Here is a 72,089-nt window from a genome sequence, read left to right on the forward strand (position 1 = left end):
GTAAAGTGGAATACCATACAGAAGAGGGGCAAGTTATGTACTGTGTAACAGCATATAATGAGTGTTGTACAGTGGAATAGCGGACAGAGTGGAGAACAGTGGAATGGCATATTGTAGAATAGCGTAGAGTGGAATAGCGTAGAGCAGAATAGCATAGAGTGGAGTTGCATACAGTGGAGTGGTGTAGACGGCAGTAGAGTACAGTGGGGTGGTGTCTTATCCAAGTGACTGGTTGACACCTGTTCGGTATAAGTAAATAAGGACGCTCAATGAAGGACCACACGCCAATTATGAATACAATTTAGCTTTACTAGAATTTCAGGTAAATGTAGGCATTTAGCACATTAACAATAGTGAAATAGGAATAACAATGAAAAGCATCTATTCATATATAAGTACACTACAAAGAGCATCTATGTATACGTATGAGCAAAGAGTTCATTGACAGAATAAGAATAGCAATGAAAAAGCATCTATATATATATAAGTACACTACAAAGAGCATCTATGTATACATCTGAGCAAAGAGTTAATTGACAGACATAAATTTGGAATAACTGTATCCCAAAATGCATCACACTATGATGTTCAGGAAGCAAAATATAAATGAGTTGAATACTTCAGATAAGCTTTGATTTACTGCACACCAAAATGCATGTTTCAATTACTGCGGCAGGCTCACACTACGATGTTCAGGAAGCAAAATATAAATGAGCTGAGTACTTCAGATAAGCTTTGATTTACTGCACACCAAAATGCATGTTTCAGTTACTGCGGCAGGCTCACACTACGAGGTTTAGAAAGCAAAATATAAACGAGCTGAATACTTCAGGTTATAAACACAGTGCAAACATAAATTATCAGTCATAATAATAGAGCAGAGAAACAAAGGCCTTTCATCCCTGTGTGGAACTTAACTTAGTCCACGAAATGCTGGGAAGCCCTCTACCGCCTGCTTGGACCTCTCTCCCACTCAAGCATCACGGTCAGCAAAACAGGGAGGCAGCGCTGGGCCATGGCAGCTTTCACAACTCCACCTGCGAGCTTCAGATCCCTCACCCACACTTCAGTGCTTAAATAACTTGAAGCTTGGATTCTATCTCTTTCTGGCATTTTCTAGCTATGTTATCAGTACTTGGCTGCTCTGCCCTTCTCCAGCCTTTGTTTTCATTCCATTTTCTCCCTGTACTCTCGTTCTCAAGGTTGAGACGGAGTCTTCTACACAAACAAGCTTGAAAATAATATCATTAACTTTTCCACATTGTTTGGGGGGGGTTTCAGCAGGCATCACACTCATCTACACTGCTCAAGCTAATTAACCTTTCACGTAAAAATGTCTTCTGCACCTTTCATATACTGATCAGGTGGGGTAACTTGAAATAGCATATAGTGAAGTGGTGTGAAGTGGCGTCCAATGGACTATTTTAAAATGGAGTGGAGTACAGTGGAGTGGCTTACACTGGAATGGCATACAGTGGTATAGCGTTGAGTGGAGTGGTGTACAGTAGAGTGGCGTAGACTGCAATAGCTTACAGTGGAGCAGTATACATCAGTGTGGTGTTCACTTGAGTGACGTATACTGGAATGGGGTAGAGTGTAATAGCACACAGTGGAGTGGCATAAAATGAAGTGGTATCCAATGGAATTGTATAGAGTAGAGTGGGGTTGAGTGGAGTGGCATTCACTGGAGGCACGTAGAGTGGAGTAGCATACAGTGGAGTAGCGTGCAGTGAAATAGCATATAGTAGAGTGGTGTATAGTAGAGTGGTATAGACTGGAATAGTGTACAATGGAGTAGCGTACAGTGAAGTGGCGTAGACTAGAATGGAGCACGCCGGAATGGGGTAGAGTGTAATAGCATATAGTGGAGTGGCACCCAATGGAATAGTGTACAATTGAGTGGGGTAGAGTGGAGTGGCATACACTGGAGTAGCATAGAGTGGAGTAGCATATAGTGGTGTGGCTTACAGTGGAATAGCATAGACTGGTAGATAGTGAAATGGTGTAAAGAGGAATAGCATATAGAGGTGTAGCATATAGTGGAGTGACATACAGTGAAGAGCCGTACACCAAAGAGGCATAGAGTGAAGTTGCATACAGTACAATAGTATAGAGTGGCCTGGCATAGACTGGAGTTCTGTACAGTGTAATAGCGTAGGGTCGAGCAGTGTACAGCAGAGTGTTGTACAGTGGAGTGGCGTGGAGTGTAATAGTGTATAGTGGAGTAGCGTACAGTGGCATAATGGAGTGGTATAGACTGGAGTGGTATACAGTGGCATGGGGTAGAGTATAATATCAATCACTGGAGTGCCGTACATTGGAATAGGGTCCGATTAAATAGTGTAGAATGACGTGGCCTAGAGTAAAGTGCCATACACTGGAGTGGCGTAGAGTGGAGTAGCCTACAGTGGAGAGGCATACAATGGAATAGCGTACAGTGGAGTGCTGTAAAGTGGAGTGGCATACAGTGGAATAGAGTTGAGTGAGGCGGCATACATTAGAATGGTGAAGAGTGGAGTAGCATCCAATGGAGGGCATACAATGGAGTGACGTTGTGTACAGTGTAACTGTGTAGAATGGAATAACGTATAGCGGAATGGCTACAGGGGCTTGGCATACAGATGTATGTGAAATGTAGCAGCAAAGTAGATTTTAGTATGCAAAGTAGCACAAAACAGCGAACTGTGCTACCTTGTGTTTCCCTTGTGTTTCCCTAGATGTACCAATCAATGTAGGGCCGCAAATGGTGGCATTGTGTTCCTTTGTAAATCTGCAAATTGTGTTGGCCATGTGACAACATAAGTGACACAAGGGTACTGCATCCCAATAATACAGCTAGGTCTTAGATATATTTTGGGCCATGGTATACTGTGATACTATGCAGAATATGTGGTACATGGTGATGACAAGCCAGTACATAATTGGGTAATGGCTGTGTTTTTAAGAATGAAAATGTAGCCATATTGTTTTTACTGCACTTTGGCTGCGTTCAGTGTTAGGGCCTTAGCTATAGGTAAGTAGTACGTCCCTACTTATTATTGCTTTATTAAAGTGGTAATAGGTAGGGAAATGTAGTTAGTGTTGATATATGTTTATATATGTTTAAATAAGTTTACAGCCATGTACCGCTGTAGTTACACAACATTTATTGAAATTCTGTGAAAGTACTGTAGTGACAGATGTCACTAAGATGAAATGCCTTATAACTTAAAAAAATACTTATCCTACTCTACTGCAGTACCCAAAAGCAACATCGCTGCGCCACAATGTATGAACCTGCCAAATTTCATGTAAATCCTTTTAGCTGTTTTCGCACTACCTCAAATACAATAGTGTTAGACTTTTCATCCTTGGAGTGGTCTCCCTTAACTTTTTGCCTCTGTTTCCCAGGTTGTTGATGTGTGCTGGACTCTGTTTTAGCTGTTTTTGTTACTGTGGGCACTTTCCCACGGCTAACCAGTGCTAAAGTGCAAGTGCTCCTATACAAAATGTGTATGTAATTGGTTTATCCATGATTGGCATATTTGATTTACTAATAAGTCCCTAGTAAAATGCACAAAAGGTGCCCAGCGCCTGAAATCAAATGCTACTAGTGGGCCTGCAGCACTGGTTGTGCCACCCACCTAAGTAGCTCTGTAATCATGTCTCAGACTTGCCACTGCAGTGTCTGTGTGTGCAGTTTTAACTGTAAATTCGACTTGGCAAGTGTACCCACTTGCCAGGCCTAAACCTTCCCTTTTCTTACATTTAAGACACCCCTAAGGTAGGCCCTAGGTAGCTCCAAGGACAGGGTGCAGAGTATGGTTAAGGTAGGACATATAGGCCCTCATTCTGACCTTGGCGGGCGGCGGAGGCCGCCCGCCAAAGTCCCGCCGTCAGGTTACCGTTCCGCGGTCGAAAGACCGCGGCGGTAATTCTGACATTCCCGCTGGGCTGGCGGGCGGCCGCCTTCAGGCCGCCCGCCAGCCCAGCGGGAAAGAGGCTTCCACGATGAAGCCGGCTCGGAATCGAGCCGGCGGAGTGAAAGCTGTGCGACGGGTGCAGTTGCACCCGTCGCGTATTTCACTGTCTGCGCAGCAGACAGTGAAATACATTTAGGGGCCCTCTTACGGGGGCCCCTGCAGTGCCCATGCCAGTGGCATGGGCACTGCAGGGGCCCCCAGGGGCCCCGCGACCCCCCCTACCGCCATCCGGTTCCCGGCGGGCGGACCGCCGGGAACTGGATGGCGGTAGGGGGGGTTGGAATCCCCTCGGCGGCGCAGCTAGCTGCGCCGCCTTGGAGGATTCCTATGGGCGGCGGTACACTGGCGGGAGACCGCCAGTGTTGCCGGTCCGACCGCGGCTTTACCGCCGCGGTCGGAATGCCCATTGGAGCACCGCCGGCCTGTCGGCGGTGCTCCCGCGGTCCTCCACCCTGGCGGTTTGAAACCGCCAGGGTCGGAATGAGGGCCATAGTAATGTGTTTTATATGTCCTGACAGTGAAATATTGCCAAATTAATTTTTCACTGTTGTAAGGCCTGTCCCCCTCATAGGTTATCATGGGGGCTACCTTTATTTATGATTAAAGTGTATATTCCCTTTGGGAGCAGCTAGATATGTGGAGTTTGGGGTCTCTGAGTTCACAATTTAAATCACATCTTTTAGTAAAGTTGAATTTAAGATTGTGTGTTTGAAAATGCCACTTTTAGAAAGTGAGCATTTTCTTGCTTAAACCATTTCTTTGACTCTGCCTGTTTGTGGATTCCCTGTGTAGGTCAGCTTGACAGTTGGGCTGGTTGCACTGCTCACTAGACAGTGACACAAAGGGAGCTGGGGTGTAGTCTGCATTTCCTGATGAGCCATCTGTGCTAGGAGGGAGGGGAGGGGTGGTCACTTACACCTGAAAGGGCTGTGCCTGCCCTCACACAATGCAGTCTCCAACACCTGATGTGTGTCTGAGGCTCTGCCTGAGCAAGGCAGGATTTCACAAAAAAGTGAGACTTTCCTTTGAAGTAAGCCTACTTCAAAGGCCAAAAGGGGTATAAGAAGAGCACCCTAGACCAGAGACTCTAGAACACTTCTGGAAAGCAAGAGGAACCACTGCCTGGAGAAGAGCTGAAGAGCTGAGGAAGAAGAGCTGCCCTGCCTGTGACTGTGCTTTGTGAGCTCTCCTGCAGTTGCTGCTTCTGCCTGTGCTAGAGGACAAAGACTAGACTTTGTGTTTCCTTCCTTCTTGTGAAGAACTCTCCAAGGGCTTGATTTAGAGCTTGCTTCTTGTTGTTTGAAGGCTCAGGGACAGCAAAGACTTCGCTCTCCCAGCACCTGGAGCGTCTGCTGAGACTCCTACTCTGCCAAGTGGTGCCCATCCAGTTCCTGGGACCCTGAAAGAAGAAGCTGGCAGAACAAGAGGGAGAAATCCACGCACCGACCGGCATGTAGGGAAAAGATTGACGCATCTCCGATCTGCGGCTGAAAAATCGATGCGCCGCTGGCTTCGCGGCTGAAAATCGACGCTCGCCTGCAACACGACTGGAAGATCAACACCCGCAGCTGGAAAAACGACGTGCAGCGTCACTGACTGAGGTTGGTGAGATTGCAACCCGCGCTGTGTGGTTTTCAGATCATCCTGCAGCAGGATTTCTAACGCAAACATCGCTGGGCGTGTAAAAACGACGCAAAGCCTGTCCGAACCTGAGAGTTCGGTTCGAATCGACGCACCGCTCTCCTGCAGAGGGAAGAAACGACACGCGCCAACTCGACTGAAGAAGAAACGAATGCAAGGTCTCGCTCGTGAGTGAAACTGACGCTTCGCAAGCCCTTTTTGATGCACATGTGCTCGTGCAGGTTATTTTCAACGCACCCGCTAACAGCATTAGCGTTGTGTTTAAAATTACATGAAGACTCTTTTTGGTTTTTAATTGATAACTTGACTTGTGTATTGTGGATTTTTGTCATTTTGGTCTTCTTTTGTTTAGATAAATATTTTCTATTTTTCTAAACCTGTGTTGTGTCATTTTGTAGTGTTATTATGGAATTACTGTGTGTTTTGGTACAAATACTTTACACCTAGCACTCTGAAGTTAAGCCTACTGCTCGTGCCAAGCTACCAAGGGGGTGAGCGAGGGTTAGCTGAAGGTGATTTTCTTTTATCCTAACGAGAGTGAGGGTCCTTGCTTGGACAGGGGGTAACCTGACTGCGAACCAAAGACCCCATTTCTAACAAATAGTTCATAGAAAAAAAATGGGGAAACAAGCATTTTGGTATCCCATTTTATCTTTGCACCCCCTTAACGATTTACCACCAAACATTACATCATCTCAAAATGCAGAAAATGCTATAGGTCTGGAAATGTTTGTGCTGATTTGTCAAATGGATAAAAAGTTATTAGGGAGATAATATCCGAGGAATTCCTATATTTGGGAATACTAACTATAACTACAGAGCGTTAATCAGAATTAATGAGATTTATTTCTTTTTATCTATTGTATTTGTTATGTTTTTGTTTACTGGTTTATATAACCGTGTGACCATAAATGTGTCTTATAGGTATTCATGTAGTAATTCTGAAACTTTTTATATGCATCTAGTTTATATTTGGGCTCCCTTGCTACTTTTAGTTGGATAGTGCTACATATGACTATATTTTTCCTAATGGTCTATTATCACATCCTCTGTGTAGTAGTTTGTGTAGCTCACTGCTGGATCACTTTCTATTTTGATGTACAGGAGTACATAAGGAAGATAGTTTTTGCTTATCTTGTTGGGTACAGTTTTATTTTGTGAGCCAGAGAGCACGCAAAGAAAACTTGTTGATTAAAATGTATTCTATTTGTTATGTATTTGTTTATTAGCATGCAACCATAAATGAGGCTTTCAGTTGTTCATGTTGTAAATCTGAAACTTAACACATCTAGTCCAGTTTATTCTTTGGGCTTCCTTGCCACTTTTAGTAGGATTGTGCCACATATAAAGGCCAAAGTGAAAGAAAGGCAATCATTGTTATTGTTATAAACATTGAGATTATTTTTTTCCTAGTGGCCAATTATCATGTCTTCCAAATATTAGTTTGTCTGGCTTACTACTAGGGCAGTTGCTAATTTTCCTGCACAGGGGTGCATAAGGATAATGGGTTTTGTTTTGCTTGTTGGGCCACTTTTAATTTATGAGCCAGATTGCATACAAAGAAAATTTATGCAGATTAAGATGTATTCTATTAGGTGTGTGTTATTCTATAGGTTTCTGTTAGCATGTGACCATAAATGGGTCTTTCAGTAGTTCATGTACTGAATCTGAAACTTTTCACATGCAGCCTAGTGTATTATTTGGCTTCCTAACTACTTTTAGTAGGATTGTGCTACATAAGAAGGCCAAAGTGAATGAGAGGCAATCACTGGTATTGCTATTACCATTGAGGCTATTATTTTTTCTTACTAACCATTTATCATGTCCTCCAAATAGTAGTGTGTGTGTGTGGTTCACTGCTAGGTTAATTTTTGGGTGCATAAGAAAGATTGTTTTCTTTGGCTTGATGGGCCAGTTTTATTTTGTGAGCCAGAGAGCTTGCAAAAATACCTATGTAGATTAACCCATTCGTCGCCACGGACGTAATGGTTACGTCCATGGCAGCGCCCGTGTGGCGCCACGGACGTAACCATTACGTCCTGGGACCAGTCCTCGGGGAAGCGCTAGCGCTCCCCCCGAGGGCCCGCCCCCCACCCCCCCCAGGCCAGGGCTGAAAGGGGAATCCCTTCCCCTTCCACCCCAGCCCCCCCACCTCCCCCATAACGCCAGCGCACGATCGCGTGCTGACATCATGAAAGGGTGAAAGACGCGCTGGAAGCCATTTGCTTCCAGCGCGTCTAAGGAGAAGGTGAGTTTTTCACCTCCGTGCGGGGGAGGGCTGCCTCTGAAAGAGGCATCGAGGGAAAGGAAAGGGTTTTAATTTCCCTCGATGCCTCTTTGAGCATTCCTGCTGCCCGATCGCGATGCGATCGGGCAGCAGGAATGCACACTAGACACCAGGGATTTGTGTATGTGTGTTTTTAGTGTGGGGGAGCGACCCCTTGGGCAAGGGTCGCTCCCCTTAGGGGGCCAATGTATTTTTTGTCGTTTCTGATTGGCCTTATTTTTAGGCCACTAGACACCAGGGATTTTATTGTTGTTTTTTTTTTTTTGTGTTGGGGGGCGGACCCTTGGGCAAGGGTCGCTCCCAGGGGCCCAAATGTATTATTGGGCAGTTCTGCCCCCCTTGGGGGCAGATAGGCCTATTTTTCTTAGGCCTTTCTGCCCCCAAGGGGGGCAGAATCCCAATAGCGCCAGGGATACTATATGTGTGTGTGTGTGCTTTGTGTGCTTTGTGTGGGGGTGTGGCCCCTTGGGCAAGGGTCGCTCCCCTTGGGAGGCCAATGTATTTATCGCCGTTAATGCCCCCCTTGGGGGCAGATTGGCCTTATTTTTAGGCCAATCTGCTCCCAAGGGGGGCAGAAAGCCACTAGACACCAGGGATTTTATTGTTGTTTTATTTTTTTGTGTTGGGGGGTGGCCCCTTGGGCAAGGGTTGGCCCCATGGGCACAAATGCATTATTGGGCTGTTCTGCACCCCTGAGGGGCAGATAGGCCAATTTTTTTTTAGGCCTTTCTGCCCCCAAGGGGGGGCAGAATCCCCATAGCACCAGGGATAATGTATGTGTGTGTGTGTGTGTGTGCTTTGTGTGGGGGGTGGTCCCTTCGACAAGGGTCGCCCCCCAAAGGGGGCAATGTAATCTGGGTGATTTCTGCCACCCCTTGGGGGCAGATTGGCCTATTTTTTGTAGGCCCTTCTGTCCTCCGGGGGGGGGGCAGAAACCATGAAGATGCCAGGGATTTCTTTTTCTTTCTTTTGTTTTTTTTGTGTTGGGGGGGGCCCCCTTGGGCAAGGGTCGCCCCCAAGGGCCAAAAAGCACTATTGGGCAGTTCTACCCCCCTTGGAGGCTGATCAGCCTATTTTTATTATTTTTTTAAGCCCATCTGCCCCCAAGGGGGGACAGAATCCACTTAGCGCCAGGGATCATGTGTGTGCTTTGTGTGGGGGGTTGGCCCCCTGGGCAAGGGTCACCCCCAAAGGGGGCAAATTATTCTATGGCATTTCTGCCCCCCTTGAGGGTAGATTGGCCTATTTTATTTAGGCCCATCTTCCCCCAAGCAGAGAACACTAGACACGAGGGAAAATTTAAAAATGGTTGGTGGAGGGGTGTTGGTCAACTGGCGAAGTATTTGCTTTTATGATAATAACAGTTTTTCTCCTTCTTGTTCTAGTTCAAAGCTTTTGCTGACTTTGCTGTGGCCTATTGCAGTTTTGGCAGTAGTTGTCCTGCGGTTTGCGTAGTTGCATGTTTTAGGTAAGTAAATAAATTTACTCCAAGTGAGTATTGTTGCCATGCATGAATGACATGTTTGTAGGTGGTGTACTGAATGCAGGATTGTGTGTGAAATTGTCCTTAGATTTATGCACAATGATTATTGTGTTGTCTTATGTCTAATTTGCTTTTTTTTTCTCTTTTTAGTGGGATATCATTGGTGATTGCTGTGGCTGTGCAGAGTAGTTGCTGGTGAGTCAAGCTTTTTCAGGCAAGTGAGCAGTATAGTTTTTGAGTTTATAACTCTTAGTGATAAAGCTACACTTTGTTACTTATCTTACACAGTGCTGGTTGTTGGTGGTATATTTGTCCAGTTAATTTTTGTAGGAAGGATCATAGCTAGCCATAGGATGACCGCTCAGCAGGTTGTTAGTGTGCTTTTTGAGTCATCTTCTGACCATGAATATGAGACTGACTCTGCATCTGTCTGAGGCAGAGGAGGAAGTGCAAGATTCTGGAAGTGAATTTTCTGTCAGAGAGGAATCATCTGATGATGAAGCCAATCTCAGTGCTGATGAAGGGCCTGTTTTAGAGGAGGACACTGATGTGCCGATGGTGCAGGAGCCAGGGGCTGAAAGGCTTCCCATTGGAAGACCTGACACGTGGGTTGCACCAAACATGGAGCAGCCACAGTTGCCTGCGTTTACTGGTTTTCCAGGGTGTCGAGTTAATACGGAAAACTTTTTGCCCGTCAACTTTTTTGAGTTGTTTATGGACAATATATTTTTGGAAGAGATTGTTGAGCAGACTAGTTTGTATGCAGAGCAGTTTTTGAGGGACAACGCTGCCAGACTTTGGCCACACTCTAGAGATAGCCGGTGGATTCTCACGAATCTGGAAGAGTTGAAAAAGTTCTTGGGTTTAACTTTTTTGATGGGGCTGATACGGAAGCCATCATTGTCTTCATATTGGTCTACTAGTCCCTTGATGGCAACTGCTATATTTCCTGCCATCATAAGTCGTAACCGGTATGAGCTTCTTCTTCGGATGTTGCATTTTGTAGATAATGCTTTAGCCTTGCCACAAGATCATCCTGATTCTGACCGTCATTTAAGATTAGACATGTCCTTGATCATTTGGTAGATCGGTTTTCAGAAATCTATGTTCCAGGCAAAGAAATATCTGTAGATGAGTCTTTGGTCCTGTTCAAGGGTCGTTTGGTTTTTAGGCAGTACATTCCTAGCAAGAGGGCACAGTATGGAATTAAATTGTATATGCTGTCTGAAAGTAGTACAGGATATGTTTATAATTTCCGGGTTTACACTGGTAGGGATTCCAATATTGACCCCCCTGGTTGTCCACCCACTTTTGGAGTTAGTGAGAAAATTGTGTGGGAACTTGGTAGACGACTGTTTAACAAAGGTCACCATTTATATGTAGATAACTTCTACACTGGAGTTCAGTTGTTCAAGGAGTTGTTCAGAGTGGACACTGTTGCTTGTGGCACAATCCGCTCTAATCGGAAAGGCTATCCAAGAGAGCTTGTCTGTAAAAAACCTGAGAAGGGACAGTGCAGTGCCTTGCGGAATGATGAGCTGCTAGCTCTGAAATTTGTAGACAAGAGGGATGTATACATGCTAATGACCATCCATGATGAAAGTACTACACCTGTGGCTGTTTGGGGTCAGGTTGCCGAAGTGTGCAAACCTGTGTGCATCTTAGACTATAATAAGCACATGGATGGTGTTGATAGAGTAGATCAGAGGTTGGAACCTTACACTGCTGCTCGTAAGTCATATGTTTGGTATAAGAAATTAGCGGTTCACTTGTTCCACTTGGCAACTTTTAATGCTTTTGTTGTGTTCAAGGATAGTTCTCCAGAGTCAAGGATGACATTTGTGAAATTTAAGGAGTCTATCATAGCTAGTCTTGTTGTGCTGGAACAGGCAAGAGTTCCTAGAGAAGCAGTGGTGGAGGATGTGGCTAGATTGAAAAATCGTCACTTTGCTGAGCACATTCCTCCCACGGCCCAAAAAAACTTTACTGCTAAGAGATGTAGAGTCCGTGCTCGAAGAGGTATCAGGAAGGAGACTAGGATGTACTGCCCTGATTGTCCTTCAAAGCCTGGGCTGTGTGTGGGTGGCTGTTTCAGGAGCTACCACACACAGAAGAATTATTGGGAAATTCCGTGAGCGTAAACTGCTGTTTTATATTTTTATATGTTCAGTTTCACGGTTGGCATTAGTCATGTATTCAGTTAGAGCTTTTGTGTTTGTAGTTTTGTACTTATTTATGATTAGTGGTTTCTTTGTTGTTTAAAAAAAAAAAAAGGGATGGTATGTGTGGGGTGGCGCTTGGCTGGTGATGTGCGTGGGGTGACACTTGGCTTGCGGTGTGCATGGGGTGGCACTTGGCTGGCGGTGTGCGTGGGGTGGCGCTTGGTTGGCGGTGTGCGTGGGGTGGCGCTTGGCTGGCGGTGTGTGTGGGGTGGCGCTTGGCTGGCGGTGTGGGTAGGGAGGCGCTTGGCTGGCGGTGTGTGTGGGGTGGCGCTTGGCTGGCGGTGTGCGTGGGGTGGCGCTTGGCTGGCGGTGCCAGCCAAACGCCAGTCCACACACATCAGTTGGTGTGATTGCTGTATCAGGCATGTGGGCGTATGAAGGTGATGGGCCCTTGAGTGGCGCTGTCTGTCGATGCGAGTGTTGTAATGTGCTGGGCCCGTGGCTGGCAGCCTGAATGGTCTTGTGCATGTCATGTATGAAAGGTGTGTGAATGGACTGTAAAGCGGTTGGTGCCTTGCCGTGGCTTTACAGCTCACGAGCTGTGAGTCATTGGTTCAGTTTTTTGGCCTTTCAGTTATTAACAGTGCATTTCACTTTTGTGAAATCTCTTGTTAATAAAATTTGATCTGCTGAACCATCACTCACCCTCGTGCCAAATCCAACCAGTATGTGTGGTTAAAAATGACAAAACCTGCTCCGCTGTAATCAGGCGTCGCAGCACACTTATGACACGCTAGGTGTCTCAGGTGGGACCCCAATGATGAAGCATGTCACCAACTTGATTGGTGGGTGAGGGGTCTTTTTCACATAACCTAAGTGCGTTTCTTTTCACAATTTTAGTGTTTGGCACATCACAGACTTATGTGGACACATCAAAATGATATATTACAAAACTACCTGTGTTTAGGGGGTAGGGGGTACCTATGTTTTTGGTTGTGGGTTCGGCCTTCATCTAGGGAAACCTACCAAACCCAGATATTTTTTTAAACTAGACACCCCAAGGAGTCCAGGGAGGTGTGGCTTGTGTGGATCCCCCAACATTTCTTACCCAGACTCCTCTGCAAACCTCAAAATGTGCTTTAAAAAGCATATTTTCCTGACTTTTCTTTGTACGATTACCGCTCCAGCACAAAATTCCTACTCCCCAGCGTTCCCCTCAGTCTCCCAAGTAAAAAGACACCTCACTTGTGTGGGTCCCCAAAGCAGAGTCAGCCTAAAGATGTATAAAAGAAGAATATTTGCCTATCAACTCTCTGTGCTATCCACTCAATCTCTACAAGTTTTTGGCCTTTTTATGTTGCAGGCACCTGGCCCACCCACACAAGTGAGGTATCATTTTTATCGGGAGACTTGGGGGAACGCTGAGTGGAAGGAAATTTGTGGCTCCTCTCAGTTTCCAGAACTTTCTGTCACCGAAATGTGAGGAAAAAGTGTTTTTTTCAGTCAAATTTTGAGGTTTACAAAGGATTCTGGGTAACAGAACCTGGTCAGAGCCCCACAAGTCACCCCATCTTGGATTCCCCTAGGTCTCTAGTTTTCAAAAATGCGCAGGTTTCGTAGGTTTCCCCAGGTGCCGGCTGAGCTAGAGGCCAAAATCCACAGCTAAGTACTTTGAAAAAACAGGTCTGTTTTCTTTGGGGAAAATGTGATGTGTCCATGTTGTGTTTTGGGGCATTTCCTGTCGCGGGCACAAGGCCTACCCACACAAGTGAGGTATCATTTTTATCGGGAGACTTGGGGGAACGCTGGGTGGAAGGAAATTTGTGGCTCCTCTCAGTTTCCAGAACTTTCTGTCACCGAAATGTGAGGAAAAAGTGTTTTTTTAGCCCAATTTTGAGGTTTGCAAAGGATTCTGGGTAACAGAACCTGGTCAGAGCCCCACAAGTCACCCCATCTTCGATTCCCCTAGGTCTCTAGTTTTCAAAAATGCACAGGTTTGGTAGGTTTCCCTAGGTGGCGGCTGAGCTAGAGGCCAAAATCCACAGCTAGGCACTTTGCAAAAAACAGGTCTGTTTTCTTTGGGAAAATGTAATGTGTCCACGTTGTGTTTTGGGGCATATCCTGTCGCGGGCGCTAGGCCTACCCACACAAGTGAGGTACAATTTTTATCTGGAGACTTGGGGGAACGCTGGGTGGAAGGAAATTTGTGGCTCCTCTAAGATTCAAGAACTTTCTGTCACCGAGATGACAGGAAAAGTGTTTTTTTGGCCAAATTATGAGGTTTGCAAAGGATTCTGGGTAACAGAAGCTGGTCAGAGCCCCACAAGTCACCCCATCTTGGATTCCCCTAGGTGTCTAGTTTTCACAAATGCGCAGGTTTGCTAGGTTTCCCCAGGTGGCGGCTGAGCTAGAGGCCAAAATCCACAGCTAGGCACTTTGTAAAAAACAGCTCTGTTTTCTTTCTGAAAATGTGATGTTTCCACGTCGTGTTTTGGGGCATATCCTGTCACGGGCGCTAGGCCTACCCACACAAGTGAGGTACCATTTATATCGGGAGACTTGGGGGAACGCTGGGTGGAAGGAAATTTGTGGCTCCTCTCAGATTCCACAACTTTCTGTCACCGAAATGACAGGAAATAGTGTTTTTTTGGCAAAATGTTGAGGTTTGCAAGGGATTCTGGGTAACAGAACGTGGTCTGAGCCCCACAAGTCACCCCATCTTGGATTCCCCTAGGTGTCTAGTTTTCAAAAATGTGCAGGTTTGCTAGGTTTCCCCAGGTGCCGGCTGAGCTAGAGGCCAAAATCCACAGCTAGGCACTTTGTAAAAAACAGCTCTCTTTTCTTTCTGAAAATGTGATATGTCCACGTCGTGTTTTGGGGCATATCCTGTCACGGGCGCTAGGCCTACCCACACAAGTTAGGTACCATTTTTATGGGGAGACTTGGGGGAAACGCTGTGTGGAAGGAAATTTGTGGCTCCTCTCAGATCCCAAAACTTTCTATCACCGAAATGACAGGAAAAAGTGTTTTTTTGGCCAAATTTTGAGGTTTGCAAAGGATTCTGGGTAACAGAACCTGGTCAGAGCCCCACAAGTCACCCCATCTTGGATTCCCCTAGGTGTCTAGTTTTCGAAAATGCGCAGGTTTGCTAGGTTTCCCCAGCTGCCGGCTACGCTAGAGGCCAAAATCCACAGCTAGGCACTTTGTAAAAAACAGCTCTGTTTTCTTTCTGAAAATGTGATGTGTCCACATCGTGTTTTGGGGCATATCCTGTCGCGGGCGCTAGGCCTACCCACACAATTGATGTACCATTTTTATTGGGAGACTTGGGGGAACGCTGGGTGGAAGGAAATTTGTGGCTCCTCTCAGATTCCAGAACTTTCTGTCACCGAAATGACAGGAAAAAGTGTTTTTTTGGGCAAATTTTGAGGTTTGCAAAGGATTCTGGGTAACAGAACCTGGTCAGAGCCCCACAAGTCACCCCATCTTGGATTCCCCGCGGTGTCTAGTTTAAAAAAATGCGCAGGTTTGCTAGGTTTCCCCAGGTGCCGGCTGAGCTAGAGGACAAAATCCACAGCTAGGCACTTTGTAAAAAACAGCTCTCTTTTCTTTCTGAAAATGTGATGTGTCCACGTCGTGTTTTGGGGCATATCCTGTCACGGGCGCTAGGCCTTCCCACACAAGTTAGGTACCATTTTTATGGGGAGACTTGGGGGAAACGCTGGGTGGAAGGAAATTTGTGGCTCCTCTCAGATCCCAAAACTTTCTATCACCGAAATGACAGGAAAAAGTGTTTTTTTGGCCAAATTTTGAGGTTTGCAAAGGATTCTGGGTAACAGAACCTGGTCAGAGCCCCACAAGTCACCCCATCTTGGATTCCCCTAGGTGTTTAGTTTTCGAAAATGCGCAGGTTTGCTAGGTTTCCCCAGCTGCCGGCTACGCTAGAGGCCAAAATCCACAGCTAGGCACTTTGTAAAAAACAGCTCTGTTTTCTTTGGGGAAAATGTGATGTGTCCATGTTGTGTTTTGGGGCATTTCCTGTCGCGGGCACAAGGCCTACCCACACAAGTGAGGTATCATTTTTATCGGGAGACTTGGGGGAACGCTGGGTGGAAGGAAATTTGTGGCTCCTCTCAGATTCCAGAACTTTCTGTCACCGAAATGACAGGAAAAAGTGTTTTTTTGGGCAAATTTTGAGGTTTGCAAAGGATTCTGGGTAACAGAACCTGGTCAGAGCCCCACAAGTCACCCCATCTTGGATTCCCCGCGGTGTCTAGTTTAAAAAAATGCGCAGGTTTGCTAGGTTTCCCCAGGCGCCGGCTGAGCTAGAGGCCAAAATCCACAGCTAGGCACTTTGTAAAAAACAGACCTGTTTTCTTTCTGAAAATGTGATGTGTCCACGTCGTGTTTTGGGGCATATCCTGTCACGGGCGCTAGGCCTACCCACACAAGTTAGGTACCATTTTTATGGGGAGACTTGGGGGAAACGCTGGGTGGAAGGAAATTTGTGGCTCCTCTCAGATCCCAAAACTTTCTATCACCGAAATGACAGGAAAAAGTGTTTTTTTGGCCAAATTTTGAGGTTTGCAAAGGATTCTGGGTAACAGAACCTGGTCAGAGCCCCACAAGTCACCCCATCTTGGATTCCCCTAGGTGTCTAGTTTTCGAAAATGCGCAGGTTTGCTAGGTTTCCCCAGCTGCCGGCTACGCTAGAGGCCAAAATCCACAGCTAGGCACTTTGTAAAAAACAGCTCTGTTTTCTTTCTGAAAATGTGATGTGTCCACATCGTGTTTTGGGGCATATCCTGTCGCGGGCGCTAGGCCTACCCACACAATTGATGTACCATTTTTATTGGGAGACTTGGGGGAACGCTGGGTGGAAGGAAATTTGTGGCTCCTCTCAGATTCCAGAACTTTCTGTCACCTAAATGACAGGAAAAAGTGTTTTTTTGGGCAAATTTTGAGGTTTGCAAAGGATTCTGGGTAACAGAACCTGGTCAGAGCCCCACAAGTCACCCCATCTTGGATTCCCCGCGGTGTCTAGTTAAAAAAAATGCGCAGGTTTGCTAGGTTTCCCCAGGCGCCGGCTGAGCTAGAGGCCAAAATCCACAGCTAGGCACTTTGTAAAAAACAGACCTGTTTTCTTTCTGAAAATGTGATGTGTCCACGTTGTGTTTTGGGGCATATCCTGTTGCGGGCGCTAGGCCTACCCACGCAAGTAAGGTACCATTTTTATTGGGAGACTTGGGGGAACACAGAATAGCAAAACAAGTGTTATTGTCCCTTGTCTTTCTCTACATTTTTTCCTTCCAAATGTAAGACAGTGTGTAAAAAAGACGTCTATTTGAGAAATGCCCTGTAATTCACATGCTAGTATGGGGACCCCAGAATTCAGAGATGTGCAAATAACCACTGCTTCTCAACACCTTATCTTGTGGCCTTTTTGGAAATACAAAGGTTTTCTTGATACCTATTTTTCACTTTTTATATTTCAGCAAATGAATTGCTGTATACCCGGTATAGATTGAAAACCCATTGCAAGGTGCAGCTCATTTATTGGCTCTGGGTACCTAGGGTTCTTGATTAACCTACAAGCCCTATATATCCCCGCAACCAGAAGAGTCCAGCTGACGTAACGGTATATTGCTTTCAAAAATCTGACATCGCAGGAAAAAGTTACAGAGTAAAACGTGGAGAAAAATGGCTGTTTTTTTCACCTCAATTTCAATATATTTTTATTTCAGCTGTTGTTTTCTGTAGAAAACCCTTGTAGGATCTACACAAATGAACCCTTGCTGAATTCAGAATTTTGTCTACTTTTCAGAAATGTTTAGCTTTCTGGGATTCCGCATTGGTTTCACAACCATTTCTGTCACTAACAGGAAGGACGCTGAAAGCGCAAAAATAGTAAAAATGGGGTATGTCCCAGTTAAATGCCAAAATTGTGTTGAAAAATTGTGTTTTCTGATTCAGGTCTGCTTGTTCCTGAAAGCTGGGAAGATTGTGATTTTAGCACCGCAAACCCTTTGTTGATGGCATTTTCAGGGGAAAAGCCACAAGCCTTCTTCTGCAGCCCTTTTTTCCAATGTTTTTGAAAAAACGAATTTTTCACTGTATTTTGGCTAACTTCTTGGTCTCCTTCAGGGGAACCCACAAAATCTGGGTACCTCTAGAATCCCTAGGATGTTGGAAAAAAAGGACGCAAATGTGGCATGGGTAGCTTATGTGGACAAAACGTTATGAGGGCCTAAGTGCAAACTGCCCCAAATAGCCAAAAAAAGGCTTGGCATCTGAGGGGGGAAAAGGCCTGGCAGCGAAGGGGTTAAGATGTATTCTATTTGTTATTTATTTGCTTATAGATTTCCATTCACATGTGACCATAAATAGGTCTATCGGTTGTTCATGTAGTAAATCTGAAACTTTACATATGCAGTCTAGTTTATTATTTGGGCTTCCTTGCAACTTTTAGTAGTACTATGCTACAAGATATCACTAACTTGAAAAACCTTATAATGTAACATTTACTTACTCTACTTACCTGCAGTACTGTAGGAAAGTACAATCTTTCTTGGCATGTTACCTTCAATTTCTGCCTGTTTTTCAGTGTGTTTTGCCTGTCTCATTGGGATCCTGCTAGCCAGGACCCCAGTGCTCATAGTTTGTGGCTTATATGTGTTGTCAGTATGTTTGACTGTGTCACTGAAGTTCTGCTAACCAGAACTCCAGTGCTTATGCTCTCTCTACTTACCAAATTTGTTACTACACTTTAGTGACTCCATATTCCATTTCTAATTGTCACACTGGAGCCCCTATATAAGTCCCTAGTATATGGTACCTAGGTACCAAGGGCATTGGGGTTCCAGGAGATCCTTATGGGCTGCAGCATTTCTTTTGCCACCCATAAGGAGCCCATACAAACCTTTCATCAGGACTGCCACTGAGCCTGAGTGAAATAGTGCACACACTATTTTACAGCCATTTTACACTGCACTAAATAACTTATAAGTCATCTATATGTCTAACCTTCATTTACTGAAGGCTAGGTGCAAAGTTACTATGTGTACGGGCACCGTGGCACTACCAAAGGTGCCCCCACGTTGTCCAGGGCCAATTCCCCAGACTTCGTGAGTGCAGGGACACCATTATAAGCGTGCACTACATATATGTCAATACATATATGTAGCTTCACAATGGTAACTCCGGATATGGCCATGTGTGGTGTCAAAGATCATGGAATTGACCCCTCAATCCAAATCTTGACCCCTCAATCCAAATCTGGTATTGTGGGACCAGCCCCATGCACCATGGGGGCTCCACCATGGACCCCCAGTACTGCCAAACCAGCTCTCTGAGGTTTTCACTGCAGCCCCAGCTGCTGCCACCTCACAGACAGGCTTCTGCTCTCCTGGGGATTGAGCAGCTCAATCCCTAGGAAGGCAGAACAATGCATTTCCTTTAGGAGGGGGTTGTTACACCCTCTCCCATTAGAAATAGGTGATACAGGCATGGGAGGGGTAGCCTCCCAGAGCCTCTGGAAATGCTTTGAAGGGCACAAACGGTGCCCTCCTTGCATAATCCAGTCTACACTGGTTAAAGGACCCTGAGTCCCTGCTCTGGTGCAAAACTAGACAAAGGAAAGGGGAGTGGCCACTCCCCTGTCCATCACTACCCCAGGGATGGTGCCCAGAGCTCCTCCAGAGTGTCCCTGGCATTAGCCATCCTGGATTCTATGGTGTGGGGACCCTCTGGAGACCTCTGAGTGGCCAGTCCCAGCAGGTGACGTCAGAGACCCCTCCTGATAGGTGCGTACCTGGGTAGGTAGCCAATCCCCCTCTCAGGGCTATTTAGGGTCTCTCCTCTGGGTGTTTCCTCAGATTCGGTTTTCAGGATTCCTCCAGGACTCAGATTCTGACTGCCGGATGAACAGCAGACTGCTCCAGGAACCGCTGTAACTTCAACAAAGTTTTAAGGTCGACTCCTGTGACCTGCAACTTCAGCTCCAGCCAGCATTTGCAAGTTTCCAAGGTGTGCACGCTCTGAGGGCTGCCTGTCATCACCCTGCACCAGAAGAAAAGAAGGAATCTCCCGTACCCTTCTGCAATGACAACTGGTACTCTGGGACTCCTCTCCTGATGACGAGCATGCTCCCTGGAATACAGGTGGTGGACCGAAGTGGCCCAGACTGTCCAAAGGTCCAGCTGTCCAAATTTGGTGGAGGTAAGAGCTTGCCTCCCTGTGTTGCGACAATACCCCTGTGCACCGCGTCTTCTGCAGCTCCTTGGGCTTCTGTCCACTTCTTCCAAAGTTCTTTGTGCACAGTGTAGCCAAGGTCCCCAGCACTCCATACTGCGACGCACTGCTCCCTGAGTTGTTATCTGGCGGCGTGGAACCTTCCAGTGTAGTGCTGCGATGACCGCACTTTGCATCTTCTTTGTCCCCGTGTTCTGAGACTCCCGTGGGTGCTGCCTGGTCTTCTGAGGGCTCTCTGAAGTGCTGAGAGCCTCCTCTGTCTCCTCCGTCTGAGTTGAGACCCCCAGGTCCCTCCTGGGTCCAAGCAGCTCTTCTTTGACGCAAACCGCATACTTACTTGAACTAAGGCTTGTTGGCGGAATCCAGCGACACAATCAGCCTGCATCCAACAATTCAATGTGGGACATCTCCTGCACCAAGCAGGAACCCGCAGCCATCTTCTTTGGTACACTTCTGTATTTTTCTTCTGACCGGAGAATCCACTTGTGCACCTTCTTCTAGGTTGGAAGGGGCTCCTGTCTTTCCTGGACTCTTCTGCGACTTCTGTACTTGGTCTCCTCTCTCCACAGGTCTTCAGGTCCAGGAATCCATCATTTGTTGCTTGCAGTTTTGCTTGGTTCTTGCAAAATCCTTTATCACAACTTGTAGTGTGTCCTGAGGAAACTTGCTGTACTTTACTCCTGCTTTCCTGGGCTCTGGGGTGGTGTACTTTACGTACCTTTGGTTTTTCCTACACTCCCAGTACCCCACTACAAACTACACTTGCCTAGGGGGAATTCAACATTCGCATTCTACTATTTTAGTATATGGTTTGTGTTGCGCCTAGGACCATTGCAATCTATTGTATTTTCTACTGTTCCTGTTTACTTACCTGATTTTGTTTACTAGTGTATATATTGTGTATAATACTTACCTCCAGAAAGAGTATTGCCTTTAAGATATTTTTGCCCTGTGTCACTCAAATAAAGTACCTTTATTTTTGGTAACACCGAGTATTATCTTTTATTGTGTATAAGTACTGTGTAGCTATTATGGTATTACAGGAGCTTTGCATGTCTCCTAGTTCAGCCTAAGCTGCTCTGCTACAGCTACCTCTAGACAGCCTAAACTGCTAGAACACTGCCTACATTTCACTAATAAGGGATAACTGGACCTGATATAAGGTGTAAGTACCTTAGGTACCCACTACAAACCAGGCCAGCCTCCTACAAGTACCCCCACCGAATCATCTGCACTCCCTTAATATGTAATACTGCCAAATTTCATAAAAATCCAGTTGATGGTTTTTGCACTATGGAAAATGCATTGGTTTTGAAGCTCGCTTGGGACCTCCCTTTTTTCTTTGCACCCCCTTGATCAAATACCACAAAATTTTAATCTCTCTCATAATGAAATGAGGACAGCAGGTCTGGAAAGTTTCACGCACAGTGGTCAAGGGGGTACAAAGTTTTAAAGGGGCAAACATCAGAAAAATTCCTATCTCTGGTCACCCTAACTATTGCCACTCTGTAATATGTGTGTGTATTACCCAGTGATAGTCACCACTGGGTAGTTATAGTTAGGACTGTGTTTCCATAGAAAATGACTTTTTTGTGTTGCTAATAAATTTGGCGCAGTTTGACAAATCTCCACAAAACTTTCCAAAAAGGTGCTATGTTTAGACTAGTTTACAGGGGAGCTGCAGGACTTTGTTTGCTGGACTGTGAGTCCCAGGAGGCCATCGGGCCAGGAAGTGTCCCCAACAAACTTGTCACACCTGTGGGCTAATCTGCACTGTATAGTGCATTGTGCTGTTCTGCTGTGTGGGATTGAAGGACTTTGCTAGCAGGCCTGCGAGTCCCAGGAGACTATCAGGCTAGGAGGCAGCACCAACAAACTGGTTACACCAGTCAGCTAATCTGCGCTATGTAGTGGATTGTGCTGTCCTGAGACGGACCAAGGGCGGGCCTGTCTTGCACCCGTCATCGACCATAGAATATTGGGCTGGACCACCCCCTAACGTTTGCATTTTGACCCTCATAGACGAGTGAACTGATCATGCTGACCCTTTCTGTAGGAGACTTGTTAGTGGCTGTCTTATTCTCCTTCGTCTTCCACTGGTTTATAATACTCCCCAGTTTTGCCACATTAGTCCTGTATTGCCAGAAAGACTTACAGGGGTTGAGACAGTTCTCCCGCTTGATTTGGGGTCCGGACATTTATTGCACTGTATAGCCGCAAGAACTTGTTTTGTCTGTTCCTTGTCCCAGGGGACTAGGTCAAGGGTTAAAGTTTTGATTTGTCACTCTTTGAATTGTTTAGTTTCTGCTTACACTGCCTACTCAATAATGGGAAAGAGAAAGCACCCCTCCTCTTCGGCCAAACCGAGGGGCATATTTATACTCTGTTTGCGCCGGATTTGCGTCGTTTTTTTTAACGCAAAGCTAACTCCATATTTATACTTTGGCGTTAGACCCGTCTAGCGCCAAAGATCTTGGAGTTTGCGTCATTTTTTAGCGTGGACACCTACCTTGCGTTAATGATATGCAAGGTAGGCGTTCCCTTCTAAAAAATGACTCTAAGGCATGTACGCCTTATTTAAACTCCCATGCAAAAATGAAGCACGGGAGTGGGCGGGCCTGAAAAAATGACGTCCAGCCGCTTTTGCGTCATTTTTTAACGCCTGGTCAGAGCAGGCGTTAAGGGACCTGTGGGCTCGGAAGGAGCCCAGAGGTGCCCTCCCATGCCCCCAGGGACACCCCCTGCCACCCTTGCCCACCCCAGGAGGACGCCCAAGGATGGAGGGACCCATCCCAGGGAACTTAAGGTAAGTTCAGGTAAGTATATATATATTTTTTTTTGTGGCATGGGGGGGCCTGATTTGTGCCCCCCTACATGCCACTATGCCCAATGACCATGCCCAGGGGACATAAGTCGCCTGGGCATGGCCATTGGGTAAGGGGGCATGACTCCTGTCTGTGCTAAGACAGGAGTCATTTCAATGGGGGTTGGGAGTCCAAAAAAATTGCGCAAATCGGGTTGAGGCCAATATTTTGCCTCAGACCTGACTTGCCCCATTTTTTGACGCCCAAGCTCCATTTTCCCCTACGCCGGCGCTGCCTGGTGTGGGTCATTTTTTTTGACGCACACCAGTCAGCTGCGCCGGCTAACGTCATTCAATAAATAAGGCGCCCGCATGGCGCTTAGGGAATGGCGTTAGCCGGCGTTAAAATTTTTGACGCACAACTGCATTGGCGCAGTTGTGCGTCAAAAAGTATAAAAATGGCCCCGAAATCCCCTTGAGTAGCATCCAAATTGCCTGGCAAATTTTGTACTGCTATGACAGACTATCCAACAGGGGCTACAGGAGATATTGAAAGGGAAATTTCCAGTATTGAGAAAAGACTGTCTATTTGTAATTAAGGGCCAGCAGTCACCTCAACACTTGAAGGCACAGACTATGACCCTGTAACATGTCCCGGGTCGCAGATGCAGCAAATGCTTGTGCGCAAACCACACATATCATGTCAGCTCACACCTCCCCACTTGACCCTAGACTACAACCACCCTCAAAAGGGATGAGAACGTTGGGGTCCTCCTCATGTGTAACTGAGAGTAATCAACCAAGTGGGGTCACGTTCCAAGTAAATCTAGGACACCTGTAAGATCTTGCAGACCGACTCACAATAAGCCTAGAGTAGCACACCCAAGGTCATCATCGGGAGAGCTGAAAGGATTTTGTGCTATGTTTCAGGCATTAGAATCCATGGTCAAGGCCTCATTGGACTCTATTAGCACCAGATTAAAGCATGTAGAAAGTATTACTTCGAGCTGCCTAGACTTGCTGAAATCTTACACTCTTTCTGTTACCGCACAGACAACGTCCACCACTGGAGATGGTTCTTTTGTGGCTCCATCTGTTCCTCTACATTATGTGGATGCTCGCCCCATACTGCAATCTAACGCTTATGTCAGGGATGGGCAGCACACAAACAGTAACATGGGTGGTGACACCATACCACCTGCGCTGGGCAAAGATAATCAATGCCTTCCTACAGCCTGTCATTCGTCACAACCCTTAGCTTACTCTAACTTATAGCCACAAAGTGAGTTATCGCAGGGAACTATGGTCAGAAACCAAATAATGTTGGACTTACCCCCTGAAGCATCACCATATGTTGTAATCTTGGCTAATGGACCTATTTTAACCGGCTCCGTACCCGAATCTTGGAAATCACTGCACATCAAATCATTAAATTGGTTGGGCAAAAAGACTAGCCTTGTAGGGGCACTGTTTGACGGTTTTAAAATGGCAAGAAGGGTGCAATGGGTATGAAAGGCGCCAAAAAGGTTACAGAGCAATTGTGTAGTTCTTTCTTTTAAATCCCCCAATTTAGTGCACTTCGGGGGTCATTCCTAAATTGGCGGGCGGCGGTTGCCGCCCGCCAAGCGGGAACTGCCAGAAGACGGTCATTCTGAGTTTCCCGCTGGGCTTGCGGGCGACCGCCAGAAGGCCGCCCGCCCGCCCAGCGGGAAACCCCCTTCCACGAGGATGCCGACTACGAATGGAGGCGGTGGAGTGGAAGGGGTGCGATGGGTGCAGTTGCACCCGTTGCGATTTTCAGTGTCTGCCACGCAGACACTGAAAATCTATGTGGGGCCCTGTTAGGTGGCCCCTGCAGTGCCCATGCCAGTGGCATGGGCACTGCAGGGGCCCCCAGGGGCCCCACGACACCCATTCCCGCCAGCCAGGTTCTGGCGGTGAAAACCGGCAGAACCAGGCTGGCCGGAAGGGGGTCGGAATCCCCATGGCGGCGCTGCTTGCAGCGCCGCCGTGGAGGATTCCCTGGGGCAGCGGGAAGCCGGCGGGAAACCGCCGGCTTCCCTTTTCTGACCGCGGCTTTACCGCCGCGGTCAGAATGCCCCCGGAAGCACCGCCAGCCTGTTGGCGGTGCTTCCTCCTTCACCTATGACCGCCAGGGTAGGAATGACCCCCTTCATCTTGAATAGAACTAGATCCCTCACTGTACTGCCACACCAATTATCAGTTCTTCCACTTGGCTTTTTCTCTCAATCACACTATGTTGCCGGTGACCAAAACCCTCATGCTAGACCTCTCATTTCTCCCAGTTGCCTCACTCCTCCGCTTTTTGCCATTCCAACCCATAATCGTTTTGAAAGATTAGCATTATGAGACAGGGATGATTGACTTGGCACAGAACTTTATCAAGTTGCTACTGCTAGCTGTGATGGTGCCATAATGAATCGAGGGTGTTTATTATCTCACTCACTAACATCAGGAGAGTCCTGTGACAGGATTAGCTTCACTCTTCTTTCTACTGATTATATTCTTGCCTACACTCTAGGTAATGTTGATGATGCTATGAGTGGAGGTTCTTCTCAACCACTTGCATCAACATCAGAAATGTCATCAGGTTGAGCTTCCCGCCTGCACCGCCAGCAACGTATCTGACTGTTTTCCCTTTACTGCATGCTTTGAGGGGAGTACTCCGAATTTCCCCTATAGAATACTTTTCTGGATTATGTGTGAAGGTTAACATTATAGACTGGTGAGATTTTGTTACTAAAGTTCACATCCTATACTTCCAGGAAACTGGGTCCATTGAACCTATACATATCATTCAACACAGACGTTTTCATGCTCCAGCGGCTCCCACGACATCTGGTAGAGCAAAGGGCAGCTTACATTTCCAATTATTTCCCCCTTCACAATGTTTCCAGTGTTTCAACTTCCCAGCACTTTCAAAAAATTAGTATTGATGTTTCATCACTTTTTAAAGCTGTGATGATTAATTTCTATAACAACGCATCAATGAGTGATTACAGTATAGCCATGAGTGATCATTACCCACAAAGAATAGGCTTTGATTCTAAGTATTTGTCCCCACTAGTCAGATAAATCTAGTTTATGTATTGGTGATAATATCCAAATTGCTACTCACAACGGCCTCTCCTTTACGTAGGTTGACATCCATGTATAGAATGTCTTTTGAAACATGTCTGAATGACAGTGGCTAGCAACAATGATATCATTAAGGTCTTCCTTGATATTACAAAGGGGATCAAGGAAGGTCTATCTGCTACTAGACAACATCCGTTTCGGGCTCGACAAGGGTGGTTTGATTCCATCGGTATCAAGGCCCATAAATGTCCTGAGGAAACCTTACATAAAACTTCCAGCTTCCCAAAGTATGTGCAGGCCAGGAGATGTGAGTACAGATCTGTCCTTAAGGTGAGGAAAATAGCCCTTACGTACGAAGTATTGGAGGCCCTACTCTATGGTAGCCACAATAAAGATGGTGCAGCTTTCTGGCGAGCAATTAATTGCCCTTTTTGGAGAGAGGAGTCCGCTCCCAGTTTGGAGGTTGCCATAGCCGAAAGTGAGTAGGTGACCCACTTAAGTAATATTTATTCAAAGCCAAATAACAAGTCAGCCGAAACAGTACCATCTGGCGCTGACGCTGCTACTGTAGCACCTCCAAGCAGCACCCTACCCTTTTATTGACATTGGAGGATAGGCTCTCATGGTTAGTAAAGGTTGGTATTCCCGTCAACCTCTTTAAAAATAATGTCACATTCTGGTGCCCTTTATTGACCCAAGTTCTAAGCACATCCTGCACTGTCGGTTTCCTGAGTACTTGATTAGAGTCTCTTATTGTCCCTATTTTTAAGAAGGGAGACCGTTTTTAACTGGCCTGCTATCGTCCAATTTCAGTGCCTGACTCCCTGGTGAAAAAGGTTGGCCATATTATTCTGGCCAGATTAGAAGATTGGGCTGCAAGTAATGGGATTCTATCTGACCCACAATACGGCTTCCGCTGCGGGCTCGGGACAATTGAACATGGACTTAACTTGAATCTAATAACTGGCAAGTATACTGAGACTAAGGGGAGCAGAATTACGTATCTAGATTTTGTCGACCTATCCAGCGCATTCGGTTGCATCATGCATGATAAAGGGCCTGATTACAACTTTGGAGGAGGTGTTAATCCGTCCCAAAAGTGACAGTAAAGTGACGGATATACCACCAGCCGTATTACAAGTCCATTATATCCTATGGAACTCGTAATACGGCTGGTGGTATATCCGTTACATTTGGGACGGATTAACACCTACTCCAAAATTGTAATCCGGCCCAGATTGTGGACAATTATGATGGAGCTTGGTGTGCACCTGCCCATTATTTAGTTTTTGAGGGAGCTGTACTCGGGAAGCAGGGCCAGGGTTTGATATGGACTGAGGGGAGAATGCACTAAGGCGGTCATTCTGAACGCGGCGGGCGGCGGTCACCGCCCGCCATTCGGTCACCGCCAAATGGCCGCTCCGCGGTCAGGAGACCGCGGATGCCATTCTGGCTTTCCCGCTGGGCCGGCGGGCGACCGCCAAAAGGGCGCCCGCCGGCCCAGCGGGAAAGCCCCTGCAACATAGAAGCCGGCACCGAATGGAGCCGGCGGTGTTGCAGGGATGCGATGGGTGCAGTAGCACCCGTCGCGATTGTCACTGTCTGCAAAGCAGACAGTGAAAATCTTCATGGGGCCCTGTTAGGGGGCCCCTGCACTGCCCATGTCAGTGGCATGGGCAGTGCAGGGGCCCCCAGGGGCCCCACGACACCCGTTCCCGCCATCCTGTTCCTGGCGGTAAAAACCGCCAGAAACAGGGTGGCGGAAAGGGGGTCGGAATCCCCTGGGCCAGGGGAAAACCGGCGGGAAACCGCTGGTTCCCCTTTTCTGACCGCTGCTTTACCGCCGCGGTCAGAATGGCCCTGGAAGCGCCGCCAGCCTGTTGGCGGTGCTTCCGTGGTCCCCGGCCCTGGCGGTCATGGACCGCCAGGGTCGGAATGACCCCCTAAATCCTTTAGTGTGGAGAAGGAGGGCATCAGATAGGAGTGTGTACTCGCTCCTTTCCTGTTCAGATTATGGGGGTCATTCCGACCCTGGCGGTCAAAGACCGCCAGGGCCGCGAATGACGGAAGCACCACCAACAGGCTGGCGGTGCTTCCTTGCCCATTCTGACCGCGGCGGTAAAGCCGCGGTCAGAAAACCGGGGCTGGCGGTTTCCCGCCGGTTTACCCCCGACTGGGCGAATCCGCCATGGCAGCGCTGCAAGCAACGCCGCCATGGGGATTCTGAACCCCTTACCGCCAGCCTGTTTCTGGCGGTTGTCACCACCAGGAAGAGGCTGGCGGTAACGGGTGTCTAGGGGCCCCTGTGGGCCCCTGCACTGCCCATGCACTTGGCATGGGCAGTGCAGGGGCCCCCTAACAGGGCCCCAGCATGCTTTTCACTGTCTGCTTAGCAGACAGTGAAAAGCGCGACGGTTGCAACTGCACCCGTTGCACGCCTGCAACACCGCCGGCTCCATTCGGAGCCGGCTTCAGTGTTGCAGGCCTCTTTCCCGCTGGGCCGGCGGGCGCTACCTTGGGTAGCGCCCGCCGGCCCAGCGGGAAAGTTGAAATGGCACCAGCGGTCTTTTGACAGCGGTGCGGCCAAATGGCGGTTCCCGCCAGGTGGGCGGCAACGGCCGCCCGCCGGGGTCAGAATGACCCCCTATGTTAATAATTAAGGAAAAAATAGAGAACTGCACAGACTTTCCACAAATTGGCCAACGTCCAATTCCGGCCACCCTTTATGTGGACAACACCATTCTAATGTCACACACACACTTGGCCCCCAAAGGATTTTATCTTGTTTCGTAGATTACATGCAGGAACTAGGGCTCCTAGTTAATAAAGTGAAAGCCTTTATTATGAAGTGCAGGAGGAGGCATGTGAAATGCCGGTATATAATGACCGGGAATACTAAGCTTAATTTTACTACTCCCTTCTCATGTCTGGGTATTTTGTTTGACAAAGATGGAACCAGGAAACCAGCGATCAACACCAGAAAGATCCGTTTTATGAAGGCTAATACTGCACTTTCAAACTTTGTGATTAAATTACGGAGGAAACCAGTCAAGGGAATGTTATCCATCTATAGAGCAAAGTGCTTGTGGACTACCCTGTATGGGGCTGTGGTGTGCGGTTATATTGACTGCCAAGCTCATCAAACAGTGGAAAATACTTTTTTAGGAATTTGTCACTCAGAACTGGGGGGCCCCTTTTTATCCGATGTTCTAGATCACAGCCAATCCTTCTTTGGCATTAAGGGGGTCATTACAACCCTGGCGGACGGTGGAAAAGGTGCGGTAATACCGCAAACAGGCCGGCGGACAAAAAAATGGAAGTATGACCCTGGCGGAAACCGCCAACAAAGACAGCCACTTTAACACACCGCCTGCCACAACAGACAGGCGGGAGACAATGTACCGCCCACACTATTACAACAGGCCAATCCGCCACCTTTTCCGGGGCGGATTCACCGTGGATAAAAACACGGCGGAAACAGCTTTTGCTATAGAAAAACGCTCACCTCAACACATTCCACGAGGAACGACGACACCATGGACCCGGAACTCCACATACTACCTGCCCTTGTCTTTCTGCTCGTTTACGACCAACAGCAACGTAGGCGCAGAAGATACCGGTGAGTACTGCATCTACGACACGGGGAGGCAAAAGTCAGGGGGACACCCACCAAACACCCCACCCCCACCCTCGCATATTACAACATACACACCAATGCATTCACAAAAATCACAGTAACAACCCACAATCCCCCCGGAAGAATGCAAAGACAATGCGAATTTCGGTCAAACATTGTAATGTGCCAATATACATGTCATACAAAAATATACAGATATATATCTCTAAATCACTCATAATTATACAATACAAGAAGTAGTGCAGATATGTACACAACAATGTCCGTGCACCAACAGTACAAAAATGCATGGGCGAGGCCCACAATAGACACCTGACCAAAATTCGAGAGAACACTGCCGGGGCATCAGATAGAAATACTACAGGCACCTCAGGGGGAAGGGAAGGGGGGGCACCTCAGCGGGGTGACTGCAAAGCCACATCCACGACGGGGCTCCATGCCCATTGATGTATCCTAGGGAGTGCAAAGCCACAGTCTCTCAAGTCTCTACAGTGGGTGGGTTGCCCACTGTGCCATCCTGGGGAGTGCAAAACCACAGTCTCTCAAGTCTCTACAGTGGGTGGGTTGCCCACTGTGCCATCCTGGGGAGTGCAAAGCCACAGTCTCACAAGTCTCTACAGTGGGTGGGTTGCCCACTGTGCCATCCTGGGGAGTGCAAAGCCACAGTCTCACAAGTCTCTACAGTGGGTGGTTTGCCCACTGTGCCATCCTGGGGAGTGCAAAGCCACAGTCTCACAAGTCTCTACAGTGGGTGGTTTGCCCACTGTGCCATCCTGGGGTGTGCAAAGCCACAGTCTCTCAAGTAGATGCAGGTCTCCACTGGTTCTGGAGGGGGACTGGTGCCCAGACTGGATGAGTCTCCCCGTGAAAGTTCCTGTCCTGTCACTGTCCCAGCTGCACATGGGATAAGGATGCCTGATGTGGCGGTACATTCATTCCTACACGGTGCATGCCCTGTTCAGCGGTGCTTTGCCATGGCGGTCTATGCCCTGTTCAGCTGTGCTTTGCCATGGCAGTTCAGGACTGTTCAGTGGTGCTTTGACATGGCGGTCTCTGCCCTGTTCAGCGGTGCTTTGCCATGGCGGTCTTTCCCCTCTTCAGCGGTGCTTTGCCATGGCGGTTCAGGACTGTTCAGTGGTGCTTGGACATGGCGGTCTCTGCCCTGTTCAGCTGTGCTTTGACATGGCGGTCTTTGCCCTGTTCAGCGGTGCTTTGACATGGCGGTCTTTGCCCTGTTCAGCGGTGCTTTGTCATGGCGGTTCAGGACTGTTCAGCGGTGCTTTGCCATGGCGGTTCAGGACTGTTCAGTGCTGCTTTGACATGGCGGTCTCTGCCCTGTTCAGCGGTGCTTTGCCATGGCGGTCTCTGCCCTGTTCAGCGGTGCTTTGCCATGGCGGTCTTTGCCCTGTTCAGCGGTGCTTTGACATGGCGGTCTTTGCCCTGTTCATCGGTGCTTTGGCATGGCGGTCTTTGCCCTGTTCAGCGGTGCTTTGCCATGGCGGTTCAGGACTGTTCAGTGGTGCTTTGACATGGCGGTCTCTGCCCTGTTCAGCGGTGCTTTACCATGGCGGTTCAGGACTGTTCAGTGGTGCTTTGACATGGCGGTCTTTGCCCTGTTCAGCGGTGCTTTGCCATGGCGGTTCAGGACTGTTCAGTGGTGCTTTGCCATGGCGGTCTTTGCCCTGTTCAGCGGTGCTTTGCCATGGCGGTTCAGGACTGTTCAGTGGTGCTTTGACATGGCGGTTCAAGACTGTTCAGTGGTGCTTTGACATGGCGGTCTCTGCCCTGTTCAGCGGTGCTTTGACATGGCGGTTCAGGACTGTTCAGCGGTGCTTTGCCATGGTGGTTCAGGACTGTTCAGTGGTGCTTTGACATGGCGGTCTCTGCCCTGTTCAGCGGTGCTTTGACATGGCGGTCTTTGCCCTGTTCAGCGGTGCTTTGACATGGCGGTCTTTGCCCTGCTTTGACATGGCGGTCTTTGCCCTGTTCAGCGGTGCTTTGAAATGGCGGTTCTGATACTGGACATTGGTGTGTGGTATGACGATCTCCACACTGGACATTGGTGTGTGGCATGACGATCTCCATACTGGACATTGGTGTGTGGCATGACGATCTCCACACTGGACATTGGTGTGAGGCATGACGATCTCCATACTGGACATTGATGTGTGGCATGACGTTCCATCATTGGCCAGCGGGGCTGTGGCATCCTGTCCCCTCCTGGGCTGTAACTCCGGCGGTGGTCTCTGGACCAGTAACGATACTTGGGCCCTCCTGGGCTGTGACTCCGGCGGTGGTCTCCTGACCAGTGACGATACTCGGGCCCTCCTGGGCAGTGACTCTGGCGGTGGCGGTGGTCTCCTGACCAGTGACGATACTTGGGCTCTCCTGGGCACTGACTCTGGCGGTGGTCTCCTGACCAGTGACGATACTTGGGCCCTCCTGGGCTGTGACTCTGGCGGTGGTCTCCTGACCAGTGACAATACTTGGGTCCTCCTGGGCTGTGACTCTGGCGGTGGTCTCCTGACCAGTGACGATACTTGGGCACTCCTGGGCACTGACTCAGGCAGTGGTCTCCTGACCAGTGACGATACTTGGGCCCTCCTGGGCTGTGACTCTTGCGGTGGTCTCCTGACCAGTGATGATACTTGGGCCCTCCTGGGCTGTGACTCTGGCAGTGGCGGTGGTCTCCTGACCAGTGACGATACTTGGGCCCTCCTGGGCACTGACTCCGGCGGTGGTCTCCTGACCAGTGACGATACTTGGGCCCTCCTGGGCACTGACTCCGGCGGTGGTCTCTGGACCATTGACGACGGTGCTGGCGGTTGTGTCTGGACCGCCGGAAATTATGGCGCACTTCTCCGCCGTGACACTCACAACAGGCTGGGGAGACTTCCTCTGGACCTTCCCCACCTTCTTTGGAGTTACAGCTGACTCACCAATCGCCTTGGATCCCATTTTACTTGTTGTCCCACCAGGAGTCTTGACACGGTCCCGTCGACCACTCCCCAATTTCAGAGCCTTTACAGGGGGTGGGCTGCCAGTGCCTTGGTTCCGGGTCCTACTGCCTGCCCTGGTGGACGGTGCACTCCAAAAACCTGGAACACGCACCACTGGTACTGGAGGCTTTTTGGCTGAGGCGTTACGACGGAACTGATGAATTGGAGGTGGGGTGGGGGCAAAAAGGTCAATCTGACATAGGGACAGTTTCTGACCGACACTGGGATGGGTAGCTGGAGGGGCTCTGGGAGTGGAGGAAGAGGAGGTGGTTGTAGGAGGTGTCACTTTAGGTGTTTTGGGTGCAGGTACTGGAGGCTGTCGTGAGGTGGATGGATGTTGGGTGAGAGATTGCCGGCGTTTGTGTACTTTGGGAGGGAGCGTCACAGACACACTGGGAGAGGACACAGGGGACATGTAAATGGCAGTGGAGGTGGTGAGTGCAGGTGAGCGGCTTGTGGTGCTGGGTGTCCTGGTGCGAGTCCTAGTGCCTGTAGATGTGGTGCATGCAGGTGTGTGTGTAGACGAGACTGGGAGGGAGGAGGGAGAAGAGGAGGAGGGGGACACAGTGGAGACAGTGGATGTTGCTGTGTCTGTATGTGGGTGAGGCTTGCGTGAGTGCCTGTGGTGTGTGTGGTGCCTATGTTTGCTTGAGCTACTTGTGTGTGTTGACTTGTGTGCATGCTGGTCTGTAGGTGTGCTTGGGATGGGCTGGGGTACAGGGGATTGGGTCTGGGTGGAGGAAGTTGGAGGGGGGAGGCTGGACACATGGACAATGGCTGCCATCAGAGCTGAGGCCAGAGATTGCAGGGTTCGCTGAAGGGCAGCCTGACCAGAATGAATGCCCTCCACTGTGTTGCAACTCTCGTTCTACACCCTGGATGGCATTCACAATGGTAGACTGCCCAACAGTGAGTGACCTGAGGAGGTCAATGGCCTCCTCACTGAGGGCAGCAGGGGTGACAGGGACAGGGCCTGAGGTGCCTGGGGCGAAGGTGATGTCCACCCTCCTGGGTGAGCGGGCAGGGGCGAATGCTGAGGGGCTGCTGGGAGGGCGGTGCTGGTAGGGGAGGTGGCGGCTGTACCTGTAGAAGTGGGGGGCACAGATGGTGCCACCACCACTGGGGAGCTCCCATCAGCGGACGAGTCCGTGTCGCTGGTTGGTGATCCGGTGGCCGACGTGAAGCTCCCCTCGCCCTCCGTCCCACTGGTGCATTCAGAGTCTATTGTGTGGCCCTCCATGGCCATGTGGGATGCAGCTCCCTCGTGCTCCGGTGCCACTGTACCTCCGCCTGATGATGCTGATGTACAAAAGGACAGGGAGAGTGGGAAAAGGGGGGGGGAGACAGAACAAAGAGAGTTTTAGTGCATGGCATACCGCTACCGTTGGCGGACAAGACAGACGCAGCAGCCCCATGCATTACGCCGTGCTCCTGGCCTCTGCACATGCAATTTCAGGGATATGGCCTACATGGCAATGCTGGAAATCTGCGTACATGGATGCCACAGGGGCAACTATACCTCAACTTGGCACTCTTCTGAGGTGGGGTAGAGTGCCACATGGCAAACATTACGGAGGGGCCTTGCCTACCTAACTCGCCCTGGCCTAGAGACACACACAGCCCACCTTCCCCACCCAGACCCCTCCACTGCACGCAAAGTACGCAGAATGAGGTTGTACTCACCCCCTTGTGTCTGCTGTGATGTTCTTAAGCGCCCATCCAACTCCGGGTAGGCCACCGCCAGGATCCGGAACATCAGGGGGGTCATGGTGCGACGGGCACCCCTCCCACGTTGGGAGGCCATCCCCAGCTGAGCCTCCGCCGTCTTCTTGCTGCAGCGGCGAATGTCCTCCCATCTCTTACGGCAGTGGGTGCCCCGTCTCTGGTGGGCCCCCAGGCTCCGGACCTCCTTGGCGATGGCAAGCCAAATGTCCCTCTTCTGGTGGGCGCTGACCTACATTACATGCACAAGGAAAGAGGAACAGTCATTACCAACTGCACCGTCGTTGTGAGTGGCCCCCTCCCTACTCTGGCCATGTGGGCCTTTTATTCCCATGCTTTACTGTAGTATCAACTCTGCCCCCTTCCCTCTTCCACCCAGCCCTGTCCACCCCGGCCTTGCCCATACAACGTACTCCCTGTGTACTAACCTGTTGGTCTGGAGGACCGTAGAGTAGCATGTACTGAGGGAGGACCACATCCACAAGTTTCTCCAACTCCTGTGCAGTGAAGGCAGGGGCCCTTTCCCCAGACGCAGCAGCCATCGTCACTTCCAGACCGAGGTCACAGCAGCACTAGCAGTGTAGGTCCTCTCCTGTCGAAGGTCAGGTATCTAGTGATTGAACAGATAGAAATGGCGGTGACGTCTGCGGCGGTGACGTGCGCGGCGGTGCACATCATCACCGCCGGCGCACCTGTTCATCGGCTCCTGGGACCCATAGGGTCCAATGTTAACCAATGCAGCATTGCACCGCGGTCTACGACCGCCTACCGCGACGGTGTGCAACGCCAGCGCTGTTACCCCACAATCCCATTGTCCCAGTTTAGAGGTCAGGCAGCCGCCATTTCAGGTGCCCACATGGCTTCATTTACTACTGCGTCACACATACCGAGGCCTACACTCAACACACATCCAGGAAGGGTTTATTGTCTGGTGTAGTCTTGTGTGTGACTGTGGGTACATACCTGGAGGAATAGTGACTGTTTATTCGCTGTTGTCCTTCTTAGGCACCGTCAGCTGGGACATATGAGAAGATGGCGGAATCCTCCGGTGAACAGACCGCTGGTGGACCTGTTGACAATGGAAGAGAGACATTTATTCGTCACCTACAGGTTTGACCATGCCACTATCCATGAACTATGTACCCAGTTGGAGCCAGACCTGATGTCACCAATCCGCCATCTGACTGGAATCCCCCCTGACGTGCAGGTGCTGTCAGTGCTCCATTTCCTTGCAAGTGGGTCTTTTCAGACAACTGTGGCCATGGCATCAGGGATGTCCCAGCCTATGTTTTCCAACGTCTTGTCCAGAGTGTTGGCTGCCCTGCTGAAACACGTAAGGAGATACATCATTTTTCCTGAGGTGGAGGATTTGCCTACAGTGAAAGGTGACTTCTATGCCCTTGGACATATCTCCAACGTCATAGGTGCCATTGATGGGACTCATGTAGCTCTGGTCCCCCCGCAGAAGTGAACAGGTGTACAGGAACAGGAAGAGTTATCATTCGATGAATGTCCAGATGGTCTGTTTGGCAGACCAGTACATCTCGCAGGTAAATGCTATGTTCCCTGGCTCTGTGCATGACGCCTACATCCTGTGCAATAGCAGCATCCCTGATATGATGGGTCAACTCCAGAGGCACCGTGTATGGCTATTGGGGGACTCTGGTTACCCCAACCTTTCCTGGCTACTGACCCCAGTGAGGAATCCCAGGACCAGGGCAGAAGAACACTACAATGAGGCCCATGGGCGGACTAGGAGGGTGATCGAACGCACCTTCGGCCTCCTGAAGGCCAGGTTCAGGTGCCTCCATATGGCAGGTGGGTCCCTATTCTACTCACCGAAGAAGGTGTGCGACATCATCATCGCCTGCTCCATGCTCCATAATTTGGCATTGCGACGCCAGGTGCCTTTTCTACAGGAGGATGATCCAGATGACGGTGTTGTATCAGCTATGGAGCCTGTGGAGCCTGTGGACAGTGATGAGGATGAAGCTGAGGAAGAAGAAAACGACAACAGGGAGTCAGTCATACAGCAATATTTCCAGTGAAACACAGGTGAGTACATTTTCAGGTTTAACATTATATGAACTTTCACACGTCTACCTCTATCCTGTACCGACATTTCACTCACTATTTGTTAACTGAGTTGTCCCCTTCCATTTCAGTTTAACAAAAGTGGTAACCTACGTGTCAACTGCTTGCATCCTTGAAGGGTTTGTGATGTGTGACATTGGTATGTTAGCCTTCCAACGGGTAACCCATTATGACACTGTCATTGATAATACAAAATTACAAAGCATAGACTGACTCCATTTTATTTAGTGTTTCAAGGGTTTTTATTTAAGTGCTAAAAAATGAAGGGGGGTTGTGAAATGGGGATGGGTGATGGTGGAGGAATGTCCATGGCAGAGTCCAGTCTATTAGTCTCACAGGTACATTGTACATCTGGCCATTGGAAGTGGAGCTGGGGCAGTTCCGATTTGGACAGGGTAACAAAGTGGGACAGTGGGGGGACAATCAGGGTGGTCTTATTTCCTGGCGGGGTCTTGCCATCTTGCTCTGTCCTGTTCCTGGATCTCAGGGACCGCTTGCGTGGTGGTTGTCCGTCTGCAGGGGGTGGGGTGCTGGTGTGGTGGTCCTGTGGCGGGGCGTCCTGTCCACTAGCGCCGGCAGAGGTGGTGGGCAGTTCTTCGTCCTGACTAGTGTCAGGGGCCCCTTGGAGTGCCACGGTGTCCCTCAAGGTCTTTTGAATGTCCGTCAGCACCCCTACGATGGTGCCCAGGGCGGAGCCGATGGTCCTGAGCTCCTCCCTGAACCCCAAATACTGCTCCTCCTGCAGACGCAGGGTCTCCTGCAACTTGTCCAGGACCGTCGCCATCGTCTCCTGGGAGTGGTGGTATGCTCCCATGATGGAGGATAGGGCCTCGTGGAGAGTTGGTTCCCTTGGCCTGTCCTCCCTCTGTCGCACAGCAGCCCTCCCAGTTCCCCTGTGTTCCTGTGCCTCCGTCCCCTGGACCGTGTGCCCACTACCACTGCCCCCAGGTCCCTGTTGTTGTTGGGGTGTTGGGTTACCCTGGGTGCCCTGTAGTGGTGGACACACCCCTGATTGACCTGTCCTGGGTAGGGAGGTTTGGGCCCGCTGGGTGGGTGCTGTGCTGGTGTTACCAGATGGTGGAAGCTCGGTGTTGGGCTGTGGCTGGGCAAGGGGAACCGACTGTCCTGAGGCCCAATATGGTCCGGGCTGGTCATCAAGATCCAGTAGGGCAGAGCTGCTGTCGTCACTGTGGGCCTCTTCTGGGGGTGGAGTAGTGTTGTCTGGACCCTCTGGTGTGGTGACGTTCCTTCGGGTTCCTGCGGGGGTATAAGTACATGATTATTGCATGTGTGTGTGTAATGGTGTGCAATGGTTGGGTGTGCGTGAACCCCAGTGCAGGCATTCCTGTGTGTGGGGTTGTGTGCTGATGGTTGGGGGGTGTTCTGTGTATGTGCAGTGGGCATGCTTTAGTGATAGGTGTCCATGCTTAGTTGTGTCATGCAGGTCTTGGGGTTGGGATGTGTAGTTGGTGTTATGGGTACATTAGTGAGGAGTTTGGGTGATAGGGGAGGGTGTGAGGGTGGGGGATATGATAGTAAAGATTTGACTTACCAGTGTCCGTTCCTCCAACGACTCCTCCGAGGCCCTCAGGATGCAAGATGGACAAGACTTGCTCCTCCCATGTTGTTAGTTGAGGGGGAGGAGGTGGGGGTCCGCCGCCAGTCCGCTCTACCGCGATGTGGTGCCTGGAGACCGTGGAACGCACCTTCCCCCGTAGGTCGTTCCACCTCTTCCTGATGTCCTCCCTATTTCTTGGGTGCTGTCCCACTGCGTTGAACCTGTCCACTATTCTTTGCCATAGCTCCATCTTCCTGGCTATGGATGTGTGCTGTACCTGTGAGCCAAATAGCTGTGGCTCTACCCGTAGGATTTCCTCCACCATGACCCTGAGCTCCTCTTCGGAGAAGCGGGGTGTCTTTGGCGTGACATGGGGTGTTGTGTGTGATGTGTGGGGTGGTGTATGTGTTGATGAGTGTGGTGAGTGTAGTTGTAGGTGGTGTTTTGTGCGTGGATGTTGTGTGGGTGATGGTGTTGTGTGCCTCTGTGTGATGGGGTTGTCTATTCTGTGCTCTCTCTCTCGCCTTCTCTCTGAATTTTTTGTTGTAGGGGTTTGTGGGTGATGTGGGTGTGTGTTTTATATTGTATTGGATGTGTGGGAGTGATGTGTGTATGTGTATCAGGTGTGTGTATTTGTAATTGTCCAATGTGGCGGTGTTTTGGAGCTGTGTGTGTATTTTGAGCGCGGTGGTATGTACCGCCAATGGAATACCGCGGTTAAAAGACTGCCGTGTAGATTCGTGGGTCGTAATGGCTTGGGCGTGTTTCTGTTGGCATGGAGGTGGAGGATTTGTTTCCGCATGTTTATCGCTGATCTTTGGTGTGGTGGGATTGTGTGGGTGTCTGAATTTCGGCGGATTCCGAGATGTGTGTCATAATAGCTCTGGTGGTCTACCGCCGCCGCGGCGGTATATTGGCGGTCTTCTGCACGGCGGTAAGCGCCTTATACCGCCAATGTTGTAATGACCCCCTACGTCTGGAACTCAGAGGCCATCCCTCTAAATCGCGATACTATATATGCTGCCTCAAGTCATCCTTCCACCTATATTTCCCCTGGCTGAACTATGTTAAACACCCTTGTTCCGACCTGGGACACCCTGAACATTTTAATTCTCCTGATACCATGATGTTGATTAGTAGGAAAGTGCTCTGAAAGAGGCATGTCTCTCTCTGTTTGAGGATTTAAGATTGACAAAAGAGTTGACTCAATCTAGTGTTCTAAGAAATCAGATGATGTTGGTTACTTATGATACACAACCCTATCTTAATTTTATACTGAACACTAGACATAGATTCTTTTTAACTAGATTTAGGCTGGATATTTTTAATTAATTGATAACCTTTCCTACTGTCAATGACTGGTCTAAAATACTTATTAAATGGCCTTGTGACAACGTGTCGGATCAAACTACTATGCACACAGTTCTATTTTGTACATTTTATAAAGATCTGAGGAAGAGCATTTTAGGACCCTATTTGCATGAATATAAATGTAAACAATGTCTTTCCGCGTAATTGTTTTTACAGTCTCTGCCCTCGTTTCTGATTTGTTGTCTCATGTCTATGTATTTATCATCTGTGATCAATCAGAAGAACTTTTTTATCTGTTTGCAATTATCATGTTACACTAGGTTGAATTTATGCTGAGATGAACTGACACACCATGGCTTTGGTTTTACATACTTAGTTTTGCTATGTTCTTTTGGTTTTTAACTTTTTTTATTTGTTATACACTGTGTATGACTTTTATGGTTTTATTTTAGAATTGAAAAAAGCTTATTTGAAATTGAATTTGACTAGCTTACACCTGGAAAGTTTTAAGGTGATTCATCATGCGGGGGCTGAGAAAAATGGGGGGCGGGTCCCAAAACATGTTTTCTCCCTTCATTTTTCATAGGAACTTTAGACATAGCCACAGTCCAACCACCTGAACGGATTTACACCAAATTTGGCAGAAAGGTACATCTTGGTCCAAAAAAGTACTTTTCGTGTTTTGGTGTAGATCCCTTCAGTGGTTTAGGAGAAATTAGGGTTTAAAAACGTTGCATAAATCGCCACTGAGGATCTGCGGACCCAACAGATCACATGCTGAGATCTGATTGGATGCCACCACCTGAACCAGGAAATGGTGGCAGCCATCTTAGAAAAAAGCAAAAGAAATACACAGCGGCAGGGTACGGATACCCTGATACCCTACCACCCCAACCAGGCCTGCTGGTGACCCTCCCTGTGGCCAACAGTAGTTTTTTTTACATTTTGCTGCTAATACGTGGAGGATTGGAAAATCTGCGGGCGGGCCAGGGCTGTGCATGTTATTTTTTGGGGGAGGGTGTGTGTGGGCAAACTAAGGGAATTGGACATTCACTATCAATGGGGCTATCCCCTTTGCACTCATGTTGCACTGGAGGTAGAAACAATGTTCCTTGTGCTCCTTTGCTGAAGTAAAGAGGCTACTGGACATTCCTGGGGAGGTCCCAGGCGAAGACGCTTCCCTATCACGAGAGACAGCCAGGGAGGGTTATGTCCAGTTGGAGCTCAGCGCGTCATACCCGACAGGTCCAGCCGCAGAAAGACAACACGCCACATTAGGCGAAACAGGACATCATCACTTATCTGCCAAGCATGCGGAAAGATTCTCCTTCCACTACGTCAGCGACTGGCTAATAAACTTTTTAAACTATGAAATAACTCCAAAATTGGCCATAACCTCCTTCAATCTTATTTTGAGGCTTTCAGGGCTCCTGTGCTTGGCGTCAACAGGCTGTTGGGGTCTGGAGCCGACCCTAGATGCCGAATCATGTACATTCGGTTACTGCCTCCTTTGATTGATCCTCTGCTACTTAGACATCTCATATTCCTTGTGGCCCACCCCCCTCAGTTTGCATTCCAAGAGGGCAACACCTTCAGCGGTATCTGTGCGCCCCTGTGCCAATCGCCAGAGGATGCAGATGACTTTGTTAGACGCCATTGACCCTATGGTTATTTTTTTATTTGTTATTTCTCTTTGGTCAAGAGTCTGCTGGGGAGGTCATGCTTGCCTCTGTTGGTACACATTCCATTTTCCCTCTTCACAGCCTACATTGCTTTGCCGTCTCCCCCCCTCTGCCGCCTTACATGCTGACTCGACCCCCACGAAACCAGCCGGGTTACAGTATTGCTACCGAGGCATCTCCGTCTTATCACCGCCAAGCCCTAACACAGGCCTAGTGCCTGCTCTTGTGATCATGAGCTTACACTCCTACAATAGTTATGACCCCACACACTAAGCTGCTCTCACTAAATGTACGTGGCATCAACTTGCCTAACAAGCTAAGCAAGTATGGAGCTCCGTTCCTATCACAAGACCCCAACATCCTCTTTCTTTAGGAGATTCATCTCCTGAGGGAAGATACCTACTACATCTTCCTATTAAAAATACCCTTTCCCTCACCCTCTCCCTCACTTGGCTGTTAGCTCTACCAGAACACTAGGTGTGGCTATCTTCTGTAAGATGAGATTCTGCACTACCATCTTAAAAAGTGTCAGGGAGGGAAATGGGTGCTTTTTGAAACTAATTGTCTTAAAGGGCACATATCCTCTCACCCTCCTTAACATATATGCCCTCAATCAAGCCCAGGGCCTCTCCATTGGGAGTATCCTCCAGGACCACCTTATGGATGCGATGAGTGATGGTATAATTAAACTTGGTGTGGGACCCAGACTTGGTCCGAAACCTGGCCTCCTATCAGGGAAAGCGGGCAATGTCAGCTTAGCTCAAATGCGAAATAGCAGATCTGGGCTTGGTAGATGCTTGGAGATATAGAAACCTCTGGCGTGCAAGATTTTCTATTCCCATGTTTATGCCTCTTACTGTTGCATTTTGTCTTTCTTTCCCATTCTCTGCTTCGGGATCTCAGTATTGCCACCATCTCAGAAATCTCAATTTCAGATCATGCACATGTGGAGCTGGTATGGCCTGGTGACCCTGGCTCTCGCAAGGAACCACTGTGGTGGCAACACCCACATGCACCGGCTTCGGGACCTGGTGGAGGTAGGGGAGAGACAGCAGGGGATTGTGGACTACTTTGATCGTAATGCTCTCCCGTACACAGCGCCTCAAATGCTCTGGGAAGGGTTTAAAGCTACCATAAGTGGGATGATATTGACCATTCTACCATTCTACCAGGCTGGTAGAGACAAACCTGCCAGCAGAGATTAAGGCCCTAAAAAGACTCAACCACACAACCTCTTGTACACACAATGAACAGCAACTGGTGATTCTACAAGGGCAGCTAATAGCCCACAGAACCAACAAAGCTGAGTGTTTTCTACTTACTTTATAATAGAAGTACTATGAGAGGGGAAACAAAGTTGGTTCCATCCTAGGCTGGAAATTATACCATCAACAAGCTAAGAACCATATTTCTATAAACCGGGTAGGGGTGACTACCTGGGAAACCACTGAACAGGGTAAGCAACAGGCATTCCATGATTACTACCAGACCCTGTACACATAGGATGATATCCCTCAAGGTCTAATAGACGTCTACATAGAGCAGTGTGACTGCGTACCACTCAATTCTTGCCATGCTAAATTGCTTTACGCTCTGATTACACTTGCAGAGCTCCAACGGACACCCTGGGAACTCCCACCTGGAAAAAACACAGGACCCAGATGGTCTTCCTATCACCTTTTATAGGATATTCCTCACTGCCCTACAGGATAGTCTACTGACCCTATTCAAGCCCTTCACTCACGACACAAGCCTTATACTGGCTGTGGCTGCTCCAGAAATTACTCTCATCCCTAAACCGGGGAAAGAGCCTATGCTGTGCTCCTCTTACTGCTTCATAGCCCTTCTCAATACAGATGCAAAGATTGCAAAGATTCTTGCCAATAGGCTGGAGAAATACCTCCCCAGCCTCATAGATCCCAGTCAGATGGGCATTATATGCAATTGTCAGGTTGCACATCTGGCTCAGAAATCTCATTGTCACAACATCCCAGCTTGCCTTCTCTCGCTTGATGCAGACAAGGCCTTTGATAGGGTGAGTTGAATGTTTCTTGAATGTTTCTGAGGACAGATTGGACTAGGGTTTGGCATGATTACCAAAATAATGGCATTATGGGGGTCATTCCGACCGCCAGGGCCGGGGACCACGGAAGCACCGCCAACAGGCTGGCGGTGCTTCCAGGGCCATTCTGGCCGCGGCGGTAAAGTCGCGGTCAGAAAAGGGGATCCGGCGGTTTCCCGCCGGTTTTCCCCTGGCCCAGGGAATCCTCCATGGCGGCGCTGCTTGCAGCGCCGCCATGGGGATTCCGACCCCCTTCCCGCCATCCTGTTTCTGGCGGCTTTTACTGCCAGGAACAGGATGGCGGGAACGGGTGTCGTGGGGCCCCTGGGGGCCCCTGCACTGCCCATGCCAGTGGCATGGGCAGTGCAGGGGCCCCCTAATAGGGCCCCACCATGATTTTCACTGTCTGCTTAGCAGACAGTGAAAATCGCGACGGGTGCTACTGCACCCGTCGCACCCCTACAACACCGCCGGCTCCATTCGGAGCCGGCTTCTATGTTGCAGGGGCTTTCCCGCTGGGCCGGTGGTCGCCCGCCGGCCCAGCAGGAAAGCCAGAATGGCATCTGCGGTCTTCTGACCGCGGAGCGGCCATTTGGCAGTGACCGCATGGCGGGCGGCGACCGCCGCCCGCCGCGGTCAGAATGACCGCCTATATGTACCTGACAGCATCCATCGACGTAAATCGAGGCAATAGGACCCCTATCCATCTCTTTTGCGGTACCTGCCAGAGGTGTCGACTGTCAACCTGAATCTTCGCCCTTGCTGTCGAACCCTTAGCAATCACTAGCCGACATACAGCAGCGGTAGTGGGAACACCCTTTGGGGTTCAGTCACATAAGATAAGCCTTTTTGCAGATGATCTTTCACTCATGGTTACATGCTCCACCTCCTCCCTACCTTCGGTCGTTCATTGCCTTTTTGCATTCGAGGGTGTGTCAATATGACAAAGTCCTATGCTTTTAATCTCACTGTACACCAGCAGGACCTCAATGCACTTCAGGCGATGGCTCAGTTTCAGTGGGCGCCGCAGAATCTGTTATGTGGGTGTTATCTTAGCCCCCCACACTGATGGACAAGTTTTCCATCCTAGAGGACCTAGAGGACCTCCGTTACTGGAAACCTTTATACATATCATGGCTGGGCCATGTCAATGTTATAAAAATGAATATTCTACCCAGGGTGCTCTATGTTTTCCAATCTCTAACCATGTCTATCCCAGGCCGATGACATCCTGCACCTACAGCAGGGCATACACTCCTTTGTCTGGGGTGGTAAAGACACAGATTTTCTAATTCTGTGCTAATGTTGCCCAGGGAGAGGGGTGGTCTAACCTCCTCGAATACTATTGGACAGTCCACTTGTGCTTTATTTATGAGTGGGTTGTTCGTGAGAGTGACAAGCAGTGGTTTCATATGGACCTGGTGGCAGCTTATCACATCTTGTGAGACCTGGCTTGGTTTCCCAAACGTGCTCGACCAAGAAGTAATTATGAGGTCACTCCCTCCAGGACAGTCCTCAATATATGGGTAAAGTAGCATTAAAGAAAGACCTCACTACCTTCCCCTCCCCTAATACTCCAGTCACCCGCAACCCTGATTTCACTCTCTTCAGTCCCCACGTATTTTCTAGCTGGGAAGCCAGGGAATGCAGGACCCTCCCAACCTCTTCATTGGAGATGGCATTAAACCTTTTGAACAATGCAATTTGAACGTCAATCTACCTGAATTGTTACGACTTCAGTGCTACCAAATGCGTCACTGGGCGCTCTGGCCACCCCAAACTCCCCGGGAGCCACTCATGCCTATACTGTGTTTGAGAAGCTAATCGGAGCCTACAACGGCTCCAGGGCCTAGATCTCTAAAACTCACATTGTGCTCTAGCCCCCCCATCCCACGCATTCATATCAAACTCATTGGCAAGCAAGCACCACCAAGGGCATTTTGCAAAAAAAGTGTGGGGGCTCTTTGGCGTGATGTCCCAAGACATATAAAAGTATACCCCAGCATGAGACAGCCTACAAGCTCATTTTTCAGTGGTACTATGCTACACCATATGCCCAACCACCTCTGCGGGCTGTGGAATGGGGCCTGGGGACGTCTGCCACATCTGGCAGTCTTTCTCTCTTATCTCCACTTACTGGAAGGAGATTTTGGGTCATATTAAAGGCACTGTGGTATTCCCACTCCCTGCTTCCTATATCACTGTTATCCTAGGAATCTGACCACTCACGCTAGAGACAATGAGATACACTGACTGGATGGAAGCTCAGCTGCTTGCTGGGAACTGCAAAACCATTGATAGTGCTTGCATGGATGAAGAGAGAGGCACCTCACGCCAGTATCAATATCATGGAGACAGAACAGTCTTGACACAAACTAGCACACACTGATGCTTAATTCACATGTATTTGGCAACTGCTCCTTGACTACTTCACTTGTCTCGAGCATACTTGCTTTACTCCCCCAAAGATAAGCTAGAAATGCTACAGCTCTTTCACTAGGTGGCACACCCACTGTCCTCACAACGAACATCCTGTGTGCCACATGCCTGACCGTCCACCTCTAACACCCTACCCCTTCCACCAAAGGTGTCCCTGTGTAAGACCCTTCGAGACACTGTGCCCAGCCAGGAACTCCTCTGAGACTCAGCTTGACCTTAGTTTGGTTGACGTCTTAGTTCCCACACTCCCTGATCCTAGACACATCACTTCCACAGGGCTCCTCCCTGCATGGGCTATCCTACAACAAAATTGCCCCAATATCCTCAGGAAGTTGTATACTGCTGTATATGACATTAATGTTCTGCAATGCTATGTTTGACTGACGGGGTACTCATTTCTTTCCAGAGAATGTGTTATGCACTGTTTGTAAAATCCTCAATGAACAGATTTCAAGTTAAAAAAGAAATGCATAAAAAATGTGAAATTTTAAGCAAAATGTGAGGTTTGCAGAGTATTGTAGGTATGAAAGCCTTGTTGGAACTACGCAAGGCACACCAAACTTGATTCCCCTGGGTGTTTAGCTTGCAGAAATGTCTGGAACTGGTAGATTTATCAGAGTGGCCGTCGATCGCCAGCTAAAAACAAACACTGCTACCCCTACTGACACATCAGATTAATTTTGTGACAGGAAATGTTGATGTCTTCACATTGTATTTTGGGACCCTTCCTATCACGGGCACTCACACAAGTGAGGTACCGTTTTTATCAGGAGACTTGGGGGAGTGGCAGGTGGTAAGAAATGTGTTTATCCCTGCAGATTCAAGAACTTTCTATCACAGAAATGTGGTAAAAATGTGTGGTTTTGGTAAAAGTTTGAGGTTTGCAAGGGCTTCTGGGTAAGAAAACCGCATGTGAGCCACACAAGTCACCCCACCATGGAAGCCTCTGGGTGATTCGTTTTTAAAAATGTGCAGGTTTGCTAGATTGCTCTAGGTGTTAGCTGAGCTGGGGCCTATAATCCACAGCTTGCCATATTAAAAAAAGGGCCAGTTTTCTGTGAAAAAAAATGATGTATCCATGTTGTGTTTTGGGGCCTTTCCTGCAGTGGGCACTGTGAGGCACCATTTATATCGGGAGACATAGGGGAATGATGGTTGGTAGGAAATTTGTGGCTCCCTGCAGATTCCAGCATTTTTCCTCAAAGAGGAAATGTATGTTAATAGTCAAACCTTGAGGTTTTCAAAGGATTCTGGGTAGGAAAACCCGGTGGGAGCCACACTTGTCGCCCCACTCTAAATTCCCATAGATGTTTAGTTTTCAAAAACATACATTTGCTAGGTTTCCTTAAGTGCTCACCCAAAATCTATAGCTAGCCACATTGCAAAAAAAGGGTCAGTTTTCAGTGGAAAAAATGAATTTGTCTATATAGAGTTTTGGCACCTTTCCTGTCTCAGGCACTAGGCCTACCCACACAAGTGAAGTACCATTTTTGCTGGGAGGCTTGGGGCAATGCTCGGTGGTAAGAGATTTGTGGCTTCTCACAGGTTCTAGAAGATTTCCTCACAGAAATGTGTTTTCAGTTTGAGGCTTGGGAGCCACATAAATCACTCCATCCTGTATTTCATTAGCTATCTAGTTTAAAAAATGTACAGGTTTGCTATGTTTCCTTCGGGCACACAATCCACAGCTACCCACATTAAAAAAGGGTCAGTTTTCAGTGGAGAAAATGTGATGTGTTCACGTTTTGTTTTGGTCTCTTTCCGGTCGCAGGCACTAGGGCTACCCACATAAGTGAGGAACCATTTTCATGGTGAAGCATGTGGAAATACACAGTATTAGAACATTTGTTTTTATAAGTTGGATTTCTCTGCATTTGAGCCGTTCACATGTAAGCCAGTGTATAAAACATAAGACATTTTGAAAAATACCCTTTGAATCACATGATATTATCTGTACCCACAAATTCAGAGATGCACAAAAAAACACTGCCCCAAAGCTCTGTATCAGGTGTCTACTTCAAAAAGACATAGGTACTAATTTTTCACTCTTTATATTTTACCATATGATTTGCTCTATACCCGGTGCACAATGAAAAACAATTTTAAGGCACAGTTCAGTTGTTGGCTCTGGGTACCAGTTTTCTTGGAAAACCTACAAACCCTACATCCTCACAATTAGAAGGGTCTAGCAAACATGATAGTATATGACTGTTGTAAATCGGCCATCTTGAAAAGAACTTACAAATGAAAACATTGTCACAAATGTCAGTTTTTTCCTACTTGTTTATTTCAAAAGTTAGTTTCTTTGTGAAAACCTTGAGGATCTTCACAAATGACTCCTTGCTGAATTGTGTCTATTTTTCGGAAATATAAAGCTTTTTGGGATCATCCTTGGGTTCCATCCTAGTTTCCACCACAAACTGGAAGTCGGTTGAAAGCACAACAATTAGGAACAGTGGGCTACTTCTACCAAAACTGTGGTCAGAAATAGCTTTTTTGATTCAGCTCTGCATAATCTTGGAAGCTGGGAAGATGATGACTATAGCACAGCAAACCTTTCATCGATGCCGGGTTTAGGAATAAAACAGACACTTTTTTGCTGAGCACTTTTTTCCTGAAAAACAAAAACAACAACATTTAGATACATCTTGCCTATTTTATCAGTCCCATACAGGGGAATCCACAAACAATGAGTGCCTTTAGAATATCCAGGATGTTGGAAAAAACAGGACGTAAATTTGGTGTGCATGGCTTAGGTAAAAAAAGTTATAGAGTGCGAACCACCCCAAATAGCCAAAAAAAAGGGCTTAGCATTCTAGGGGGAGCAAGGCCTCGTAGCAAAAGGGTTATGAAAAGGCCCTTTTCTTTGGTACACCAATTTCCTAGGTTACCAGATCAGAGCAATGTTCCTAGTACACACCTAGGTCACAACTTCACAATAAATAGTGTGTTCTTCAGAACATTGATTGGTTAACTTTCACCATGTTTCTATTTGCAACCTACCATTTTGTTGTTCATTAAGAGCAAAAAATCATAATACAATTAGCCTAAAGCAATTCGTTCTTTTTCTAGTCAAAGCACTGCTTCGTGGTGAAGGCTTTTAATTTTCCCGTTCATCCTCAGGCTGAGAAGGACTGTAGCACCATGTTTGGTATCTGGGTGATTGGTCAGTTCTTTGTTTTGGGCTTGTCTGCCAAATTTTGTGGAGTTGATAAAGTTTCTGTTAATTTTGTGCAACAGAATTTATGCAAAATTACACAATTACACCATATTGTATAGTTTCACAGAGACATTTTACCACAAGATGTACCTTTCGAGGATTTTTGTTTTAGCACAAGCAGCATTTCATGTAGATTTGTTACCCAAACAGACCATTCAGGTAATTTTTAATGAAATTACAAACCTAAATGTGAACGTCAATATTTTGAAGTGAGAGGCAGTTCCTTTAACAATTACAGTCAACAAACATTTCAGGTAGATTTTTCACCTGAGCTGAACCACCGGATAATTTCTACAAACCCGAACATAAACAGCAGTATTTTGAAGGCGAGGAATCATAAACCAACTTGAAATTACATTTTCTAGCCAACATTTTACATGAACAGATCATTCAAGTAACCTTTTGAGTGCAATTATAATTAAAATTGCACTCAATTACAATTATGCATTGTTTTCTGCAGTGATTTCACATAATTATGATAAAGCAAATTACCTGTTTTGCACACATCTAATAAAGATAGGGGATTATTTCAAGCACACATTACATGGATTAGTATTCATGGAATGAAATTACATCAACTTTCACCTTTGCACTTTTATACGAGTGAGGAACCTCATGTTAAGTTTGTGCAGAGGGAATGACAGGCAAAATTACTGGTGTTGCTTTATCTTTTGAAATGAAAGAACCCTCTACAAAGTTGAGGCATCTGTTGCACCACACATCCTTTGTATGGTCTGACATTTTTGCAGAGATGGAAATGTTCAGCCCACTTGTCCACAAACTGACAAATCCAAGAAACATGCCAACAAGGTGATTTTTGCACACCTTCAGGGCCATGATTTATCTACTAAATTAATATCCTGTATTACAAGCCTGTTTTTTTTTTAATAGAGGACATTTTAGAGCAAAAGACAATAGTATCTTCCTAAACAACCTATCTCTAAGCCTTCACAAAACACCTCATGGAAATTAAGGCTCTTGTAAGAGCCACATTTATTTTATGAACAGATTTCTTTTTTATTAAAAGCTTGTTTTGCAATTTTTCAGAACCACTAGATGTGCACCCCACTCACCCTAAATGGTCATCCCCCCAACCTCACCAAGCACAGCATTCACACAGCCTTTTGCTGTTTGCAGCCAAGTGAGTCACTTCATCTTCTTTGGGCATCTGTCCTCCACTGTGTACTGACCAGAGGCCATGCCTTGTTCTCAACCCTCTCTGGGCAGCCAACCCTCATTGCAAAAGGCCTCCTGGCATGCACAGTGGAGGTAAGCCACAAGACCTGGCCTGCCAGGAGCTAGAGGGTAGAAGTTGCAGGGCCTTACAGCTATATGTGGCCTGCAGCTGTGCACAGCGGGACTGGGCCACAGGGTATGTAATCCCACTGGGCCCTGCACACGAACTCCTATTATGCACAATCTTGGTCCCACCTGCTGCAGAAGTGAGCTGCATGCTGTCAAACCCCAGGCCCTGCTTTTAAGGTCAAGCGCGTGTTCTACTCCAAGATGAAATGGTGACTGAGTTTCTGACTAATAAACCGACTTTCACTTTCCGTAAGGGTAGATCACTAAAAGAAATTTAAAGTCCTAGCTTTCCAAGAACCATTTCTAAGGTTAACTGGCTGTCAGCACAGAGAGTAGGCTTCTACAAATGTGGAGATTGTGGACTCTGTAAATGGGCCTGTCATGGAAAGAAAGAATTCTCTAACTCACTAGGTGAAATATTTAATATTAGGTCGAGTATGAATTGCAACACTTCTTTTGTGGTGTACATAATTGATTGCAAACGTGAGCGATATTATGTAGGTAGTACAATTCCACCTCTAAAAGTGAGAATTGGTGAACATGCAAGAGCCCTAGGACAACAAGATACTAGATATCCTTTAGTGGTACATATGATGAACTGTGAGTCTCAGAAAGCAAGAACTGGCTTTACATTTTTTGGGTGCGAACAGATATTGAAAGACCCGAGAGGGGGGAATAGGGAATTGACTTTACGTAGAAGAGAAGCAATGTGGATACTGAGCTTAAGGGCAGTGGAAGACGGATTGAACTCGGATAGGGAATTGGAATATTTTTTGGGGACTTAAACACTGACTCGTAAATGGGATTTACTTTGAGTGTTAGGAATCTGATTTTGACACAAATTAAGTTTAGAGATACCCTGGTTTGTCATGTTCTGTTTCATTTAACAAAGACCTTAATCAAAATGACTGTGTTATGGTTGGTATTGGTGGTACCATTGAAAGTATGTGGGGAAATGAATCTAACAGCAAATATAAAGTATGTTTTCACTTTGTACTCTTTAATATGGTAAAGGAAGCTCTTGTGCATATGATGGTTGTCAAGGGAGAAGAAAGATACTAACATCAAGACCTCTATGGGATTGAAATCTTTATATATTGATATTGCTTACATTTATTTTGTATTATATTATACATGTTGGGATGGTTGGATAATCAGATGTTAGATCTGTTTAATTTCTTTCTTTTTATATGGGCAGTACTGCACACATATATCTTCCTGGGTCTTAATCTATATTTAATTCATAATTTTTCTCTCCTTGTTAAAATGTATAGCTGTCACGTTATAATTATGGTAGTTTGGGGATATTCAGGAATTATACTGGGTTAATGATGGGTAGTTTCTTTTTCTATTGGGTTTATTTATAATGAAGGACGATGGTTAATTGGTCCATCATCTATTTTGATGTGGAGAGAAACTTAGGGGGTCATTACAACATTGGCGGTAAAAGCCACTTACCGCCGTGCAGAAGACCACCAATACACTGCCGCGGCCACGGAATTCCGCCACAGCTATTATGACCCACATCTCAGAATCCGCCGAAATTCAGACACCCACACAAGTCCGCCACACAAAGGTCAGTGTTAAACTGGCGAAAACAATTCCTCCACCGTCACGCCAACAGAAACATGCCCATGCTATCACAATCCACGCGGCGGTCTTTCAACCGCGGTATTCCATTGGCGGTACACACGGCCAGCCTCAAAATACACACACATATACAAAACACAGCCACATTGGACAATTCCAAATACACACACCTGATACACATACAAACACCACTCCCACACACCCAACACAATATAAAACACACACCCACATCACCCACAAACCCCTACGACCAGAAATTTTGAGGAAGCCGAGAGACAGAGAGCACACCATCACCCATACAACATTCCACACACAAAACAACACACACCACTACACATCACCACACACTTCAACTCATACACCACCCCACACATCACCCACACCACCCCATGTCACGCCAAAGACACCCCAGGTTTTCCGAGGAGGTGCTCAGGGTCATGGTGGAGGAAATCCTACAGGTAGAGCCACAGCTATTTGGCTCACAGGTGCAGAACACCTCCATAGCCAGGAAGATGGATCTATGGCGCAGAATCGTGGACAGGGTCAACGCTGTGGGACAGCATCCAAGAAATCGGGAGGACATCAGGAAGAGGTGGAACGACCTACGGGGGAAGGTGCGTTCTGTGGTCTCCAGGCACAACATCGCGGTACGGCGGACTGGCGGCAGACCCCCACCTCCTCCCCCACAACTAACAACATGGGAGGAGCAAGTCTTGACCATCATGCATCCAGAGGGCCTCAGAGGAGTCGGTGGAGGAATGGACACTGGTAAGTCAAATCTTAACTATCATATCCCCCACCCTACCTGCACGCTATCACACACACCCACCCTCACCCCCTCCCCTATCACTCCAAATCCTCACTAATGTACTAATAACACAAACCACTCATCCCAACACCAAGCCCTGCATGACACAACTAAGCATGGTCACTCCTCACCAAAGCATGCTCACTGCACATAGCCAGAACAACCCCCTAACCATCATCACACAAACCCACACACAGGAATGCTTGCACTAGGGTACACGCACACCCACCCATTGCACACCATTACACACACACATGCAATAATCATGCTGTTTTATCCCTGCAGGACCACTACGGAACGTCACCACACAAGAGGATCCAGACATCTCCACTCCACCCACAGAAGAGGCCCACAGTGACGACAGCAGCTCTGCCCTACTGGATCCTGATGACCAGCCTGGACCATCGTGGGCCTCGGGACAGTCGGTTCCCCTTGCACAGGCACAGCCCAACACTGACCTTCCACCCTCTGGTAACACCAGCACAGCACCCACCCAGCGGGCCCATACCTCCGTACCCAGGACACGTCAATCAGCGGTGTGTCCACCACTACAGGGAACCCAGGATAGCCCACCACCCCAACAACAACAGGGACCTGGGGGCAGTGGTAGTGGGCACACGGTCCAGGGGACGGAGGCACAGGAACACAGGGGAACTGGGAGGGCTGCTGTGCGACAGGGGGGCGGACAGGCCAAGGGAACCCACTCTCCACGAGGCCCTCTCCTCCATCATGGGAGCATACCACCACTCCCAGGAGACGATGGCGACGGTCCTGGCCAAGTTTCAGGAGACCCAGCGCCTGCAGGAGGAGCAGTATTTGGGGACACCGTGGCACTCCAAGGGGCCCCTGACACTAGCATGGACGATGAACTGCCCACCACCTCCGCCGGCGCTAGTGGACAGGACGCCCCGCCACAGGACCACCACACCAGCACCCCATCCCCTTCAGACGGAGAACCACCCCGCAAGCAGATCCAGGAACAGGACAGAGCAAGATGGCAAGACCCCCGCCAGGAAATGAGACCACCCTGATTGTCCTCCCACTGTCCCACTTTGTTACCCTGTCCATACTTAAACTGCCCCAGCTCCACTTCCTATGCCCATATGGGCAGTGCACTTTGGTGACCAATAGACTGGACTCTGCCATGGACATTCCTCCACCATCCCCCATCACCATTTTACAACCCCCCTCCATTTTTGAGCACTGAAATAAACACCCTTGAAGCACAAACCAATCTGGAGTCGGTCTGTGATTTGGTAAATTTGTATTATCAATGACAGTGTCAAAATGCGTTTTCAATTGTAATGCCAACATACCTATGTCACACATCACAAGTCCATGAAGGATGCAAGCAGATGACACACGTTGGTAACCACACCTGTGAAACCGTAATGGAAAGGTACAACTCAATTATCAAATACTGCTACTAAATGACAGACAGGATAGAGGTAGAAGTGTGAAAGTGAATGTAATAGTAAAAAAAAAAAAATGTTCTCACCTGTGTGTCACTGGAAATATTGCTGTATGACTGACTCCCTGTTGTCTATGTCTTCTTCCTCAGCTTCCTCCTCATCACTGTCCACAGGCTCCACAGCTGCCACAACACCGCCATCTGGACCATCCTCCTGCAGAAAAGGCACCTGGCGTCGCAAAGCAAGATTGTGAAGCATCGAGCAGGCGATGATGATCTGGCACACCTTCTTTGGTGAGTAGAATAGGGAACCACCTGTCATATGGAGGCACCTGAACCAGGCCTTCAGGAGGCCGAAGGTGCGTTCGATCACCCTCCTAGTCCGCCCATGGGCCTCATTGTAGCGTTCCTCTGCCCTGGTCCTGGGATTCCTCACTGGGTCAATAGCCATGACAGGTTGGGGTAACCAGAGTCCCCTAATAGCCACACACGGTGTCTCTGGAGTTGACCCATCACATACGGGATGCTGCTATTCCGCAGGATGTAGGCATCATGCACAGAGCCAGGGAACATAACATTTACCTGCGAGATGTACTGGTCTGCCAAACATACCATCTGTACATTCATCGAATGATAACTCTTCCGGTTCCTGTACACCTGTTCACTCCTGCGGGGGGACCAGAGCTACATGGGTCCCATCAATAGCACCTATGATGTTGGGGATATGTCCAAGGGCATAGAAGTCACCTTTCACTGTAGCCAAATCCTCCACCTGAGGGGAAACGATGTAGCTCCTTACGTGTTTCAGCAGGGCAGACAACACTCTGGACGACACGTTGGAAAACATAGGCTGGGACATCCCTGAAGCCATGGCCACTGTTGTCTGAAAAGACCCACTTGCAAGGAAATTGAGCACTGACAGCAACTGCACTTGAGGGGGGATTCCTGTGGGATGGCGGATTGGTGACATCAGGTCTGGCTCCAACTGGGTACATAGTTCCTGGATAGTGGCACGGTCAAACCTGTAGGTGATGATTAAATGTCGCTCCTCCATTGTCAACAGGTCCACCAGCGGTCAGTACACCGGAGGATTCCGCCATCTTCTCAAATGTCCCAGCTGACGCTGCCTAGGAAGGACAACAGCGACCACAGAGTCAGCAAATTCCCAGGTATGTACCCACAGATACACAGAACACGACACCAAACACAAAACTCTTCCTGTATGTGTGTTGAGTGTAGGCCTAGGTATGTGTGACACAGTACTAAATGAAGCCATGTGGGCCCCTGAAATGGCGGCTGCCTGACCTCTAAACTGGGACAATGGGATGTGAGGTATCTGCGCTGGCGTTGTACACCATCGCAGTAGGCGGTCGTAGACCACAGCGCAATGCTGCATTGGTTAACATTGGACCCTATGGGTCCCAGGAGCCAATGATGAAGTGCGCCGGTGGTGATGATACGCACCGCCGCGGACGTGACCGCCGCGGACGTGACCGCCATTTTCTATCTGTTCAATCACTCGATACCTGATCTTCGACAGGAGAGGACCTACACTGCAAGTGCTGCTGTGACCTCGGTCTGGAAGAGACAATGGCTGCTGCGTCTGGGGAAAGGGCCCCTGCCTTCACTGCTCAGGAGTTGGAGAAGCTCGTGGACGGGGTCCTCCCCCAGTAAATGCTACTCTACGGTCCTCCAGACCAACAGGTAAGTGCACAGAGAGCACGTTGTATGGGCTATGCCTGGGTGGAGAGGGCTGGATGTTAGTTGGAAGGGGGCAGAGTTCAGGGAACATGAAGGACTGTGAATGCATGTGCCACATGGCAAGGGTAGGGATGGGGGCCACTCACTTAGACAGTGCAGTTGGTAATGACTTCTCTTCTTCCCCTGTACATGTGATGTAGGTCAGCGCCCACCAGAAGAAGGACATTTGGCGTGCCATCGCCAAGGATGTCCGGACCCTGGGGGTCCACCAGAGACGGGGCAGCCACTGCCGGAAAAGATGGGAGGACATTCGCCGCCGGAGCAAGAAGATGGCGGAGGCTCAGCTGGGGATGGCCTCCCAACGTGGGAGGGGTGCCCATCGCACCATGACCCCCCTGATGTTCCGGATCCTGGCGGTGGCCTACCCTGAGTTTGATGGGCGCTTGAGGGCATCACAGCAGACACAAGGGGGTGAGTACACTCTCATCCTGCTGATTTAGTGCGCAGTGGAGGAGTCTGGGTGGGGGAGGAGGGCTGTGGGTTTCCCTAGTTCAGGGTGAGTTCCGTAGGCTAGGCCCCTCCGTAATGCAGGCCATGTGGCACTCCACCCCACCTCAGTAGAGTGCCAAGTACAGGTATACATGCCCCTGTGGCATCTATGTGTGCAGATGTCCACCATAGCCATGTAGGCCATATCCCAGGAATTGCATCTGTAGAGGCCAAGAGCACGGCGTAGTGCAGGGGGCTGCTGTGTGTGTATTGTCTGCCAACTGTAGGGGTAAGCCATGCACTCAACCTGTCTTTCTTCTGTCGTCACCCCCTTTTTGTGCTCTCCCTGTTCTTATGTGCATCAGCATCATCAGGCGGAGGTACAGTGGCACCGGAGCACGAGGGAGCTGCATCCCACATGGCCATGGAGGGCCACACCACAAACTCTGAATACACCAGTGGGACGGAGGGCGAGGGAAGCTTCACGTTGGTCACCGGATCACCAAACAGCGACACGGACTCGTCCGCCGATGGGAGCTCCCTTGTGGTGGCGGCACCATCTGTGCCCCCCACTTCTACAGGTACAGCCACCACCTCCCCTACCAGCACCGCCCTCCCAGCTGCCCCTCAGCCTTCGCCCTGTGCCCGCTCACCCAGGAGGGTGGGCATCACCTTCGCCCCAGGCACCTCAGCCCCTGTCCCTGTCACCCCTGCTGCCCTCAGTGAGGAGGCCATTGACCTCCTCAGGTCACTCACTGTTGGGCAGTCTACCATTGTGAATGCCATCCAGGGTGTAGAAAGGGAGTTGAAACACAGTAATGCATTCCTGGAGGGCATTCATTCTGGTCAGGCTGCCCTTCATCGAACCCTGCAATCTCTGGCATCAGCACTGATGGCAGCCATTGTCCCTGTGTCTAGCCTCCCCCCTCCAACTTCCTCCACCCAGACCCAATCCCCTGTACCCCAGCCTATCCCAAGCACACCATCAGACAAGCATGCATACACCTCAACACACAAAAGTAGCTCAGGCAAACATAAGCACCACACAACCCACAGGCACTCACACAAGCATCACCCACATACAGACACAGCAACATCCACTGCCTCCACTGTGTCCCCCTCCTCGTCGTCTCCCTCCTCCCTCCTAGTGTCGTCTACACTCTCACCTGCATGCACTACCACTACAGCCACTAGGACTCGCACCAGAACACCCAGAACCACACCCCGCTCACCTGCACTCACCACCCCCACTACCATTTACACGTCCCCTGTGTCCACTCCCAGTGTGTCTGTGACGCCCCCTCCCAAAGTACACAAACGCGGGCACCCACACACCCAACATCCATCCACCTCACGACAGCCTCCAGTACCTGCAACTGCACCCAAATCACCTAAAGTTACACCTCCTACAACCACCTCCTCTTCCTCCACCCCCAGACCCCCTCCAGCTACCCATCCCAGTCTTCGTCAGCAACTCTTCCTCAGCAACGTTGACCTCTTTGCCCCCACCCCTCCAATTGATAGGTCCCGTAGTAGCACCTCAGCCAAAAAAAGTCCAGTACCAGTGGTGCGTGTTAAAGGTGTGTGGAGTGCACCGGCCACCAGGGCAGCCTGTGTGACACGGAGCCAAAGCACTGCCAGTCCACCCCCTGTAAAGCACCTTAAGTTGGAAAGTGTCCGACGGGACAGGGTGAAGACTCCTGGCGGCAAAACTGCTCTCAAGGATCCCAGGGGGAGTGCTGAGTCAGCTGTGACTCCTCCAAAGGTGGTGAGGGGCCAGAAGAAGTCTGCACAGTCTGGTAAGAGCAGCACGGCGGAGAAGGGCGCCATCCTCCCCGGCGGCCAAGACGCCACCGCCAGCACAGTCGTCACTGGTCCGGAGACCACCGCCAGAGTCAGTGCCCAGGAGGGCAGCACAATCGTCACTGGTCCGGAGACCACCGCCAGAGTCAGTGCCCAGGAGGGCAGCACAATCGTCACTGGTCTGGAGACCACCGCCAGAGTCAGTGCCCAGGAGGGAAGCACAATCGTCACTGGTCCGGAGACCACCGCCAGAGTCAGTGCCCAGGAGGAGACCACCGCCAGAGTCAGTGCCCAGGAGGGCAGCACAATCGTCACTGGTCCGGAGACCACCGCCAGAGTCAGTGCCCAGGAGGGCAGCACAATCGTCACTGGTCCGGAGACCACCGCCAGAGTCAGTGCCCTGGAGGACCCCGGCAGCCACAGCCCCGCTGGGTAATGAGGGACCGTCATGCCACACACCAATGCACAGGTCAGACAGCAAAGGCAAGCACCGCTGAACAGGTCAGAGACCGCCATGGCAAAGCACCGCTGAACATGGCAAGACACCGCTGAACAGGGTACAGACCGCCATGGCAAAGCACCGCTGAACATGGCAAAGCACAGCTGAACAGGGCACAGACCGCCATGGCAAAGCACCGCTGAACAGGGCACAGACCGCCATGGCAAAGCACCGCTGAACAGGGAAAAGACCGCCAGGGTGAAGACCGCTGAACAGGGCAAAGCACCGCTGAACAGGGAAAAGACCGCCATGGTGAAGACCGCTGAACAGGGCAAAGCACCGCTGAACAGGGAAAAGACCGCCATGGTGAAGACCGCTGAACAGGGCAAAGCACCGCTGAACAGGGCACAGACTGCCATGGCAAAGCACCACTGAACAGGGCACAGACCGCCATGGCAAAGCACCGCTGAACTGGGAAAAGACCGCCATGGTGAAGACCGCTGAACAGGGCAAAGCACCGCTGAACAGGGAAAAGACCGCCATGGTGAAGACCGCTGAACAGGGCAAAGCACCGCTGAACAGGGCAAAGCACCACTGAACAGGGCAAAGCACCGCTGAACAGGGAACAGACCGCCATGGTGAAGACCGCTGAACAGGGCAAAGACCGACATGGTAAAGCACAACTGGACAAGGAAAAAACCGCCATATCAAGCATCGTCAGCCCATGTGCAGCTGGGACAGTGACGGAACAGGAACCGTCACGGGGAGCCTGATGCAGTCTGGGCACCAGTCCCCCTCCAGAACCAGTCGAGACTGTTATCCACTTGAGAGACTGTGGCTTTGCACTCCCCAGGATTGAACAGTGGGCAAACCACCCACTGTAGAGACTTGAGAGACTGTGGCTTTGCACTCCCCAGGATTGAACAGTGGGCAATCCACCCACTGTAGAGACTTGAGAGACTGTGGCTTTGCACTCCCCAGGATTGAACAGTGGGCAATCCACCCACTGTAGAGACTTGAGAGACTGTGGCTTTGCACTCCCCAGGATTGAACAGTGGGCAACCCACCCACTGTAGAGACTTGAAAGACTGTGGCTTTGCACTCCCCAGGATGGTACAGTGGACAATCCACCCACTTGTGAGATTTGAGAGACTGTGGCTTTGCACTCCCCAGGATACATTAATGGGCATGGAGCCCCGTCGTGGATCTGGCGTGGTGCTGTAATCCGGCTGAGGTGGCCCCCCCTTCCCTTCCCCCTGAGGTGCCTGTTGTATTTCTATCTGATGCCCCTGCAGTGTTCTCTCCGTTTGTGGACAGGTATCTAGTGTGGGCCTCGCCCATGCATTTTGGGCCCAGTGGTGCACGGACATTGATATGTGCATACCTGCACTACTTATCGTAATGTATAAAATCTGGAATGTGTATATATATCTGTATATATTTGGTTACTGTATTTTGATACATTACAATGGTTGAACAGATTTCCTTTTGTCTTTGCATTCTTCCGGGGGGGGGTTTGTTACTGTGCTGTTTGGACATGCATTGGTGTGTGTGTTGTAGTGGGTGAGGGTTGGGGTGGGGGTGGGGGTGTTGCGTGTGTGTCCCCCTGACTTTTGCCTCCCCCCTCCGCTATGTCGTAGGTGCAGTACTCACCGTTGTCTTCGGCGCCTACGTAGATGGTGATCGTAGAGGAGCAGAAAGACAAGGGCAGGGACTATTTGTAGTTTGGGCTCCATGGTGACCTCCTTCCTCGTGGAGTCTGTTCAGGTGAGCGTTTTCCCATTGCAATAGCTGTTTCCGCCGTGTTTTTATCCACAGTGAATCCTCCCCGGAAAAGGTGGCGGATTGGCGGGTTGTGATACTGTGGGCGGTACATTGTCATCCGCCTGTCTGTTGCCGGTGACCACCGAGCTGCTTGTCTGTACCGCCGTGGCGGTCGGAGTGTTAAAGTGGCTGTCTATGTTGCCCGTTTCCGCCACGGTCATAATTCCCTTTTTTTGACCGCCGGCCTGTTTGCGGTATTACCGCACCTTTAACACCGTCCGCCAGGGTTGTAATGACCCCCTTAGTACGTGAATGTGGGGCATAGTCTCTCTTTTATATTTAGTAACTAAGATCAGGTTTCTTGGTCCTTCATCTATTTCTCTGAGTACGTAAGATTTAAATATGCCGGCTACAGGGACGCGCCGCATATAGCGGGTGCACGTCTCTCGGCAATTTCATACGGAAGTGGTGTGAACTTCGCCAGAGGCCGGAGGAACAACTATTTCTCTATAAGGTATTAATTTTGGGCTGCACGGAGGAGCGACATTACGTAATATTTAAGACGTAGATATGGCATCAATGTTATTACGTACTAAGACGAGGAAATAGCTCATGATATATTTGTTTATAGGAAGTGGACTGAATTTGAAGTTCAGTGCATTGGGGCAGCAGTCCTTTGAAACATTTTGACTGTGGGTTTGCAGTTATATGAAGTTTAATGGAGTTTGTGATACAGTGTATCTGGAGGTAAAGTGCTAATGGCACATATTAAATTGGGATATTACCAGGTGATTTGTTAATTATAACGTGACAGTACACAAGGGTCACATTATATTCTCATTTGTCCTTTTTTCCATCTTCTCTATTATACTTCATACTCTTATAAATCATTTTGCATGTACACTGGTGATTATGGTAGCATGTATAGGGAATGTTATCACTGTGTAAACTTGCACGGATTAATAGGGTGATTTTTTTGAGTTTTTGGCAATTGTACACTTGTTCAACGGTTGCCTCAGTATTTGCATACGCGCGCAAGGGCTTTGAGCTGTTGTAAGTATTGTGGGATTTTAACAATGCCCACCTCACGCCCACCACTTTCACTTGTTCGTGGGCTTGCCTTTCAAAAATCCTTTGATGCAATTGGTAATTGCTTTATGTTTGTCCCGCCTTGGGGCGGTTTTGTTACTGTCTTGCAGACTGACCCTGTTACATGGATAATTGCATGATTGCCGATATACTTCAGCGTGGCTGAACTATTTTTTTCTTTTGTCTCTCCCCTTTGTGCTCCATGGCAGCCATGTCCCTCACAGTGCGAACAGCGCCAACAGCGCAAACTCCATTGGCGGTATTGGAGCACAGGTCACATTGTTCACACTGTTATCTAATCAGAGTCATTTCTTTTGGCTCTCCCCAAAACACTTATAATTGATAAATGCTTTACCCAAAAACACAGAAATACATGACGTGGCTCTTCCCACACAGTGGGAGAGCCGATACTACAATATTCACTGCACTCAGAAAAAGTCTCCCATAATGCTTTGCATTCATTGTTTGCAAGACATTTTTGCCCATAATTCAGCCTGTGTAGTCCTAGGACAATAGGACCACCACCAAAACAGTCAGCATGACACACTCTTTCTGTCTACTAGGTTAGTGGGGACCCCAAAATAATAACCTCCATTAAGTGTCTTTTTAACCTCTCTCATTGCTGGAACTTTTGTTTTACAGCTGAGAGTAATTTGTGTTTTAAGGGTCTTGTTTGTAATAACATTGTAGTAGGCCTGCTAGCTCTGTGCTCTCTAAGGGCTAAATATATGATTAAGCTGCAATACTTTAACTCATTTTCTTTTCATGTGGTTGTGTTCTCTAAATGCATGTTTCTTACAAAAGCTATTTTCATTGTGGTGTCCTTAGGGGCTCTTCTAAGAACTACAGGGGGACCTGTTTGTTTCTGCAGCCGGGGGCAGGGAGGAGCCCCTTCTGGATATTGTAACGCGCGCCCGCATCGCGGGTCGCGCTGGTTGGATGTGACCTTTGCTGCTAATGGGAGGCTCCTATAAACAACAAGGAGCACTCCCGCCTCGCGGGACCTGTTTGTTTCTGCAGCCAGGGGCAAGGAAGAGCCCCTTCCGGATATTGTAATGCACGCCGGCATCGCGGGCCGCGCTGGTTGGCTGTGACCTTTGCTGCTACCGGGAGGCTACTATAAACAGCAAGGAGCACTCCCACCTCACGGGACGCGCGTGGGCGGCACCCGGGCCAAGGAGGGGCCGTCCTTCACCCATCATCACCAGGAAGAGGCTGGGCTGGGCCCTTCCTCTTTCATCTTCTCCATGAGGGCCCTTGGTTAGAGTCTCAAAAAACACTAATTGGATTGGAGAGGGGAAAGAGAAGACTCAGTTATCTTGGGCCAGATGGCGGCTCTTTTTTAATATTCCAGAACGTCTTGCTTTGCCTCCAGTCCCCGGCAGGGCATCAACTTAAGGAACATCTCAGGAGCCCCTGCACAATGGATATATAAGTGAGAACGTTCCCTTATATGACATTTGATTGTACTTCCTGAGTAGACCGTTAAATATTGATAATCAACCCTCACTGTGTATTTAACTCTTTTTTGGTTAACCTATTTAACTTACTCAATTGGGGTGGTCCTATCTTGGTGTTGGCAACCCAACCAATTATTACATCCCATACATCCTCATCCCTTTATACCGGAAATAGAGTGTTATTACATAAAATATGGGAAAAAGAAAGCATTCAACATTGAATCACCCCCCAAATTTAAAAGATAGCACATCCGTATTAAAATATATTTCAGGGGCAATGGGGATGACAGATAAACAAATTGCCATTGTAGAGGGAAAAATGCTGACACCTAAAGAACATACTACCCAATCACTAAAGAATATGGCGATACCTGATGATTCTAATCAGTGTGATAACGGGGTAGTGAATAGAGATGCAAGATACATAAACGGATGCATTCAAAATACCTCAGACTTAATTTATACACCGGACGATCTTTCACCTGTAGCTAAACGCCCAAGGAAGCCGGCGGTAGAGAAGACAGATAATACCTCAAAAAAATTGTCTAAGAAAGCCTCAGTATCTACCCTTGATAGACAGCACTCAAAGAAATCATCACAAAAGAAACTCCCAAGTAATTCAGCATACACCACTCGAATCCTCCGAACCATCCTTTACTACGATTTAGTAAACACCTTGAAATCATCAATCGAGGCCTCACTGGACTCCTTGATGGACCGCTTAAAAGTGGTGGAGAGTAAGGTCGAGGCAGGTGTAGGAATTATAAAGTCCTTACATCCAGAGGGCTCACATCATTCGAAACAAGATCTCAGCATCTCATTGCCGATTTTAAATCTTGAGCGTAACACTCAACTTACCTTGCAAGACAGGGCAGATGACCCACATTTGACTCCACAGATCCTGACTAAATTACATCCACCACCAATACCATCAAACATTAGTTATTCACACCAGACCTCAAAGTCCCCGACCAGACTACAACCATCTCCATTAGCATCAAATATTAGTTACAAATCAGTCCCAATAGCACCTAATTTTCCATCATTACCCAGGATAAATCAGTCCCAGCCAATTATAGGAGGGTGCCAATGCAGTGGAATAAGATCTCTGAAGTCCATATATACTCCAAGTGACCTCTTACACCTTCCCCCGGAGGCTACTCCATATGTGGTGGTCTTGGCAAACGTTCCTTCCATAGGTGATCAACAGCGGGAAACGTGGTCGGCATTGAGGAATAAGGCCCTGAACTGGATAGGAACACGTCTGGGTTCCGGAAGGGTGGGGTTCCTCTTCGAAGATATAAAAATGGTTAGAAGAGTCAAGTGGATAGGAAGTAAGGAGAAAGTATTGGAAGGAGACTGTGTACACATGGAAATAGTCATACTTTATTGGAATGTGGCAGGCCTAACTAATAAGATTAATAACGAGCTTTGGGTGAACTTTATTGAAGATTTCCCTTGCATATGCCTCCAGGAGACCTGGCTATTAAATCCTGTTCACATAAACGGTTGTAAGGCATTCCATGCACCAGCTGTACAGACCACACACGGTAGGCCAAAAGGAGGTCTATGCACATATATTTCTAATAAGCTATGGCTACAGAATTTTAAAATGCAAATTACGAAACCACACTACCAAATGATAGAATGTAACCTGGATCAGAATACCCAGCTAGTAGTTATCAATTTTTATAATAACGCATCACCAAGAGAAGCTCTTAAAATTTTAATAGAGATGGGAGAGGACCTAGAGAAAATATGTGCAAATAACAGACGTGAGACTCTTATTATATGGGGTGGTGATTTTAATGTTCATCTTTGTAAAGAACTTTCGGAAAAGGTGTGCGGCTGGGACACTGAAGATACTGGCCCAAGGCCTCATTTTTCACATACTATCCAAGGAGATGCGATGAACTCAGTGGCCCAAAAACATAACCTGTCTTTTGCAAATGAATTATATTCTAAAGAACCACTGTTTAAACCAACTTTTAATGGAAGGGGTGCTGACACGGTGATTGATTATGTTTTAATGTCAACCCACTTTGCATATTATTTTATTAACCATACAATTTATGACATTGCAATAAGCGACCACTTTCCTCAGAGTCTGGAACTCTCATTAACTCCCGCCACATTGGCTAAAGATGATAAGGTCATGACGGTAAATGATGTTGTATTAGCCCCCGGTAATGGATATACACTGAGATGGTCCCAGATAGATCATGTATTTTTCCAAGATATACCGTCAATCCAGTGACATAGACCCTCTGGACTCTTCAAAGGCCCTAGATTCCCTGGAATGCCCACGTTTAGCTGTAATACCTCAGTTCAGTCTAGAGGAGGTAGTGGAAGCCATAAACATAAGCAAAGCGGGGAAAGCGCCGGGCCCCGACGGAGTCCCAATAGATTTATACAAAGCAAACACGCATCTATGGGGCCCTCTACTGACGCAGGTACTGAGGGCCTTTTGTACACAAGGCCCTCCATCGGCGTGGCAAGATTCTATTATTATCTCTATGTATAAAAAAGGTGACCGCCTCAATCCAGCCTGCTATAGGCCAATCTCCCTGCTCTACACATCAGCTAAACTAGCGGGGAGAATAATCTTAAACAGACTCCAAACGTGGGTGGAAGGAAATTACATGTTATCCCCAGTGCAGTACGGCTTCCGCACAGGAATAGGTACAGTGGAACAGGGCCTGAACTTAAGTATTTTAGTGGGGAAGTATACAAAGACCAGAGAGGGTAACTTGTACCTGGCCTTTATAGACTTATCCTCAGCATCTGACTGCGTATTACATGAGAAGTCATGGGACATTTTAACTAGCATGGGGGTCGAATTAACAATAGTTCATTTTATAAGGGATCTGTGTAGGAAAGTACCATCTTGCCTGGCATGTTACCCCCATATTTCACTGAATATATGTTGTTTTAGTTGTATGTGTCACTGGGACCCTGCCAGCCAGGGCCCCAGTGCTCATAAGTGTGCCCTGTATGTGTTACCTGTGTTATGACTAACTGTCTCACTGAGGCTCTGCTATCCAGAACCTCAGTGGTTATGCTCTCTCATTTCTTTCCAAATTGTCACTAACAGGCTAGTGACCAATTTCACCAATTTATATTGGCATACTGGAACACCCTTATCATTCCCTAGTATATGGTACTGAGGTACCCAGGGTATTGGGGTTCCAGGAGATCCCTATGGGCTGCAGCATTTCTTGTGCCACCCATAGGGAGATGTGACAATTCTTACACAGGCCTGCCAGTGCAGCCTGAGTGAAATAACATCCACGTTATTTCACAGCCATTTACCACTGCACTTAAGTAACTTATAAGTCACCTATATGTCTAACCTTTACCTGGTAAAGGTTGGGTGCTAAGTTAATTAGTGTGTGGGCACCCTGGCACTAGCCAAGGTGCTCCCACATTGTTCAGGGCAAATTCCCAGAGTGCGGGGACACCATTACACGCGTGCACTATATATATGTCACGACATATGTATAGCGTCACAATGGTAAATCCGAACATGGCCATGTAACATGTTTAAGATCATGGAATTGTCACCCCAATGCCATTCTGGCATTGGGGAGACAATTCCATGATCCCCCGAGTCTCTAACTCAGTCTCGGCCAAACTACCTTTACCGGGGTGTCACTGCAGCTGCTGCCAACCCCTCAGACAGGTTTCTGCCCTCCTGGGGTCCAGCCAGGCTTGGCCCAGGAAGGCAGAACAAAGGACTTCCTCAGAGAGAGGGTGTTACACCCTCTCCCTTTGGAAAAAGGTGTCAGGGCTGGGGAGGAGTAGCCTCCCCCAGCCTCTGGAAATGCTTTGATGGGCACAGATGGTGCCCATCTCTGCATAAGCCAGTCTACACCGGTTCAGGGATCTCCCAGCCCTGCTCTGGTGCGAAACTGGACAAAGGAAAGGGGAGTGACCACTCCCCTGACCTGCACCTCCCCTGGGAGGTGCCCAGAGCTCCTCTAGTGTGCTCCAGACCTCTGCCATCTTGGAAACAGAGGTGCTGCTGGCACACTGGACTGCTCTGAGTGGCCAGTGCCAGCAGGTGACGTCAGAGACTCCTTCTGATAGGCTCCTTCAGGTGTTGCTAGCCTATCCTCTCTCCTAAGTAGCCAAACCTCCTTTTCTGGCTATTTAGGGTCTCTGCTTTGGGGAATTCTTCAGATAACGAATGCAAGAGCTCATCAGAGCTCCTCTGCATTTCTCTCTTCACCTTCTGCCAAGGAATCGACTGCTGACCGCGCTGGAAGCCTGCAAAACTGCAACAAAGTAGCAAAGACGACTACTGCGACCTTGTAATGCTGATCCTGCCGCCTTCTCAACTGTTTTCCTGGTGGTGCATGCTGTGGGGGTAGTCTGCCTCCTCTCTGCACTAGAAGCTCCGAAGAAATCTCCCGTGGGTCGACGGAATCTTCCCCCTGCAACCGCAGGCACCAAAGAACTGCATCACCAGTCCTCTGGGTCTCCTCTCAGCACGACGAGCGAGGTCCCTTGAACTCAGCAACTCTGTCCAAGTGACTCCCACAGTCCAGTGACTCTTCAGTCCAAGTTTGGTGGAGGTAAGTCCTTGCCTCCCCACGCTAGACTGCATTGCTGAGAACCGCATGTTTTGCAGCTACTCCGGCTCCTGTGCACTCTTCCAGGATTTCCTTTGTGCACAGCCAAGCCTGGGTCCCCGGCACTCTAACCTGCAGTGCACGACCTCCTGGGTTGTCCTCCGGCGTCGTGGGACCCTCCTTTGTGACTTCAGGTGAGCTCTGGTTCACTCCACTTCGTAGTGCCTTTTCCAGCACTTCTGCGGGTGCTGCTTGTTTCTGAGTGGGCTCTTTGTCTTGCTGGACGCTCCCTCTGTCTCCTCACGCAATTGGCGACATCCTGGTCCTTCCTGGGCCACAGCAGTATCCAAAAACCCTAACTGCAACCCTTGCAGCTAGCAAGGCTTGTTTGCGGTCTTTCTGCACGGAAACACCTCTGCACGGCTCCTCACAATGTGGGACATCCATCCTCCAAAGGGGAAGTTTCTAGCCCTTGTCGTTCTTGCAGAATCCACAGCTTCTACCATCCAGTGGCAGCTTCTTTTCACCAACAGATGGCATTTGCTGGGCATCTGCCCACTCCCGACTTGATTGTGACTCTTGGACTTGGTCCCCCTGTTCCACAGGTACTCTTGTCAGGAAATCCTTCGTTGTTGCATTGCTGGTGTTGGTCTTCCTTGCAGAATTCCCCTATCACGACTTCTGTGCTCTGTGGGGAACTTAGGTGCACTTTGCACCCACTTTTCAGGGTCTTGGGGTGGGCTATTTTTCTAACCCTCACTGTTTTCTTACAGTCCCAGCAACCCTCTACAAGGTCACATAGGTTTGGGGTCCATAAGTGGTTCGCATTCCACTTCTAGAGTATATGGTTTGTGTTGCCCCTATCCCTATGTGCCCCCATTGCATTCTATTGTGACTATACATTGTTTGCACTGCTTTCTATTGCTATTACTCCATATTTTGGTATTGTGTACATATATCTTGTGTATTTTTGCTATCCTCATACTGAGGGTACTCACTGAGATACTTTGGCATATTGTCATAAAAATAAAGTACCTTTATTTTTAGTGTATCTGTGTATTGTGTTTTCTTATGATATTGTGCATATGACACTAGTGGTACTGTAGGAGCTTCACTCGTCTCCTAGTTCAGCCTAAGCTGCTCTGCTAAGCTACCTTTTCTATCAGCCTAAGCTGCTAGACACCCCTCTACACTAATAAGGGATACCTGGACCTGGTGCAAGGTGTAAGTACCCTTTGGTACCCACTACAAGCCAGGCCAGCCTCCTACAATCTGTATACAGGGTGTAGAGCAAGAGTAAGGTATGGGATGAGAGGGGAAGGCACCAGGCCTTTTGGCATATACAGAGGGGTGCGCAAAGGCTGCGTCCTAGGTCCACTCTTGTTCTCACTGTACATAAATAATTTAGAACGTGTACTGATAAGCAAATGTAAAGACCTTCCCCAAATAGGTAACCGTGCTGTCCCTGTACTGCTTTACGCAGACGATGCAGTACTCATGGCTAGGACACCGTTAGCCCTCCAAAATCTTTTAACCACTTTTATAATCTTCATGACAGATTTGGGACTTACAGTAAATCATTCCAAAACTTTTATAATGAATTGCGGCAGGAAAATGGGTAAGACCTACAACACTACTATCCATGAGGACAAAGTGGAGAAAGCCCGTACTTTTTCATATCTGGGCATAATGTTCGACAATCAGGGTTCTTGGGCACACTGTGTGAAAACAAAAAAAGATCAGATCATTAAAACAACTGCAGCCCTGAAGATTTTTTCAAAAAAGTTAGGGGGGATTACCCCACAGAATATGATAAAAATCTATAAAGCTAAGTGTATTCCGGCTGCTATGTATGGAGCGGGTATTTGGGGGTATACCAATTGTAACTCGATTCAGACAGCGGAGAATGATTTCCTCATATACTTACTAATGGTACCAAATGGCACATCATCATATATTAGTCATGTGGAATTAGGGGTTTTTTTTGTAGCCGATCTGATAAAGATACAGCCATTATTATTATGGCACAAAGTGTGGACCTCCGAGCACACTGGATTAAACAAGACTATTTTATGTGTTTGCATGAGGCTAACACACTTGCAAAGAGTTCCCTGGTTGAGATACATTATGACCTTCTTTGGAAATATGGGTTGTAAAGACTATTACATAAACCCAGAATCACTGGAAAAAATATCCAGGACAGAATTGAGGGCTTTGACACTGGAGCACCTGGAATAACAGCGATGGGAAGTTGAATAAAATAAAATGAGTGTTATGTCTAATCAACTAATCTTGTCCACGGAAGCCATGCAGCCTTATTTAGCAAACGTGACAAACCCTCGACATCGTTTTGTCCTTACAAGATTACATGTAGATACTTTCCACCGTTTAGCAACCTTCCCGATCATGAATGACTGGAGTACACCCCTAAGTGTATGCCCCTGTGATGCGAAGGCAGCCCAATCTACGATGCACATGGTTCTTTTTTGTAAATTTTATGTCAAGCATAGAAAATGCCTTTTATTGCCTTTCCTTAGACTGATTAACCTGCGCCAGTGTCGTGATGCGTATTTTAGCCTACAGGTTTTATCTTCTATTGAAATGTGTGGAATTTTGACAAACTTTCTATGTTCAGTATTGACCGCAAAGAAGTCTATGGGCGTCTTGGCCTAATCTGATCGAAATGTGTGGAATTTTTGGCAAAACTTTTATCTTCAGGATTAACCGCAAGGAAGTTCATGGGGGTACTGGCTTAAATTTATTAAGGATTTAAATATTTGTATACAGATAAATTAAGGATGTGTACTAATATTTTTATTATTTATTTTATCATTTTATATATTTATTGTGTTCATGTATATAGATGTGTTTTAATTGATACTTTTATGACTTCCTGAAAGTCGAATAAAGTTTGTTTTGACTTTGAACTACAGTCTAATGCCAAACATTTATGACTGATAAATGCTGGTATTGGGTTTATGTGATAATTGTATATGTTTTTATTCTCTCCTTATTGCAATTATGACCATGATTCAGGCCAACTTAACATCCTTATTACACTGTGACTGTTTGAACACTTTTGATATGTTTGCTTGACCCTTCTAGTTTATTTCTCTTGTTACTCCTCCGTGGCTGTCTTGTTTTGAGCATTGTGTTAGCCAGCCAGCAACTCTGATGGTGGGGTGGTGAAAGTGGTATTCTACTGGAATTAGAATGACAGATTTAAATTAGGATGCTAAATGGCAATATTTTCATTTTTGGCTGCAGATAGGGGAAGAAGGTAAATGAAAGTGCTTTAGTTATATGCAAGGCCACTGAAATTATGTGATAGGAAGAGACCAATTAATGAGGCAGAGTTGACCAATTTCTGTGGCAAGAAAAGTCCAGTTATGAATTTACAACTCCAATGGCTCTAACTCAAGCAAATGTGAGAGCCATTGCCTTGCAAATGCTTATTAAAATTTTCTTTTAGGATTGGTGGATCACAATTGGATTTGCAGTTCCCTAGTTAGGGCATGGGTAAACTTCAATGCCTTGTACCATGAATTCTTGACAAGTTGTGCCAGATCCACGGGCCTGAAACGAGGCCTGGGAATAGCACAATAGGCCAACAAAGGTCTCTCAAGCTTGCTTAGGGTTTCACTTTCCCTTGCCATGAAGCTCGCACTGGATTTGCGGTTCCTGGCTGGTATCTACAAATCCAATCCCATTAGGAAGCCCAATCCTGGTAACGAGATCAGTAAATCCCATGGCAAAACCTATTTTTTTCATGTAATTTAATCATAGGAAGGGTTCTTTTAGGGGATAGTGTTGTCATCGATGATGTAATTTCAGATGTCATTAGTGATTTTATAAATGATGTCATGGAATGCTTAATGAGATGTAATATGTAATAACCAGTGCATGGCAGAGGCACAAGTTTCTTCAATCAACAAAAAATGGTGGGTTTCAGTATTTTTTTTGTTTATGTTATAACTGGTGTTTTCACCTATGATGCCACTTTAGGCTTTGTTTTTCTTTCAGTGACTTTCTAAGGTTTTCTGAATGTAAAGTGAGCTATTATTACCCTACTAACTATAGCATCACTTTAACCATTGTTTCTTCAAGTTACTATAACATTTTACTACTGTACCTTACTATACCATCGCCAACATCCCCACCTCTGTGGGGCCCACCCCCATTGCTGGCTATCCTCCATCCATGGCCGAGAAATGCCCCCAAGGCCCACATCAATTTCTTTTGTGGCCCTGGCTGTTGTATGAGAAGAGGAAAGTATGAATAAAATCTGAGTTCTTCAGGGGCGCCAGAGTGCCGGGGCGCAAGATGGCCGCACACTTGTGAGGGTCTCATAACCTAGGGACAAAATATGACACAATCCACAGCAGTTTGCACTTAATTCAATTGCAGAACTGTGCAGCATTCCCTGTTGAGACCCTGCAATCGGAGGCGACGAGCAGAACTACGCTCTGCGGCTGCAACGGGCAGAATGGTGAGATCGCAGGGACCCTAAGATGGCGGATGCGAGGGATTTGGGCCATGGTTGAAGCCAGTGAGCACTTGCTGACGCAGCGCGATCAGGCTGAGAATGGATCAGTAGGTCCACCCCAGATCGCATTGGAAGTGCATGGATGAGGCGGCGAGGTGGGGAGCATCCAAAGGGGAAACGAAAAGCGACAAGGAAAACAATTAAATAATGTGGAAATACCTCTGAAGCTGTAGTGATGCAGCGCAAAGCAGCACGGCCTGAGACTTGCACTGTCTGACTGTGTTGGTCTCCCTCTAAACTCAACCCAATGAGAGGTGAAGGCAAAACAACAATAACCAAAGCGGGCGAGTGTATGTAAGAGAGTAATGTGGAGGAGGAAACCCAAACTTAACACAGCCTTGAATGACTTACTGTAGAAGAATGGAAGGTGTCCCCTTTGCACGATTGTAAGAGCACAACACTATAATCTGCGTACAAATAGAAGCCTGGCGCGAGCACAATCGATGAGTAGCTGCTGAGAGGCATGGACTCTGCAGAACAGTACCAGCATTGTGCCTGATCTAAACCTCCTGCGAGAAGAAGGGGGCAGGCAACGGCATCATCACTACAGATGACAAAGGTGCAACCCAGAATTTGAGCTACCCAAATGAACTATGTAGGATAGGCCCCACCTATACTCACTGGCCGAGGCCCCATTATACCTAAGTGTAGACGAGCCTTCACAGGGGGCGGGCGACAGGGGGACAAAGCGAAAACTAA

Source organism: Pleurodeles waltl, chromosome 9 (genome assembly GCF_031143425.1).
Source record: "Pleurodeles waltl isolate 20211129_DDA chromosome 9, aPleWal1.hap1.20221129, whole genome shotgun sequence".
NCBI classification, from domain to species: domain Eukaryota; kingdom Metazoa; phylum Chordata; class Amphibia; order Caudata; family Salamandridae; genus Pleurodeles; species Pleurodeles waltl.